A 60,948-nucleotide genomic window follows, 5' to 3' on the forward strand; every position below is an offset into this window, starting at 1 on the left:
TCATATAGTGATCTCTTTAATAATTCGTTAATTGCATTACGGTGACAAAGAAATTTCAAATGCCAAGTAGAAAAATATGGCGCAAATCTGGAGAATTTTGCCAGCTGCACTATTGTGAAAAAGCCTTTTCCGTTATTCCCGAAATTCTGCATTGCAGCAAACTGAATACAAAACAAAACTTAAATGGCAGAATTTAGACCAATATACCCTAGCTGTGCCAACTTGTCAATTGAAAAGATTCCTGAATCAGCTGTGTTTACTTCAGTTTTGCCGCTTGGATTAGTTAATAATAATTATTAACAATAACAATTTACTAGCTACAGTTCTGAATGTAGTGGATAATCCTGTAAACTGAATTTCAAATTTTAGACCAAAACAGCAGAATGGAAAACATAGTTGACATGAATAATGTTTCCAATATGGCTATCAAGACTTTATTTTATATTTACTATGAATCCCCAATGATTCACACTTTAGTGAATTCTCTTGAAACTTGAAAGGTTTTCCAGATCTGTTAGTTTGGCAAAAATAAATAAATACAGGAATTCCATAGTCAGCTCCCACTTAATTGAATAACTCTGTGTTTATGCCTTTTGCAGAAGAAACATACTTCTCTGTTACAAGCTTTTATGTCTGAATAGTTTGTTCTTGCCAAAAAAAATATTGTTTATCTCACACCACCCTCTGCTGGTAACGTTTCTAAGTAGCTACCGTGAGCATCAAACTGGCTTTATTTTATTTTAACTCAGTCATTATTTTATTGTCTGAGTAACATGTGGATTATTTAGATTTCTATGTAAACACAATCATGATGATTCACTAAATTGTGGAATGGACTGTTGTTGTCTAAAATTTCAAATTAACTTTGACTTGATTTTGAATTTGTGACAATTCACACTTAGTGAATAGGCCTGATTGTGCTGTGCAAAATGCTTATTAGATAACTTACTTTACCACAAAGCTGTTTGGAAACATTTTACGAACAAAATGCTCAGTACGAGCTGGGCTACTGTAGCCTACATTTTATAATGTGTTTGTTAAATCCCTGCAATTTGTTATCAAGTGAGTAAAACTCAATGTGAAAATCCAAGAAAAATATAATTTCTTAAAGGAACACTAAATTTCTATTAGAGGAGTTTTATTCAGACAGAAACAAGTCCTATCCAGGTGCTATGCAAGGAACAATCACCATGGAAACCAATAGAATGTCTACCAACATTTAGCACTTTTCACTAAAAATAGCAATTGTTTAGCCATGATAAAACCACAATGTTGTATGTTAGATGTGTTCTTTCCTTTGTTAGATTTAAGTTCCCCTTTTTATTTTTTAAATGGTTGTTATTGTGCCCGAAGTGCCTTAAGTCCTGTATTGTTAGAAGTCAAACTGTTGTGGAACTATTTGACTTCTTAACTTGGGTCCGCCACTCCCTGGCTCCAATCCACTACCATCATTTGAAAGCTGTAAGTTTGTAAGCAGGAACTCTCGTTAGCTCGCCTAAGCTAAGCCCTGCAATGAAGACTTTACTAACTGGCTGAGAGCATAAGATAACTGTTTGACAAGGATTTAGGCATCATAACCACTTCATTGAGTTGAAGTAGTTATGGTGTGTACACATAGGTGTGCGCAGCCTATTGCATTAGGGTGTGCACCCTAAAGCACAAACACACGCCGCATGTATATGTTTGTGTGTGTGTGTGTGTATATATATATATATATATATATATATATACACACACACATACATACACTGCGGTGTGTGCTGTTAGTGTGCTGTGTGAGAGTGATATTAGTGTGATGTGTGTGTGAGGGTGCTATTAGTGTGATGTGTGGGTGAGGGTGTTTGTGAGGGTGCTGTTTGTGTGTGAGGGTGCTGGTAGTGTGCTGGGTGTGTGTGTTTGTCCTGTGAGGGTGCTGTGTGTGTGAGGGTGCTGTTTGTGTGAGTGTTGTGTATTTGTGAGGGTGCTGTTTGTGTGTGTGTGTGTGTGTTTGTGAGGGTGCTGTTAGTGTGCTGTGTGTGAGGGTGTTGTGTGTTTGTAAAGGTGCTGTGTGTGTTTGTGAGGGTGCGGTTAGTGTACTGTGTGTGTGAGCGTGCTGTGTGTGTGAGGGTGCTGTATGTGTACGTTATGTGTGAGGGTGCTGTATGTGTGCTGTGTGTGAGGGTGCTGTGTGGGTGCTGTATGTTTGGAGGGATTGTGGAGGTGGGGGCAGATTAGTAAATATCTCCCTTCCCTTCTGACCTTATGTAGGGAGGGGGGATCCTTGCTGCAATGTGCCATCCCTCGTGGTCCAGTGGAGAGTGAACTCTAGCCTGCGTGGACACAGAGAGGACACAGCTCCCTCGCCGCGATGGAGAGAGGCGCCCGCCCCACTGGACCCCAGGGACAAGTCCACGCCATTGTCCCGTGGTTCAGCAAGACTGCTGGCTCTTAAAGAAATAACTACATGCTTGTGCAATAAGGTAATAAAATTCAGCACTCTAAGGTGTCATGGCTAATGGAAAATAGCAGGATGTTGCTTCAAATACTGCTGTTGCCAAAGATTGACACTTAACCAAGTATTCTCCATTTTGTCCAATGTATAACTTTGGTTCACTTTGTTATGTCAAAGAAATTCCCAACACAGTCAACAAGAGATTTTCATAAAGAATTGATATTTGCATGAAGTGCAAAAGTGACAGAGTCTCTTTAAGAATAGAGGGTTAATTACAATAAATTAAATTATACACCTAGATAGGGCTTGTGCAAGTCCAACAAACCTAATTAAAGGATATTCACAGACTTCCATTTCATCTAGTATGGGTCAGGGAATTTTCAGAAAACTCTTTGTTAGGGCAAGACATTTTATGATATATAGAAGCTGGGTCAGAGCAAGGGATGGCACAGTGAAAACACTGTTTAGTGATGCACCGAACTGTTCGCTGGCGTATAGTTCCTGGCGAACATAGCGTGTTCGCGTTCACCACGGCGGGCAACCACATGCGCGTTTCGATCCGCCCCCTATTCGTCATCATTGACTAAACTTTGACCCTGTGCCTCACAGTCAGCAGACACATTCCAGCCAATCAGCAGCAGACCCTCCCTTCCAGACCCTCCCACCTCCTGTACAGCATCCATTTTAGATTCATTCTGAAGCTGCATTCTTAGATAGAGGAGGGAAAGTGTAGCTGTTGCTCATTTGATAGGGAAATGTATAGCTAGGCTAGTGTATTCAGTGTCCACTACAGTCCTTAAGGACTCATCTGATCTCTGCTGTAAGGACAGCACCCCAAAAAGCCCTTTTTAGGGCTAGAACATCAGTCTGCTTTTTTTTTTGTGTAATCCAATTGCAATTGCCTGCCTGCCTGCCTGCCAGCTTCTGTGTCAGGCTCACAGTGGATACTGTGCCCACTTGCCCAATGCCACCACTCATATCTGGTGTCACAATAGCTTGCATTTAAAAACAAAACTTTTTTTTTTCACTGTAATAGATTAATTAGCAGTTAGTTGTCTGCAAGCGTCTGTGTGTCAGGCCAACAGCGTGTACTCTGCCAGTGTGCACAGTGCCACTCATATCTGGTGGCACAATAGCGTGCATTTAAAAACAAAAAACTTTTTTCACTGTTATAGATTGAATAGCAGTTACTTGTCTTCAAGCGGGTATGTCAGGCCAACAGCGTGTACTCTGCCAACCTCTGCCAGTGCACATTGCCACTCATATCTGGTGTCACAATAGCGTGCATTTAAAAACAAAAAACTTTTTTCACTGTTATAGATTGAATAGCAGTTAGTTGTCTGCAAGCATCTGTGTGTCAGGCTCACAGTGGATACTGTGCCCACTTGCCCAGTGCCACCACTCATATCTGGTGTCACAATAGCTTGCATTTAAAAACAAAAAAAAAAATTTCACTGTAATAGATTAATTAGCAGTTAGTTGTCTGCAAGCGTCTGTGTGTCAGGTCAACAGCGTGTACTCTGCCAGTGTGCACAGTGCCACTCATATCTGGTGGCACAATAGCGTGCATTTAAAAACCCACAAACTTATTTTCACTGTAATGGATTGACTAGCAGTTAGTTGTCTGCAAGCGTCTGTGTGTCAGGCCAACAGCGTGTACTCTGCCAGAGCACAGTGCCACTCATATCTGGTGTCACAATAGCGTGCATTTAAAAACAAAAAACTTTTTTCACTGTTATAGATTGAATAGCAGTTACTAAACTTCAAGCGCGTGTGTCAGGCCAACAGCGTGTACTCTGCCAACCTCTGCCAGTGCACATTGCCACTCATATCTGGTGTCACAATAGCGTGCATTTAAAAACAAAAAACTTTTTTCACTGTTATAGATTGAATAGCAGTTACTTGTCTTCAAGCGCGTGTGTCAGGCCAACAGCGTGTACTCTGCCAACCTCTGCCAGTGCACATTGCCACTCATATCTGGTGTCACAATAGCGTGCATTTAAAAACAAAAAACTTTTTTCACTGTTATAGATTGAATAGCAGTTAGTTGTCTGCAAGCATCTGTGTGTCAGGCTCACAGTGGATACTGTGCCCACTTGCCCAGTGCCACCACTCATATCTGGTGTCACAATAGTGTGCATTTAAAAACAAAAAACTTTTTTCACTGTTATAGATTGAATAGCAGTTAGTTGTCTGCAAGCGTCTGTGTGTCAGGCCAACAGCGTGTACTCTGCCAGTGCACAGTGCCACTCATATCTGGTGGCACAATAGCGTGCATTTAAAAACAAAAAACTTTTTTCACTGTTATAGATTGAATAGCAGTTACTTGTCTTCAAGCGGGTGTGTCAGGCCAACAGCGTGTACTCTGCCAACCTCTGCCAGTGCACATTGCCACTCATATCTGGTGTCACAATAGAGTGCATTTAAAAACAAAAAACTTTTTTCACTGTTATAGATTGAATAGCAGTTACTTGTCTTCAAGCGGGTGTGTCAGGCCAACAGCGTGTACTCTGCCAACCTCTGCCAGTGCACATTGCCACTCATATCTGGTGTCACAATAGCGTGCATTTAAAACCCAAAAACTTTTTTCACTGTTATAGATTAAATAGCAGTTAGTTGTCTTCAAGCGGGTGTGTCAGGCCTACAGCGTGTACTCTGCCAACCTCTGCCACTGCACAGTGCAACTCATATCTGGTCTCACAGTAGCTTGCACGCATAGTACCACTAATCCAAAAAAAAATGACAAGCAGAGGCAGGCCACCCCGCAGGGGCCATCGTGGTCGTGGTGCTGTGATTCCCTTTTGCCCTAGAATAATGCCCAGTTTTCAGAGGCCACGTACCCTGAACTTGAAAAGTTCTGAGGACATAGTTGACTGGCTAACACAGGACACCCAATCTTCTACAGCTTCCGCTCGGAACCTTGACACACCATCCTTCTCCAGCTTAGCTTCGGGCACCTCTCAAGATACCACTCACCCGCCTGCCGCCACCACCAACACTAGCACCACAGCCGCTTCACTTGGTATGTCAGAGGAGTTATTTACACATCCGTTTGAAGAAATGAGTGATGCGCAACCATTATTGCCAGAGGATGTAGATAACAGGGATATGTCTCAGGCAGGCAGCATTACACACATGGACGTACGGTGTGGTGATGATGATGATGTTGTACCCGCTGCTGCTTCCTTTGCTGAGTTGTCAGATACAAGTGAAGCGGTTGATGTTGACGATGCGTCCATGGATGTCATGTGGGTGCCCGCTCGGCAAGAAGAAGAACAGGGCGAAAGTTTAGATGGGGAGACAGAGAGGAAGAGGAGGAGACGAGCTGGAAGCAGGGGGAGGTCGTCGCAAGGAGCTAGTGGCACAGTCAGACAGCATGCATCGGCACCCGGGGTCAGCCCGACAGCACGCCAATCAACGCATGCTGTGTCCACCACCAGAATGCCGTCATTGCAGAGCTCAGCAGTATGGCATTTTTTTTGTGTGTCTGCCTCTGACAACAGCGATGCCATTTGCAACCTGTGCCAAAAGAAACTGAGTCGTGGGAAGTCCAACACCCACCTAGGTACAACTGCTTTGCGTAGGCACATGATCGCACATCACAAACGCCTATGGGATCAACACATGAGTACAAGCAGCACACAAACTCAAAGCCGCCATCCTCCTCCTGGTCCAGCATCTTCAGCCACGTCAACCACTGCTGTCCTCCTTGCCCCCTCTCAACCATCCGCCACTCCGTCTCTCGCCTTGAGCAGTTCCCGCTCATCTCCCCACAGTCAGGTGTCTGTCAAGGACAGGTTTGAGCGTAAGAAGCCAATGTCAGAAAGTCATCCCCTTGCCCAGCGTCTGACAGCTGGCTTGTCTGAACTATTAGCCCGCCAGCTTTTACCATACAAGCTGGTGGAGTCTGAGGCGTTCAAAAAATTTGTGGCTATTGGGATACCACAGTGGAAGGTACCCAGACGAAATTTCTTTGCACAAAAGGCAATCCCCAACCTGTACTCGATTGTGCAAAAGGAAGTAATGGCATGTCTGTCACACAGTGTTGGGGCAAGGGTCCATCTGACCACTGATACCTGGTCTGCAAAGCATGGTCAGGGCAGGTATATCACCTACACTGCGCATTGGGTAAACCTGCTGACGGCTGCCAAGCATGGAATGCGTGGCTCTGCAGAGGAGTTGGTGACACCGCCACTACTTGCAGGCAGGCCTGCTGCCACCTCCTCTACTCCTCCTACTCCATCCTCTTCCATAACCTCCTCGGCTGAGTCCTCTTCTGCTGCTGCGTCTTGCTCCACATCAACGGCAACCCCCCAGCTCCCCAGGTACTATTCCACATCCCGGATACGGCAGTGTCACGCCGTCTTGGGTTTGACTTGCTTGAAAGCAGAGAGTCACACAGGACAAGCACTCCTGTCCGCCCTGAATGCATAGGTGGAAAAGTGTCTGACTCCGCAGCAACTTGATATCGGCAAAGTGGTTTGTGACAACGGAACAAATTTGTTGGCGGCATTGAAGTTGGGCAAGTTGACACATGTGCCGTGCATGGCACATGTGTGTAATCTGATCGTACAACGCTTTGTGCATAACTACACAGGCTTACAGGATGTCCTGAATCAGGCCAGGAAGGTGTGTGGCCATTTCAGGCGTTCCTATATGGCCATGGCGCACTTTGCAGATATCCAGCGGCGTAACAACATGCCAGTGAGGCGCTTGATTTTCGACAGCCCGACACGTTGGAATTCAACACAGAAAAAGCCGTTAATGAATATTTGTATGACCGGGGTGCTAGGACAGACTCTGGGGAGCTGGGAATTTTTTTGCCACGTTACTGGACGCTCATGCGCAATGCCTGTAGGCTCATGCGTCCTTTTGAGGAGGTGACAAACCTAGTCAGTCGCACCGAAGGCACCATCAGCGACATCATACCATTTGTTTTCTTCCTGGAGCGTGCCCTGCGAAGAGTGCTGGATCAGGCCGTAGATGAGCGTGAAGAGGAAGAGGAAGAGTTGTGGTCACCATCATCACCAGAAACAGCCTTATCAGCATCGCTTGCTGGACCTGCGGCAACGCTGGAAGAGGATTGTGAGGAAGAGGAGTCAGAGGAGGAATGTGGCTTTGAGGAGGAGGAGGAAGACCAACCACAACAGGCATCCCAGGGTGCTCGTTGTCACCTATCTGGTACCCGTGGTGTTGTACGTGGCTGGGGGGAAGAACATACCTTCATTGAGATCACTGAGGAGGAGGAACAGGAAATGAGTAGCTCGGCATCCAACCTTGTGCAAATGGGGTCTTTCATGCTGTCGTGCCTGTTGAGGGACACTTGTATAAAAAGGCTGAAGGAGAACGACCTGTACTGGGTGTCCATGCTAATAGACCCCCGGTATAAGCAGAAAGTGGCGGAAATGTTACCGAATTACAACAAGTCGGAAAGGATGCAGCATTTGCAAAATAAATTAAAAAGTATGCTTTACACAGCGTATAAGGGTGATGTCACAGCACAACTGGAATCTAACAGGGGAAAAGGTGGAAGTCATCCTCCTCCTCCCACGACCACGCCGGCAAGGACAGGACGCTTTAAAGACGTGTTGTTGATGGAGGACATGCAGAGCTTTTTAAGTCCTACGCATCGCCACAGCCCTTCAGGATCCACCCTCAGAGAACGACTCGACCGACAGGTAGCAGACTACCTCAAATTAACTGCAGATATCGACACTCTGAGGAGCGATGAACCCCTTGACTACTGGGTGTGCAGGCTTGACCTGTGGCCTGAGCTATCCCAATTTGCGATAGAACTTCTGGCCTGCCCCGCTTCAAGTGTCCTGTCAGAAAGGACCTTCAGTGCAGCAGGAGGTATTGTCACTGAGAAGAGAAGTCGCCTAGGTCAAAAAAGTCTAGATTACCTCACCTTTATTAAGATGAATGAGGGATGGATCCCGAAGGGACTGACAGTGGGCGATACATTAGACTAAAAAAGGCCTGATGAGATGAGCTGCCTTCGGCTAAAAATGGTGACCCTATGTAGGAGGAACAGTCCCTATTCTGCTCTGTGTCTGTGTGTATCAGAGTCCCTGAGGACAGGTGTCAATCCATATCTGCCAAGTGACCCTATGTAGGGGGAACAGTCCCTATTCTGCTCTGTGTCAGTGTGTATCAGGGTCCCTGAGGACAGGTGTCAATCCATATCTGCCAAGTGACCCTATGTAGGAGGAACAGTCCCTATTCTGCTCTGTGTCAGTGTGTATCAGGATCCCTGAGGACAGGTGTCAATCCATATCTGCCAAGTGACCCTATGTAGGGGGAACAGTCCCTATTCTGCTCTGTGTCAGTGTGTATCAGGGTCTCTGAGGACAGGTGTCACTCCATATCTGCCAAGTGACCCTATGTAGGAGGAACAGTCCCTATTCTGCTCTGTGTCAGTGTGTATCAGGGTCCCTGAGGACAGGTGTCAATCCATATCTGCCAAGTGACCCTATGTAGGGGGAACAGTCTCTATTCTGCTCTGTGTCAGTGTGTATCAGGGTCCCTGAGGACAGGTGTCAATCCATATCTGCCAAGTGACCCTATGTAGGGGGAACAGTCCCTATTCTGCTCTGTGTCAGTGTGTATCAGGGTCCCTGAGGACAGGTTTCAATCCATATCTGCCAAGTGACCCTATGTAGGGGGAACAGTCCCTATTCTGCTCTGTGTCAGTGTGTATCAGGGTCCCTGAGGACAGATGTCAATCCATATCTGCCAAGTGACCCTATGTAGGGGGAACAGTCCCTATTCTGCTCTGTGTCAGTGTGTATCAGGGATCCTTAGGATAGGTGTCAATCCATATCTGCCAAGTGACCCAATGTAGGGGGAACAGTCCCTATTCGGCTCCTTGTCAGTGTGTATCAGGGTCCCTGAGGACAGGTGTCAATACATATCTGCCAAGTGACCCTATGTAGGGGGAACAGTCCCTATTCTGCTCTGTGTCAGTGTGTATCAGGGTCCCTGAGGACAGGTCTCAATACATATCTGCCAAGTGACCCTTTGTAGGGGGAACAGTCCCTATTCTACTCTGTGTCATTGTGTATCAGGGTCCCTGAGAACAGGTGTCAATCTATATCTGCCAAGTGACCCTATGTAGGGGGAACAGTCCCTATTCTGCTCTGTGTCAGTGTGTATCAGGGTCCCTGAGGACAGGTGTCAATCCATATCTGCCAAGTGACCCTATGTAGGGGGGACAGTCCCTATTCTGCTCTGTGTCAGTGTGTATCAGGGTCTCTGAGGACAGGTGTCAATCCATATGTCAAGGTGTCAATATGTCATATGTCAGGTGTCAATCCATATCCATTGTGATTTAGGAATGTTAGGTGATTTATGCCCTTTATGGATTAAAACCAGACTCTGCATCAACTGTGTAATTTTCCATGGGAGTTTTGCCATGGATCCCCCTCCGGCATGCCACAGTCCAGGTGTTAGTCCCCTTGAAACAACTTTTCCATCACTATTGTGGCCAGAAAGAGTCCCTGTGGGTTTTAAAATTCGCCTGCCCATTGAAGTCAATGGCGGTTCGCCTGGTTCGCCGGTTCGCGAAAGTTTGAGGAAGTTTGCGTTTGCCGTTCGCGAACCGAAAATTTTATGTTCGCGACATCACTAACACTGTTATGTAAAAAGAGGCTGTGCTGCTGGACATCAAACGAAAGACTAGAGAGAAGTAAGCTGTTTGGAGATGCTATTAATACGCCTGCAGAGTGTGAGAACGTACATGTTTTTAAATTTATTACACTCAATGAAACTTCCAAGGTCTCTCACTTAAATTAAAACAGAAAATTTAATGTGAATTTCAAAATTTAGGGCAAAACTAGACTGAAGGTAGAGTGTTTTCTTGCTCACCTGCAACCATTCTTAACTATCATCTTTCTTCTCTTTTTTATCTCTTGCCTCAGACTCTCCTTTATTTACACTCTCAAGTGTTCTTCAGGTTGGAGTTCACATTGCCTGTTCCCTTTTTTCATTAGTCCTCCTTTTGTTACTACAACTTCTCTATTCATCTTTTCCGCATTGTCCTGCACTTTTTCTTTATGTCTACCTGGAAGTAGTATTAGCTGTATGGAGGGATGTGGAATGTTTTATGAGTATTATAGGATGGTCACTCGATCGTCTCGAGTAGTAGTAGCTGTAGGAGTCCTATTGGTGTCCACTTGAGTGTAATCTATGTTCCATATGGTTAGTGTGTTGAACTCACTCGTAAAAGACTATGATTCACTAAGCTCCTACACCTCCCTGTCCTGGTCCCTATCCATTTGGACCCTCAACGAGAGCCGTAATGTCCACACGCTATTAGTGGGACAAGCCTAAACTTGCTCTGGAACTCCAGCCCCGGCCACTTGTTTCAGGATTTCCTGGTCATCTTGTACCTTCCATTTCACCACTTTCCCAGCAACCCAGAAGAACGCTTTTTGGAGGGAAGCTTCTATCTCCAGAACTAAACAATCACAACCTGAAACCACCAGGGAGCTCCCCTTTGCCATGGAGATATTGCGCCTGGTAAATCACGGAGGATTGACCCTGAAACTTTCACTGTGTGATGTTCAGACATTTCTGTATGGATCTGAGCAGAAATGGGACTCAAATCTGCCCTTTAAAGTGATGTATGGCATGTGGGAGTACCTTACGGTTTGATGGATGTTTTGAGGGAAATTTATATTTTGCTCTCTGTATCTGAGAGGAAATTAGTTTACCGGTTATCAACTCATTTATCTCCCAGACACAAAGCCACCTGGGTGGGCTTAAAGAGTTCTGAAAAGAGACCCCATGCTGGGGGTCTGGGTATAAATGTATGTATGTTTTGCTGAATAAACCGTTCTTGTACCCTTCATCAAGTCTTGACTGATGTTTGGGTATGCAGGAATTATAATCACTGCGGGACCTGGGGAGAATCTACAACAGAGGTACCACTTTGGGTACAGGTGCTCCGTTACAGTTAGCAGACAAGTTATTCTGCCCTTTATGCTCTGCTTCCTGGGGGTTAGTACTTTTTTTTTTCTTCTCTGCTATATAATGAAGGTATAACATGCAATTATAGTTGTGACCATATGGGTCAATTACGATTTGCTGTTGATTAGAGATGTGCAATTCGTTTCGATCCGAATTAAAATTCGGCCGAATTTCGGGTAATTCGGACATTCGGGTGCTTCCAAATGTCCGAATAGCTGAATTGCCGAAGTGTCGAATTGCCGAAGTCCCAAAGTACCAAAATTACAGAATTTCCGAAGTGTAGTAGAGCCGAAGTGCTGAATTGCTGAAGTTGGCGAAGTTCCGAGGTGTCAAAGTGCCGAAGTGCCAAAGTTCCGAAGCACAGTATTGCCTAAGTACTAATATACTTACCCAGTGAAAGAAGAAGAATGTTACACTGTATATAATTTCAAATAAAAAGAATACAAACATAGACAGGATTCAGCTGTAAGCATTTGCAACACTCACAACAATCAAGTAACATACATTCATATAAAATGTAAGTTACTTAGCCAGTCAATGTAATGACAGGAATTAATAAGTAGATAACTCCCTAATTCCCACGGTATTAGGGAGCTATCTACTAAAAGGCTGAAAGACCTAAATTGGTCTTTCAGGAAAATTTACTAATACTAAGTGAAGATTACTTAGTATTAGTAAATTATACCCCTACTCACTATACCGCGAGTAGGGGCATGTCTATTAAACAGTGAGCAGCCTGTGGCCTGTGGCTGCTCACTGTAAAAAAAAAGACCTATTGCCCCCCCCTGGCCCTCACCCCTGAGCGGCGGGTGGGGGCCCTAAAGTAAAAAAAGGGGGGAGGACCTATTGTTCTCCCCACCGGCCCTCACCCCTGAGCAGTGGGAGGGGGCCCTAAATAAAAATTGGGGGGGGGGCATAATGTCCAGCCCCCACCCCTGAGCGGCGGGTGGGGGCCCTAAATACAAATTGGGGGGGAAACCTAATGCCCTCCCCCCTGGCCCCCACCCCTGAGTGGTGGGTAGGGGCGCTAAACAAGAATAGGGGGGGGCTAATGTCCTCCCCCTGGCCCCCACCCCTGAGTGGTGGGTGGGGGCCCTAAATACATATTTAACCCTCCTCCCCCCCAGCTGACAAGGGGTCCCCAAACCCCTAGTCACCCCCCTCCCCAAAAAAATAAAGTCCTACCTACCCCCCTCACCCTAAAAATAATGAGGGGGGACCTTTAACTAAATACCTGTAAAAATAAAAATAAACTTACCATTCAATGTTTTCTTTCTTCTAAAATCTTCTTTTTCAGCCCCCAAAAAGTCAAATAAAAATCCATAATAACCGACATAAAAAAAAAAAAAAAATCCATCTTCACCCATGGAGGGCTCCGCGCAGACTGAGCTCTGCAGGGCGGGGGAAGGCTTATAAAGCCTTGCACCGCCCTGCAATTAGGCTCAAAGCACTCTGATTGGTGGGTTTAAGCCATCCAATCAGAGTGCTCTGACAGGTAAATGAAGAGACTGACAGGTAAGTCTCTACATCAGTGTTTCCCAACCCAGTCCTCAAGGCACACCTACCAGTCCAGGATTTAAGGATTACCCAGTTTTGTCTAAGGTGTTTTTTCTTTTTTTTCTAAAAACACCTTAGACAAAACTGGGTAATCCTTAAATCCTGGACTGGTAGGTGTGCCTTGAGGACTGGGTTGGGAAACACTGCTCTACATTTACCTGTCACAGCACTCTGATTGGTTGGTTTGAAATCCACCAATCAGAGTGATCTGTGTCATTTTACACAGCGTGGGAAGGTTCTTCGGAATTTTCCCACGCTGTGTAATTTGACTCATAACATTCTGATTGGTGGATTAAGTAACCAATCAGAGAGTTATGAGTCAAATTACACAGCGTGGGAAAATTCCAAAGAACTTTCCCACGCTGTGTAAAATGACACAGAGCACTCTGATTGGTGGATTTCAAACCAACCAATCAGAGTGCTGTGACAGGTAAATGTAGAGACTTACCTGTCAGTCTCTTCATTTACCTGTCAGAGCACTCTGATTGGATGGCTTAAACCCACCAATCAGAGTGCTTTGAGCCTAATTGCAGGGTGGGGCAAGGCTTTATAAGCCTTCCCCCGCCCTGTAGAGCTCAGTCAGTGCGGAGCCCTCGCCGGGTGAAGATGGATTTTTTTTTTATTGCGTCGGTTATTATGGCTTTTTATTTGGCCTTATATGGGGCTGAAAAAAGAAGATTGTAGAAGAAAGAAAACATCGAATGGAAGTTTATTTTTATTTACAGGTATTTAGTTAAAGGTCCCCCCTCATTATTTTTAGGGTGAGGGGGTAGGTAGGTGTTTATTCTTTTGGGGAAGGGGTGACTAGGGGTTTTCTTGTTAAGGGCCCCCACCCACCACTCATGGGTGGGGGCCATGGGGAAGGACATTATGTGTGTGTCCCCCAATTTTTATTTAGGGCCCCCACCCGCCGCTCAGGGGTGGGGGCGACAATAGGTCCTCCACCCTTTTTTTTTACTTAAGGGTCCCCACCCGCCGCTCAGGAAGGGGAGACACTTTTTTTTTTAAAACAGTGAGCAGCCACAGGCTGCACAGTGAGCAGGCTGCTCACTGTTTAATAGACATGCCCCTACTCGCGGTATAGCGAGTAGGGGCAAAATTTACTAATACTAAGTAATTTTTTGTAAACTAGTAAATTTGGCTAAAAGACCAATTTAGGTCTTTGAGCCTTTTGGTAGATAACTCCCTAATACCGTGGGAATTAGGGAGTTATCTACAAAGCGGCTTCAAGAAAAGTCCCGAAATGCCGAAGTTCCGAAGTGTCCAAGATCCGAAGTGCCGAAGTAGCGAAGTTCTGAAGTGCCAAAGTGTTCAAGTGCCGAATTGCCAAAGTCCCGAATTGAAGAAGTCACGAGTTTCGGAATGCCGAACCAAGCCGAATATTTTCCCCATGCACATGTCTAATATTTATGGGGTGATAAATATAAAAAATAATATTTCATAAAAATTTACAAAAATATATTTAATGATTTTTATTTCAAAAATTTATATATCAGTACTGTTCCCCTGATTTTATTAATTTAAAGCTGAGAATTACCCACTATTTTTAATTCTCATAGATCCTGAAATACGTTTTGTTAGAGTATTTTTTATTTCACACATTAATCACAAACTAATTATAAAAATATAATTTATTGTGACATTAATTAATAATAATATGTAGCATGCGTGATAATATTCTGTGAATATTTAGGTATAACATATGTATACAATATGGCAGTGGTTTAACACATTTAAAGACAGCTAAATAGCAACAGTTTTCTCAACAAGATTTAGAACAGGACATTTCACTTTGAAATCAGCTTGCTAAACATTCCTTAACACAGAACACATCATCTGACAGCAGCACAGTGTAAAGCAATAAAAACTTTGGCTGACAGTCAAATCACACTGAATCAACTTATTCACTGCTGGCTACAATTCTCATAGGCAAGGTATCCTTTTATATTGCAATTTTACAAATACAATGTTTCTCATACTAGATCATTTGACCATTCCTATGTCCATCCAATAAGAATAATTCTAGCCAGATTTTACATTTGCAGAATTTTAACTTCCCTGGTTAAAGATGATTATCCCTAATTCAGATACGTCAATATCTCTGGGTAAAGTTCAGTATCCTAAATTTTGGCAAATTACCAGTGAATAGTGTTTAATTGGTCCACCTGCAGGAATGGAATTTTTATAACCATATATTCCTTAGCTAAATATGATTTCCAAGTTAGAAACCTGACCAACCTTCACCGTGATATATTTCTGTTTTTAGTAAAATTAATGTCAAATAATTAAATAAAACCAGTATAATTACCAGCTCTTGCTGGAATTTTTTTTTTTTTCAGGCTTGGAGATGTATCCCAAAAATGGTGAATGCAGGTAGAAGTATAGAGAATCGTGTGAAAATACAAAAGTTTTCAGAATTCTGAATTCTAAAGTTAAGTGTTATTGGAAAAGATACAAAGAATTAGCTGTGTCCAGCTTCTGGCTCCAGATGTCAGATCTTAGATGTCCCATCCCCAGAGAGTGTCTTTCTCTCCTCTGTCCTTAATTTTTAAAGGAGAATTTCTCTATACGTCACTAGCTAAAAGTGACCAATAGAGTAAGGTGGGCGTGTCTTCTCTACAGACTATAATCTAGATTTTGGTCAGTAGATGGCGCAATTACATCACAGAAAATTCTTGTCTGAATGAGAGCGGTGGCTGGAAACCTAAACTTTTTTTTTGTTTGGTTTTACGGCAATACGAAGGCAACTACCGATCACTCCAATCAGCCGAACAGGGACCATACGAATCATATACCCTCCTAACATCCGAATGAGAATCACCATACAAATAAATCCCCCCAATGTCAGGATATTTATATCGGCAGACATTTTGTGCTATGATAGAAATACAAAGTATATATTCTGAAGTAATCTGAACATACCAGACTCCATTTTGTTAGTTTCAAGCTAACAAAAGAGACACAAAATTTCTATCCTTTCTCTAAAACTGACCGCTTTGCTTGAGCTGAATGGAATGTGTAATATAAACAAACCAAATAGATAAGACATGAAGACGGGGAATGGACAGACTGTCTAAATGCTAATGGAATATAATAAATTCTAATCCCAGACAGGTGACAGAGGAGATTAAATAATTTTATTTTACTTTCTATACCTAACAGATTCCCATTGTATTTAGGGGTCATTTGTAGTATTACAAACTGTCATATTAGGAATTACTACAGAAAATGGAGACGCATAGTCTGGATAAAACTGAGAAAGACCCTTTGATCTGAAAGGAAACCTGAGTTATAGGCAAAATAAAGATAGGCCAAAATGACGTCAAAATAGCCACCAGGAAAAGTTAACTCTTTCCTGGATAGGTATGTTTAGTGGGACAAGACTGCCATCTTGAGTCCAAATACTAAAATGGTTATCTAGAAGGGAACCACACCCACAGTGTTGATTGGTTCATAAACCAGTGACGAACAGACAAAGTTTCCCCTTTAAAAAGTCAAGCATTCAGAGAGATTGACATTCAAAGATTGAGGAGAGAGATCCAGGCAGAGAGAGAGCGATCAAGGCAGAGCCAGGAGGGACAATGCAGAGAAGCCTATGACACTCAGAAACTCTTACACTCCATGCAGAGAAAGAGACCCATGACAAACAAGCTACCTGAGAATATCTGATGAGAAAATATCTACTTAACTGGTAAATATACTGGCTTCCATTAATTAATTAAAATTATTTAAAATGAATAGCATTATATATGACTGGATAAATCATGATTACATTTCAATATTTAGAAATCTTAATTAACTAAGAAATATATATTTATAACCATTTCATACTGCAGATGAAATTGGGATAAGTGTTTATTTCTGTGACATATCACAAATTAGTATATTGTGACATTTTATCCAGCTGTATTGATTTGCTCTAAATTAAGATAAAATATCTGTTAGGCAAATTAAAATATCAGCTTATGTAACATAGTAAGATTTTCTCTTAATTTGATGGATTCAAGGAAGTGGTTACTGACTGTTTAAATATTATTTTATTTAAAATTACATAGGAGTAGATCTTAAATCCCTAGAAGAGGTCTAGCCAGCATTGAAAGGGTTACTTCTGCCAGCTAAGTTTTTATTGGTCTACGCTCTGTCTCCCTGTGAAACTTTCACATTCCTTCTCTGTGAAGAAAGGGTCATAAATGTCTTGACGGCCTAATGTGTAGATTCTAAACTACGTCTTACGTCTTATATTGCCACTTTGTATTGCATATTCATGTTATACTGAATTTCCATTGATTATTATCGTGCATGTTACTCATCATTATTATTTAAGTTGTTAAAAATAAATTATCTATTTTTATAACAATTTGTGACTTTAATTATATGGTTTACATTTCACTTATAACGATAAACGTTCTTTGGGATCTGAGAATTGAAAATCGTGGGCAATTCTCATCTGTTTACAATTATTATCCCATAAATATCCCCACACCAAGTACGAGACAAAGCTCGGTATTGAGGGTCAGCAGGAATCTGGTTTATTATGGGCTACCTGCCCGGTATTTATGCAGTCTTAGTCTTTCGTTATACGAATGGGCTCCATGGCACAGCTATCTGGGATAAGTCTATTCGTGAAAATAAACTTCCGAACGGACCAGCGTTCATATGCTGTAAAAATAGAAGGGAGGTCGGCGGCTTTCAGCGGTGTTCGTGAGAAACACTGTCCATTTTTAGTTCCATGAAATCATCCACGAACACCGCTGAGCATTCGTATGTCCAAGATGGCCACCGCCTTGTGGTCGGCATACGAACCACGACCACCCAGTCGGCATTCGACAATTATGAAGTGTCTGCGGTGAACCACAACGTTCTAGTGGGGCCAAGAGGTTAACCAGCAGCACACTTCCATGCTGGGTGGCCGGCCGTTCGGTGAATTGTTCGGTAAAACAGAAACATGCGTGGGGACCGTACGGACAGGGAAATAGCCGAACAAACAGACGAATGAGGGAACACTAAAAGTATTTCACAGACAGTTGGTTCTGCCACAACAATTATTTCCAAAATCTGGCTGAAAATGCACAATGCAATACATTTATGTACAGGTGTTTATGATCTCGGTGAATCCAAACATGATATACATTTTCTACATAAATGCTCCGAAAAACTAAAATAGCCTCTATAATCACTTCCAAAACTTTAAATGAATGACCCTTCATTGAATTCACCAGATATATTGCAAGTGTGTGTTGTTTCTCAGCTCTGTCTCTGAAAGACCATAAGAAAAGTGCACATATCCTTTAACCAGTACTGATTATAAAAATAACTCTAAACTATTTGGATTTTCAAACAGGAAAATAAAATATGGCTTAAAGCTGCACGGTCACACCACCCACGCGAAATAAGTGTTTCATAAAGACGGAATCTTTATGAAATACTCATAATTGACTTTTTTGAGATTTCACTGAAATTCCAACCATATTAAGACAAAATAGGGACTATTTTTTCTTCGTAGTTTTTTTTCTCCTCGAGACAGAGCTACCGCTCTCAAGCCTTGTCATTTCCCCCAGCCATCACAAGTGAAGGCTGCAGGGAAATTAGTTATTTCTACGCAGGATCCTGCGGCCTTGGCGTAACCTCCATAGACCTTACTGCTGTACGTCGACTCCTGGGAATGATGGTAACGGGGCAGCTTCAGGAAAGTATAACTCACCTTTGCCTGCGACACCGGACCACTGCAGCAATTTTGACATTAGGGGCCTTTCAAATTATGCAAATTCCCCAGATAGTGACAGATCCACTTTAAAGGGACTCTCCAGTGCCAGGCACTGCAGGTCCCCTCTCCCTCCCAATCTCCGGTTGCTGAAGGGGTGAAAACCCCTTCAGTCACTTACCTGAGATCCCTGCCGAGGGACATGTCCCTCGGCGGTGGTTTCGGGTCGCCGCCGCTCCTCCTCTTCATTACGTCGGCCGGTGGGCGAGACTGATCCCGCCCGCCAGCCGTGGAGACCTAATGCATGCGCATTAGAGCTCTCTATAGGAAAGCATTAAAAATGCTTTTCAATGCTTTCCTATGGGGAATTGAGCGACGCTGGAGGTCCTCACACAGCGTGAGGACGTCCAGCGACGCTCTAGCACAGGTTTTCTGTGCTATGATGCAGGAAGCGCCCTCTAGTGGCTGTCTGGTAGACAGCCGCTCGAGGAGGAATTAAAGAACCACTATAGGCTGGTCCAGCTAGGTTTAACCCTTTTTTGCAGTAAACATAGCAGTTTCAGAGAAACTGCTATATTTACCTATGGGTTAATCCAGCCTCTAGTGGCTGTCTCATTGACAGCCGCTAGAGGTGCCTCTCACTGTGATTTTTCACAGTGACAAGACGCCAGCGTCCATAGGAAAGCATTGATAGAGCTTTCCTATGAGACTGGCTGAATTCGCGCGCGCGTGTGCATTCAGCCGATGACGGAAGAAGAGGGAGGAGAGTCCCAGCGCCGAGGGAGCCCGGCACTAGAAAAAAAGGTAAGGGATTAACCCCTTCCTCCCCCTTCAGTGCTTTGGGTCCTTTAACCCCTTAAGGACCAAGCTTCTGGAATAAAATGGAATCATGACATGTCATGTGTCCTTAAGAGGTTAACCCTGCAAGGCAATCATTGCAGTTTATAAAAAAAACTGCAATAATTACAGTTGCAGGGTGAAGGGTAGTGGGAGTTGGCACCCAGACCACTCCAATGGGCAGAAGTGGTCTGGGTGTCTGCAGTGTCCCTTTAACGGCTGTACCATCTCAGTTTATTTTCTAGACACCAACAAGGTTTCACCCATTGTCTCCCAGACACATCAGAGGTCTATGGTGGTACCTCTACCGAGTAAATAATCCACACACCCCCACACACATCACAGTGACTGACAGGGTTTTCACAATGGACAAGGAATCACACGCCCTGGGCAAGACACTATCTCCCTGCAATAACTCCATTATAGCCTTGAATGTTCTGCCTCACTGCCTGAACTTTTGTTTGTTTGTTTTTGTTTGCATTCAATAAAGTTTCTTGGGAAAAAAAACAACCCAAAACAAAACTTTGTGTCCCTTTCAATAAAGTTTGTTTGATAAAGTAACACGTATCCCATAACGTCTGTCGCGAGAGTTGGTGATGATGACGCGATGTGTAGGCGTTTCCCAGAGGAGGCGGTGGGCGGGGCCTTCGCCGGGTAACGGCAGTCGGTGGTTCGCTGGTTGCGTGCCGGGGGCTGTGTGTGTGGTACCGGGTCCCGGGGATTCCCGGTGAGGAGGGCCAGCAGTGACCATGGCCGGACAGCAGTTCCAGTACGACGATAGCGGCAACACGTTTTTCTACTTCCTGACCTCCTTCGTGGGTCTGATCGTCATCCCGGCCACATATTACCTATGGCCCCGAGACCAGAACTCGGGTAAGTGAGGAGCAGCCTGGGCTGGGAGACACCGAGCACCTCACACTGAGCTAGTGCCCTGTATCAACACACAGCACGAGTACATATGGCACCTACCTGTATAGAGGGGGCAGGTTATAATATCATGGGGGGAGGGGGCAGGGTATAATATTAGAGAGAGGGGGGGGGGGCAGGGTATAATATCAGAGAGAGAGGGGGGGGCAGGTTATAATATCATGGGGGGAGGGGGCAGGGTATAATATTAGAGAGAGAGGAGGGGGCAGGGTATAATATCAGAGAGAGAGGGGGGGGCAGGGTATAATATCAGAGAGAGAGGGGGGGCAGGGTATAATATCAGAGAGAGAGGGGGGGCAGGGTATAATATCAGAGAGAGGGGGGGCAGGTTATAATATCAGAGAGGGGGGGCAGGTTATAATATCAGAGAGGGGGGGCAGGTTATAATATCAGAGAGGGGGGGCAGGTTATAATATCAGAGAGGGGGGCAGGTTATAATATCAGAGAGAGGGGGGCAGGTTGTAATATCGGTGGGGGGGGGGGGAGGTTATAATAATATATCGTGCCCTCCATATCAGAGGGGAGGGGGTGCAGATTATAACATCATGGGGGGCACGTTATAATATTATGTGGGTTATAATGTCATGGAGGGCAGGTTAAAATATGGGGGTAGGTTATAATATGGTGTGGGTTATAATATTAGGGGGGCAGTTTATAATCTGGTGGTGTGTTATAATATGTGGCAAATATTATTATAGGGATAGGTTATAATATCAGGGGTAGGTTAAATGATAATGGGTGAACATAATCTGATATAGTGGAGGTATAGTAACATAATGGGATATATCAGAATATAATGGAGGTGTAATAACATAATGGGATGTGTAATAATATAATGGAGGTATATAATCCCTTAATAGTGGAATATACATAATACGGACTTGGAAATCTATCACAGCTGTGCAGGGGTTGGAGTTGCTTTTTATGTTTAATCATTTTAAAACTGATAAAGCTTACGGAATACTCACCTTTCACACAAATGCTATTGTTCACTACATTTCCTAGAATAATGAATGTTTCAGCATCCTGGGAAATGTAGTCTACAACAGCAAGTGCAAAGGTTAAGCACCCTCTGCATTGAGATCTCAGTATAGACATGCAAGGCACTGGGGCTAACTGTCTGCCCCCACATTGCATGACATCATTTTAGCTTCTGCCATTAAGTTTCAAAGCACTTCCCTGGATTCTGCACCACCCACATATCATTGATAAAAGGAATGCATACTGTAATAATGTAAAAACCAACAATATATGCTCAATATTTATCTACTATAAAGAACCAGGCATTAGGTAACAGGATCTTGCATTTTTAGGGATGAATTATTTGTTTCGCTCATGTAAGAAAATGTACTATGACTAGACAACACCTAGGAGTCTGTAATACTTTGTTGTATTCTTACCTGCAAAAGGATGATTAACAAACTTTGACACTTGTTTTTCCAGTTACAGTATTGTGAATTTGAACAATTTTGTTTTGTGACTTTGTCATTGTAAGAGTTTCATCACTCTTCATTTTGTGTCTGCTAACCTGCAATTAATATTAAGATAGAAATTATGTAGTTTTTCTCAAATAATAGTAATTTAAAAGAAAAATCTATCATGTTGTTGAGACCTAAATATTGACATTTTCCCTATTGTAGAAATACATTTCCACATTTTGACCAAGATAAGGCTTGTATGTGCTGCTTCCTCATTGAAAACTGGCAAATATGCTAGCAAGTAATTTAAAATCATCAATGAGAATCTATTTTCAAATGCTTGTTTTTAATAAAACTTTAATACGTTTTCGGGGAAATCATTTTTGAATAGCTAAGCAAATGAATGTGCCAAATGCTTATGGAGATTGTAATATACATGTGTAAAATAAGTAAACATATAGTTGTCCCTGTGACAATAATTGTTCAGCAATATCTAATCTAATATTTTTAACCCCTTTTAAATATTTTTTTCTTACCAATTAGCGCTAGGTTGAAGATGACAGACTTCCTTTTAAGTGCATGATGGGTGAATAATATATTGATAACAACTTATAGAAAACAATAGGCTATAATGGATACTCACCTGAACATTATTTGTGACTCATAGATTCTCCAGGAAACTGGAAGTGACTGAACTTTCTTTGCCACTCCTAGCTCTAAAAGGGGACTCTGTGCATTATTTCAGAATGCCAAGGATGTGTAGATCAGCAATCCATTCTAGCAGCATTGCATCTGATAGTTTCCACACTCTTTATTTGTTTTTTCTAATGTTATTATTGCTTTATGCTTTAGTCTTACTATGTAACTACATCATAAACTAAGGCAACTTTCACGTAGGAAAGAACAATATTTACAAAAAGGTAGACCTAGGTGGAGAAGAGGAACCTCCTCAACCCCAAACCTGATCCACCCAATAGGAGACCCCTCCCTTCGGTAATGCTTCACGATAAAACTTAACGTTTATTGTAATTTGTCAAAATAAAATATATATGTGTAAACACCAACAAAAATAAAAAGTGAAAAAAAGTTGGTAAGAAAAAAGTATAAAATAATGATAAGGAGAGCCACAAAAATAACTGTGGGTGTAGACCATAATCTGTAATATATATATTGGGTCCTCCCAAAAACACCCCAGATAAAACTCCAGCAAGTAGGCTCAATAGCCAGATAGGGTGAGATATAGAGAGAGGAGCTCAAAAATAGGTATAAAAACCTGGTGCACTTGGTAACAATATTGGAAACAAATTGTATCAAGTGCACATAGTTGCTCAATTGCTCTTAAATCCCTGTGTTGTGGGATCAAGTACACATTGTTGCTCAGTTGTAAAGTCCCTATGTTGTGGGATATTTTACTAAATCGTGCTACCACTGGAAAGCAATAGAGGTAAATGAGCTGACCCAGCTGAATGATCAAGCTGGAGCATTAGAAGTCCCTTCTCTCAAAGGATTCCTCTCCCAGACCCCAGAATACCTGTTGGGTGTGGACCATAATCTATAATATATATAGTCCTCCCAGAAAAAACACACCCCAGATAGGATTCCAGCAAATGGGCTCAATAGCCAAAATAGGATGAGCTATGGAGAGAAGAGCTCAGAATAGGTATAAAAACCTGGTGTACCTGGTAACAATATTGGAAACAAATTGTATCAAGTGCACATTATTGCTCCGTTGCTCTTAAATCCCTGTTTGTGGGGATATTATATCAAGTGCACATTGTTGCCCCATAGCTTTAGAATCCCTGTGTTGTGGGATGTTAAATTGTAACTTATAACTTTAATTTTAACGTTTTGTCACTAAAAAGCAGTGGAGCTAAATTGCAGACTTGTCACAGCTGAATGCTCGAACATTGGAAGCCCCTTCTCTCGAGGGATCCACCTCCCAAACCCCCAGATCACACGAAAAGAGCTGAGCATCCAAAGCTCCTCTCTATAGAATAAATTGATTAATTCGACATCCTCAGCCCCCAGATTCATAAATCTATAGCTCGCTGGAATCTTAAATATGTGGCTTCTCCTGACTAAACTAACCTAACGCGCGTTTCAGCGCCTTGATGCGCCTTCGTCAGAGGTATAGTGTCAGTCTGTCCCTCGTGCGGCTCTTTTATATAGGAGTACCGGGTCGGAAAACAGTGGGCGTGTCAAAGAAATGTTCGCGCCAAAAAGTTCCGTTCAAGTGGGTGCCGCCCCCTTGTGAACGTCACCGGATGATTGGCAGGGATTCTAAAGGACCTCCCTGGTGTACTGTCGTCTAAACGTTCAATTCATATTGAACAAGTTGACGATCTGTGTCATTTTTTATCTAGTGGATCAGACAAAGATTAGTCTGTATCCACTCTTAGTCTGAATGGTCCAGCTAATAATCCTCTTTGCACAAAATTTATGATTAGAGGAGCTTAGTCCATGATGTATACACATATGCACATTAGTGATGCATCAGTGATACAAAAGTATATATTTGTACATACATATATGCAAGTGTGGTATAAATGGCAGATAAATTGTTTACATGATCCAGGTCCTTATTTAAAGGGGCAGGATCTAAAAAATCTATGCATCCATGTCTGAATATATGTAAGAGTAATAAACGGATCCATGCTATATTTGTCTAGGAACACAAGATCTGTGTCCTGGTTATTTAAAGGGACGGGACAAGACGAAAACTTACTGTACATACATATCTTCGTCTGTGTGTAAATAAATAGAAATGTCCTTTTAGTTCTTTAGCAATGTTTCCTTAAATATAGATATTGTATCACTAGTTCACTTCTGTGATTAAGGGGCCGAGGGACATTAAAAACCAAACTTAAACACACAAATAACTAAAGTATTTACACAGATTGTTATATATACATATATACAGTTTAAGTAATTTGCATTACTACTGATGTTGAATATTATCTACTGTGAAACTCATTTTAATTTTCAATGAAGGGCGTGAATGTAAACCCTTCATTTAGTCCGTTCGGGGCCAGTGTATTGAATTTGTAGATCCAATAGCATTCTCTCTTGAGAAGAGTACGGTCCAGGTCGCCTCCTCTGCGTCCTAGCTGGATCTTCTCTATACCTGCAAACTTGATCCCTCGTGTGTCACCTTGGTGTTCATTTCTAACATGTCTAGAGATTGGGGTGTCTCTAAAATTCCTAACTGAATGTATGTGTTCCATAACTCGCCTCTTGAAGGGGCGAATAGTTTTCCCCACATATCTGAGGCCACACACACAAATCTGCATGATGCATCAACACATGAACGTTAAGTACCCCTCAAAGAATGCACTAATGAGGCAGTGTTAGTGAGCAATGCATGAGAAATGGATGCTATATGCAGGGCTTAACATTTGCAGTCTTATACTAGTAACCAGGCCTTAAACGTTATCCCAATTGTATTGGTATACTCGCTGGGGATGAATTTATACATGCAAGGGCTAGATTTACACTGGATAACGGCAAGTGATGAGTGGAAATTTTGGGTCCTGCTACATGTATATTCGCACTGAGAGGAGCCGTGCGACACTTCATGAACTAAAGATTTAAATTTTTTTCTATTCTTGATGCCATACTAAAATTTTTGTTCTTTATAGACCTATTTTGACATCGCATTATTAAGACTTCCCTTAAAAAAAATAAAGGGAACACCATAACCACTACAACCCATTGTAATAGTCATGGTGCTACTAGACAACCAGTCTGTGTCAAACCATTTTTGAATGGTGGCCTGTATCTTCAGCTGACACTCGCAGCCTATTACTGCCAGGGGACGATTCTCATAATCTCTTGGCACAATATCCACTGCAACAGGCTGTAGTGGTTATAGAACGTAGACTGACCCATTAACATTCTTCCAAAGTTTGTCATATGTACAGTCATCTTGTAGTTATAACAATTCACCATTATAAAATCTTCAGTGCTTCGCTAATATTCCTATACCGATTTGTTGACCATATTAGTGAAAGATGTCTCTACAAATATCTTTTAATGTTTTAAAAAAAAAAATTTGTTAGGCATAGTTAATTATATTTCCAGTTAAAATTTATAAGAGCATGGGCGGCAGCCCAGGAGTAGTGGGAGTTTGAGCGCAGGACTTATTTTTGTGTATTTACTTATGTGTTACGATGCTCCCGCTTACCCCATGTGTTCCCTACTAACGGTTTATAAGTATGAAGGAGTTTAGAAAAATACCCCTCTCTTTCTCATTAGAGAGATTTTTTTTATTTTTTAGCTGAAGGAAGCAAGGTGAATTGTTAGTGCAGGACTCACCTAAGAGGTTTGCCTTGACGTGGCAGGTGAGCTTACACTAGTAGCATAGGACTCTTAAGTTTTAAGCCCTGATACATCTATTGGGTAAAATTACCTTCTATTTTTACTGTAAAATATATAATTCATTTGCATTCCATAATATTAATCTTTGTTTTTATTTGGCTTTCTATGTGCATATTCATTTGTATTAATGTGCTGGTATAAGTCTTGATTTCTGATGATCATACCTTGACCAAATGTTTCATTAGAATAATTTTGTTCTCTCCATCATAGTTTTTGTTTTTCTATTGTCCATGTACTCCATTTTTTTTATTTGCATTTTAGCGAACCAATTGTTACATGAACACACATTCGCTTGCGAGATCCCTGATTTCATGTTGTATTTGCATATTTGTTATGCCTTTTTTTGGGGGGTTGCCCTGTAAAAAACCCCACCAGAGGTGCTGCACCAACCGGGTCAGCAACCTGATGTTTTAAAGGTGCTTAGAGTTATCCTGGAGGATCATTGGATTCGGGAAGTATTAGTTCTGAGAAGTTAACAAAAGTAGACATATCTCTGGTCTGTAGAAGTTTGGAAAAGTAATTGTCAAGGCATTATAGAAAGACATCTGAGATTTGGTTTTGAGTTGTCCTTTATTTGTGCAGATGTTAGGGAGCTAGTAAACTGTCACGGTACTTGTCTGCAAGTGATTTAAGAAATTAAGATTTAGCATTTTAATTGCATTTGTTACCGAATACATGTTCATTGTACCTTTTTATTGAAGTTTCCTCATTTTATTGTATTTACTGTATGGGAACAACGGTGATTTTGGTGAACCTCCAGTTCATTGAAGTAAGGAATTATAGAAATAACTGAATTCTCATTGCAGTGCTTAATTCAAGATTCTTACTTTTAATATGTTGGGAAATAGTTCAAATACAAGATCTGCTTGTTTGAGATAGTTTACAAACTGCCCTGTATGTGCTGTCATAGCATGACTGGAGGAATAAAGGTCATATCCCAAATAATGTATACTCATTAGATTGAGCATAAGATTTTATCTATACATTGCACTCACAGTGTGCTGGCAAATGTAAAGATTTCAAAAAATCTAATTGTATTGGTTAGAATTTTTTTTTAATTGTAATTTTTTTTCCAGCTGTCAGTCAATGCCTCGGTGTGCTGCGATATTGACTGACAAGGAAGAGCTGAAAAGATTTCCCACAGGAGGTCTCTCTGTTCTCCTCCCATGGCAACTGCAGCACATGCTTTGCAGTTGCTATGGAAACTCCCCAGCTTGCGCTTTTAGTGCTGGTGGGAGTATAGGAACAAGGTGGCGTGACGTCAGTCTGTTCCGATGCTGACAACAAAGCCAAATCACTGAAGAGATTTGCCCTGCATAGGGTTGCATCCCAAGCAGGGCAAATCAAAGAAGAGACCAGGATGAGCCTATGGAGATGACGGCAGGAGTTGGGTGTTGCCCTTCCACAAATGGTGCAAAGTGAGTTAATCTTTATATTTCACATTGAATACACCATGTATCATTTTGATATATGGTGTATTCAATGTATATTGGGACAATTTCAGGTAAGTTGATTTGCTCTTATCAGGTTCACTTTAAACATTATTTTTCTCTAGAAATTTTGTGCTCTGTTACACTCCAGATTTTCCAGAGTTTCCTCTGACTAACGCTTGTTTATAATTATAATGTATTGTTTTTTAATTTTTAGAGCAAGTTCGGTTGAAAAACATACGGCATATTTATAGAAGTTGTTTGTGGTACCAGCTTAAGTCAATCAAGCCACAGCAAAGTATTGTCCCTAAAATAAAGTAAGTAACCATATTTAAGCTATTTTTGTATGTGTTCCTCTCCGCCCCACCCCCAGTGTTAAAGCGGCACTGTCACTGTTTGCAGAATTTGCTGGTGATGGAGGGGGGTGGAGGTAAAGGTGAGATTTACTTACCTGAACCTGTCCCTTGCGGGCATGTCCCCTTTATCTCCTGGAAAGTACAGCATTGAGGTCTTTAGAGAAGAAAGCGCCAATTGCACTGCTAACGGCTGTCTGAATTGACACTGTAGCTCCACCCAGTGTCTGAGAAAGTCAGACGGAGGAAATATACTGAAACAAGTTAGTCTTTTCTATCGTTACAAAATAGAGAAGGGTGGGGTGGGGGAGGAGGAGGAGGAGTGCTGCTTTAATATTGGAGCTAATGGAGAAAGTCCCTATTGCAGTTGTCAGCAGCAGGATTTTAACAATTGCTTGACTTACGTTTAATGCTTATTATCCCCATGTCTTATGGATGACCTTTTTATCCTAAACTGCATGTCCAATGAAAATACTTATTTTTTTTTTCCTTTTTCAAATAGGAAAATTGTTCTGCTAATCGGATGGGCATTATTTCTTTTTCTTGCCTACAAAGTTTCTAAAACTGACAGAGAATATCAAGAATACAACCCTTATGAAGTTTTAAGCTTGGATCCTGTAAGTTTTTTTTATTTCTTTTATTTTTATTTTTTTAAATCCCCATATCCTTACAGTTATATCATCTGTTTGCTAAATTGTCAAATGTTTAAAGAAAGAAGAAAATGTTTTACCCCATGCCTACTAATCTATGGTTTTTATTCTGTTTTATGTTGATGAGAGCAGAATACAATGAGACTCGCAGGTCTCTATCAGTATTTCAAGCATAACGTTCAAAGCGCAACATGCGCGAAGATACATTTTGTAACTGAATTTTCACGTGGGCACGCAGGCCCTCAACAGTAATGGGTTCACCTTTCTCTTCTACCATAAACATAGATCCTTTCCCAAACTGGTTTATCTCTTGTTCAATTTGCTTGATTAACTGAGGGTTCCTATCTATGAATATTAATACCCAATAGCTCCTTGGTCCCCTTGAGGATCTGCACACCCCCAATGGCTATGGATACACATGTCCCCTTCCGTGCACGGTTAATTTGCTTTCTAGACTGCCGTGTCAGTTGTTAGTAACTTTGTATGTCTAACTACCTCCAATAGTGTTTTGTTATTCTCAGAGCTCCCTTTGCGTTGTATCGCGATTGTATAAGTGTTGTCTGGAAGAGGAGACTCATGAGTCCTTCCAGAGTGCGGTAGTGCAGGGCAGTATTGGGCCTAGCTTATCCGTGTTCTCTTATAGGGAACCCTCCTGAAATTGTTAGTTTTGAGTAGGGGCTACCCTCTCGGGTGTGAGTTGGGCTGAAATAGTGTGTGTCATCAGTCTTTAATGTGTGTGGGTGGTTGTGTGCCTGTAGTCGTGGATGTGTAGTTAGGGTGTATCGATTGTGCCATTCAGTGGTGTGTCCTTCTCCTTTCCTCTCCCAGTGCGTTCCTACCTTCCTTATTTCATGTTTCTCCCCTTGATCTCTCCCCACCCCCAGGGCCCCGCAGCTGTCGGGGGGGGGGGGGTCGTCACTACACGTCTTCCCCCCTGTCCGGGGTTAGGTATGTGGTCATGCGTTGAGGTATGTGGGGTTTTGTGTGCCTGCTACGCGAGAGGTCGTCTCTCCCGCTTCACCCTCCGAGTCTGTGAGTTCATGTCTCGTCACCTTCCAGAGGCGAGTGTGATAAGTTCACTGGCTAGCGCCCTCCACTGAGGTGATGCTCTGATTCACTAGTTTGTTTAGCTGGGTTTTCCCCAGCTATGTCTCTGGGGTGCTGCTTCCATTCGTGTGTGGTGTTTCCCTGTGGTTTATGCGGTGCGGCTGGGGGATTCATAGGGGAACCTGTGTAAGGGGTAGGGGTGAGTGAGGGTGTAGCGGCAGGTCGCCCGGGCCCCCGTCCCCTGCTCTCTTATTCGTGTTCACCGTATTCAGTCGTTGTTTGTATTTCGTGAGATGTACATATACCATGGTCGCCACATCTCTGTTTTTCCCCTCTTCCCTGCAGTTCTGAAATCGTGGATTCCGCCTTTTGTATTTTTTCGACTTTATGTCTCCACTGTCCCACTGTCGGTGGGTTAGTAGCCTTCAACATTAGGGGTATTAGTGCTTTTGCTGCATTAAGCAGATGTGGCAGTATGGATCTTTTGTACACCGAGAGCGTTTTTTCAGTGTGGTGGATTAGGGCTAAGTCTACAGTCAAGTGCGCGTGCTCCCCAAGGATGATCTCTATTTCCTTCTCAATGCCCTCCCAGTAGGGTTTGATGATAGTACAGTCCCACCATATGTGTCGAAGTGTTCCTTGGTCATCTTCACATCTCCAGCAGATTTCTGGGATCGTCGCGTTCATCCGGTGGAGAAGGAACGGTGTGCGGTGCCAGTGGGAGATCAATTTATAGTTCACTTCCTGGTATTGAGAGCTGGTGGAGCTTTTGTGCTGTAGCACTAGGATTTTCTCCCATTGGGCCTCCGTGAAGGTCTGTTCTGTGAGGTCTTCCCATCCCTGTTTGAACATGTCCTTCTTATCTCTGTCTCCGGTGATTAGGCGTTGATATATAACTGAGACCGTGCCCTCTGCCTGGGGTGTGGTAGCAAAGTCTTTCGTACCAGGCCAGGTCCCTGTGCAGCTTGGTCTTGTGTGGGAGGTTATGATAATAATGTTTCAGTTGGGCGTAGTGGAACTGCTGCATTACTGTGGGTGTCTCTCCATCCGTCAGATCTCTCAGCGCCTTAATGCCCGATTCCGACAGCGCCGCTTGCATGGGTAGGTAGCCATCTTGAGTCGTCATTGGCCATGCGGATGAGGGAAGGCCATCTCCTAAGTCTGAGTTGTGGGTGATGGGGATCAGTGGGCTCGGTTTCGGAGAGATGTATGGTGCCTTTCTTATCCTATTCCAAGCTTTAAGCGTCTGTGTGTAGGGGGACTCTTCCCCGAGGTCCTTCGTGGCCTCCGATTCTTTGAGCCAAATATGTGAGTGTAGGCGGTTGTCCGCGATGTCTCTGTTGAGGGAGACCCATAGTTTGTGGGGTGCGTTCGTGTGGATTTCCCTGAGTTGCTGCAGGACCGTCGCTTGATAGTATTTGCCGAAATCCGGTAGGGCAAGCCCTCCCCATGTTTTTGGTAGGCTCAGTTTATCGTGGCTAATCCTAGCTCTCTCACCCTTCCAGATGTACTGAAGAACCGCTGATCGGAGTGTCTTGAAGAATGTTAGAGGGAGTATCCGTGGAATGGTGTGGAATAAATACAACACCCTGGGCAGGACATTCATCTTTATTGCTGCTATACGTCCCTGCCATGAAATGTGGTTGTGATTCCATCTCTTAAAGGGACACTCCAGGCACTCAGACCACTTCTGCTCATTGGAGTGGTCTGGGTGCCAACTCCCACTACTCTTAACCCTGCAAGTGTAATTATTGCAGTTTTTCATAAACTGCAATAATTACATTGCAGGGTTAACTCCACCTCTAGTGGCTGTCTATTAGACAGCCACTAGAGGTCACTTCCTGGGTTCTAGCACAGGTTTCCTGTGCTAGAGCGTCGCTGGACGTCCTCACGCTGTGTGAGGACCTCCAGCGTCGCTCAAAACCCCATAGGAAAGCATTGAAATGATTTTTCAATGCTTTCCTATGGGGAGACGTAATGCGCATGCGCGGCATTTCCGCGCATGCGCATTAGGTCTCCTCGGCCGGTGGGCGAGATCAGACTCGCCCACCGGCCGACGCAATCACTGGGAGGAGCGTCGCGGAGGAGGAGACAGCGTCGAGGGACATCGCCGCTGTCCCAGGTAAGTGACTGAAGGGGTTTTCACCCCTTCAGTAACCGGTGATTGGTGGGTGGGAGGGAGAGGGACCCTCCAGTGCCAGAAAAATGGATCGTTTTTCTGGCACTGGAGTTTCCCTTTAAGATCACCCAGGACGTTGGCCAGAAGGGGCCCATAATTATGCATGTATACATCCTTAGCTTCAGTTGTGATCCATATCCCCAGGTACTTCATCCACTCCTTACACCATTGGAAGGGGAACCTTTGTTTCAGTTGTACGTACTCCCCCTTTGGCACCGTGATGTTCATGGCGTCACATTTAGATATGTTTAGCTTCAGTCCAGAAACGTTTCCATAAACGTGAAATTCCTCCATGAGCCGTGGCAGAGTTTCAAGTGGGTTGTCTAAGAAAAACATCATATCGTCGGCATACGCTGCTACTTTATGCTCTTGAGTTTTATATTTCAGTCCCGTTATCGCGGTTGTCTCTCTCACTCAGTCCCGGAACGGTTCCAAGGTAAGTACAAATAAGAGCCGTGACAGTGGGCAGCCTTGTCTGGTGCCATTCCGGATGTCGAAGCTGTCTGTCAGTGCTCCATTAACTCTTACTCTTGCATTCGGCTGCTGGTAGAGTGTCGCGATCCAGGTCATCATTCCGTCTCCTATTCCGACTCTCCTCAACGTCTCTGTTATGAAGAGCCAGTCCACTCTATCGAATGCTTTTTCTGCATCCGTGGAGAGCAGGAGTAGCTTAGTCTGCAGGCGCATTGCTAGGTGTTGGATCGTGAAAAGTTGGAGCGTGTTGTCTCTGGCTTCCCTGCCCGGGATAAACCCGGTTTGGTCTGGGTGTACCAGTCTGGGCATATAGGTTTGCAGTCTGGAAGCCAGGATCTTGGAGAAGAGTTTAACATCTGTGTTGATGAGGGAGATTGGTCGGTAATTCCCTACCTCTTCTGTGTTGTTACCAGGTTTCGGGCTCACCGTGATTGTCGCGGCCATTGATTCTCTGTGGAAGTTTGTACCCTCCCGTAGGTTGTTGAATGCCTTCGCTAGTCGTGGTAGGAGCACCTCACCAAATTTCTTGTAATAGTCCACCGGGAACCCCTCCGGGCCTCTTGTGCCTTGCCTGTTTTTGCCACTTTCAGGGCCATCCGTATTTCCTCTTCGGTTATGGGGGCGTCTAGGGCCTCCGCTTCAGCCGGTGTAAGGGCCTCGGAGTGAAAATCCTGTAGGTATCTGACTATGTCTGCTTGTTTTCCCTCAGGGGTCTGTCTCTCCTTCTTGAGTGATGTTATATAGAGCCTCATATAGAATTACTTAAATCCGGGAATTGCGTCAATCTACCTTGTCGTGTACGCAGGGTCCGTACCTGTGCTCTATTTTGTGTGCCCCTTAGCATTCGGGCGAGCAGCCTTACCCCTTTTATTTGTGTGTAAATAGAAAAAGGTCTTTGAGCGGTGCTGGTATCTGATATGTTTGCGTTCTATAATGTCCATCAGTTGCCTCCTACTGGTGGTCAGTTCCCTGTATGTCTGGTCGCTTTGGGTTCTCTTGTGGGTCCGTTCCAACACCGCTATCTGCCTGGAAAGGTCCAGGAGCTGTTGGCCAGCTTCCTTTTTCTTTCGCGTCGCGATCTGTATTAGGTGTCCCCTAATGATGCTCTTGTGCGCTTCCCAGATTGTCATGTCAGACACCGCTTCTGTGGTGTTGTCTTCAAAGTACTGGTGTAAGTGTGTCATAATTTGGTCCTGAGTCGGCATGTCTAAGAGGAGCGCATCGTTGAGTCTCCATGATGTTCTAGCCGGGTGGTAAAGTGGTGACGTCATAGTTATCCTCGTTGCGCAATGATCTGACCAGGGTGTGGGTTGGATATCTGCCTTTCTCAGGTACGTGAGGCCCTCTTGTTGTACAAATAGGTAGTCTATACGGGTGTATCTGCGGTGTAACGTTGAGTAGTAGGTGTAATCCCGAGTCTCCGGGTGCAGGGCTCTCCATGTATCTACTCGCCTCAGGTCTCTGAGGGACCTGTGAATGGTCTTGAGCGCTGAGCTCGGGATGCTGCTCTGTCCCGTGGATGTGTCTACTAGGGGATCCAGAGAAATATTCAGGTCGCCTCCAAGTATCAGTATCCCTTCCAGGAATCTGCCCAGTTTTGAGAGTGTCCTGCGGAGGAAGCTGGCCTGTCCCGTGTTCGGAGTGTATATGGTAGCCATTGTGTACATTTTCCCGGAGATCATTCCCTTTACGAATAGGAACCTGCCTCCAGGGTCTCCCTGTACCTCTATCGTTTCAAATTGCAGGTGAGCTGCAAGCAGGATAGCCGTTCCCGCCTTTCTGGACGTGGGGTGGTTGCTATAGTGGTTAACTGGATAGTATCTATCCTTAAGTAGTCTATTAGCCTCCTCCTTTAGGGGAGTTTCCTGTAGAAGGGCAATAAAGACATGTTGTCTCTTAAGGTAATCTATGGATTTTCTGACATAAGGTGCGTTGTTTATAAATAGATTCTAATAGTTACAGTAATTGGCATGGAAACAAATGAAATGCTTCAGTGCATTATGTAGATATCTGTTTATTAGATTTTATAGACATATTTAAAAAAAAAAAGCTTCAATGCTTTTTTGCATGAACTGCATATTTAAGGATATAATTGATATGTATGTGAACATGTTGTTCCAAGGTGAAATCTAAATGCCATTATGGAGTCGAGGAGGATCCATAATTGGAAATGGCTACAATAGTTTTTTTTGTTTGCCTTCTTTTGGATAAACAGCATAAAAGAATGGATAACTCTGCCAATCCCTATTCTTATATTAATTTATATTTTAACGCAGACCTTATATGCCTGCAAAAGATCACAAATGTTTGTGTGCAGTGCTTGCCTACTTGATGAGTAGGTGTTTTAGTATGCACAACATAGCTGGATATTGAAATCTACACTTTGCCATTAGCCATTGGCGAGTGAATATGTAACCCTCATGAGTAGGTATTTACCCTTGGTAAGGGTACTATGCATTCTCCAGGCTGGCAGTGACGAGTAACTTTTAAGGCCTGACTAATAACCTAGTACTTGTAATTTTAAGCATTAAATAAATTTGACATTGCATTTTGATAAAGGCTATATAAAGGTTGCTTTGTTATGTCATTGGTATTTAATGGGATTCATTGTGTGGTATTTAATGGGATTAATTGTGTGCTTTTACAACTGCCTTGTAGCTTTTGGACTGTATTCCTGTTTTTTTTTTTTTTTTTTTTTTAATTCTTGTTTTATTAGTAAGGGAGAACTCTAAGCACCATGACCAGTACAGTCCACTGTAGTTTTTATGGTGCTGAAAGTCCCTTGGCACCATCCAGTAGTCAACTGTTCATGAATAGTCTGCTTCTGCTCTGGGCTGATACACCAAAGCAGAAATTTATATGTTCGCATTATTATAGCAAGCCCGTACCGAGTTTAGACATTTATTGGATGAGCGCATCAGCTTCTAGCCCTCAACCAATTAATAATGTCTAAACATGGTATGAGTCAGTATGATTCATTATAATCTGGAAGTAGGAACTACTACTTTAATATACCAGCTCAGGCTGTAAGACACATTTGCACCCGATAGAGCCAGGCAAGAGTACAACTGCCAGCAGTTTGACAGTTCATTATCATAGTGGTAGGGTCTCCTGGTTCCAATACCTATACAGAGGTTATGGTGCTACGGTTTTCTTTTCTTTTATACTATTAATACATCAATGTGAAAATGAGTTTGTGGATATCTTCTTTTGACAAAGTAATTTATTCAAGAAGAAGAGGTGTTCCTGCTTTGATGGTTTTTCTTTTTGTTTTGTTCTTTTTTTTTTTTTTTATCCAAGAATGATTATTAAAGTTAACACTTTATTTTTTTTCCTGCTCTTCCTCCTTTAAAAAGGCCGCAACTGTTTCGGAAATTAAAAAACAATACCGTCTGCTGTCTTTGAAATTTCACCCAGACAAAGGAGGAGATGAAGTGATGTTTATGAGGATAGCAAAGGCTTATGCAGCGTAAGTTCTTTACATTGCATTCACTAAGTAATCATTGGGGGGGGGGGGGGGGGTGCTATTGACCAAATCGCTGTTATAGAAGTAATTGAATAACCACTAATTTACAAATATAGACTGTACATCTCTGTATTTTTTTCATATATATATATATATATATATACACACACACACACACACACTTGTGTGTGCAGATCTGTGTTTATAAATTTATTGACTTCATGTCATAGGGATTTTCATTCACCGTTTTTCCCTTCCATAACTTTCCTGGTTTGTCATATATTAAATTATGATTCATAGCTAAATATTTGATAAATGAAAGCCCTATTTCTACTGAATAAAATTAAATAAGTGTGGGGGCACTTAATATAAAAGAGGTGAATTATGGTTGAACAGACATATAGTCAAATTCCAGGTTTTGTTTACGTTTTACATTGATCAAAACGTTTTATATTTGGCTCAGGCCTTAAGGTGTTAATAATGTATTGACGAACGTATTTATTTATTTAAGCATTCTATGACCCTAGACTTGTTTTAATTTTGGTTTTGTCCTGTTCATTTAGTGTTTAGTATGTAAAGCAGTCCTGTCACCCCAAAATAAACAAAACCATTTTGAATGTTTCATGAAAATAAAATCTTAATAATATGCTCATAATGGCAGTGTTGGCATTTCTATGAAATTTCAATGCAGTCAAAAGGTATTATAAGACAAAGTAGAAACTTCTTGACAAAAGTTGGAGCTACAGTAATTATTTCCTTCAGCAATCGCTATTATTGGCTGTGATTATAAAGCATTGTTTTGCTCATTGTGAGACTATCTAGCAATGTTCCTGTGCTCTCACAGGATCCTCTTTAGATATCAGTGTTTTGATCTTGCGGTGGTGTCTGTGGGGAACAGCTTCAGTTGAATATAGCTCTTTGACGTATTCATTCAGTTACAGATAAATTAGTATCCCCCCTCCCTTGATGCCTAGCCCCTCTGTGTCTCATTCCCTCACACCTAGCCCCTCATATGTGTCCTCTTCCCCCCCCCCCCCCAAAGTCCCTACTTGTTTCTCATTCCCCACCAAGCAAGCCCATCCATGTGTCCCATCCCCATCAAGCCTCTCAGTGTCTCCATTTATTCTTTGAGAAAGGACTTGTCTGAAACTTTCTATATATATGCTATGCAAACTTCATTAAATGGCATAATGATCTTCTTTGCATCTTGGCAATGCCTCTGCGCCTCTGCCTATTTGTTCTTGCATATGCTCTGTCCCCGAATGCCAATGACAAAATGGTGGAGGTGGAGCGATGGCTGAGGCAGGCAGTGGTATGCCAAGAGCTTCAACTGGATCCATTCATATCCTCCTTTCTATGCCCTCAGGTTTGTTTGTCCTCTCTGAATATTACAGATAGGATTTCCCTGCCAGTCTGTGACAAATTCACTGTTCTTCACCAGGCGACTGCATTTGATTTATCCGTTTGCAGATCTCAAACAGTGCATAGCCTTGATGTGGGCCGAATCAGGAATGTACTGAGGTCACTGATTTCATGCAGCTTGAGCTCCCAGCAGAGGAAAGAATATAATGTTGCTGCTGCTTGATAAAATAACAGATTTTCTGTACAGATCAATTGTCAGGAATAGGTTTGTGCACATCGGATCTCAAGATACTACAGTTGGGCAGAATTTTTATGGGTTTCCCTGGCAAGCCGAAAAACAAAAGTGTTAATTGTACAAGCAGTCTAAAAAGTCGCTGCAAGAGGAAGAAAATGGCCTTTTAACTTGCTGAAATGCCATGTCTTCTTCCTCAGGGGTATTCTAACTGCAAGATAACTTCTAGTGCTGGCTTAAACCCTACAACCCTACTGACTCTCAGGTTTATATTTTAGGTAGAATGAGGCCCTCTGTGCAATAACATTTTTAATTCCCTTATGCTTGGATTTCCTCAGTAGTTATTTTGGTGTCCTCAGTTTCTGTTTGAAGCTGTGACGCTATTTTAAAATAATTATAGTCCTTTTTTTTTTAAGACTATACTCTATTAAAGTAAGTTTAGAAAAATGGTGTGTTTACTTTTTCATGTAGCGACTGAAGCAACTTTGTTATTATTGTTATGCATTTGTTTGTAATTTCATTATGACTTAACGGTGAGACATTCTAAGTACCAAAGTCACTTCATTTTAATTTTCGGTCGAAATATAACTAATCACAATAATAATTGTCAGTTAAGGAGATCGGTCTCTTTGGTTAGCTTACAGAACGATCACCGTGCCAGGGAGTCCTCCTGTGTGTTTTGATGATTTGCTTACTTGTGAGGCTCCCAGCAATAGCCTGGTTCATGCCAATAGAAATGCTAACCAGCCAGCTACACAAGTTGCCTGCAGCATTGGCTGCAATAGCAGTTTGATGCCTGTTGCAACTTCAGATCCTGTATTGCTGAACTGCTTCATATCTGACTCTTGGCGGCCCAAATGCTTTCCTATGAGAATAGCCATCTGACTACAATTGGATAGATCTGATGGTGGTGACAATGCAATTTAATGTTGAACTCTGTAGCCTTTGTGGTTAAGTGATGTTGCTGAGCTGATTATTTTCACTTTTGGTTGTTTTGGGGATAGAACATCCTCAAAGTGCTGATTTGTTCATTATATTTTTTTTTAAGCTTGACAGATGAACAGTCCAGAAAGAACTGGCAAGAGTATGGCAATCCTGATGGTCCACAAGGTACGCAGTTATTCACAGAATAATAAAACCAAGTTACTTGGTGGGGTGTGTCTTTGCACCTTTTGTATTTTAATCCAAATCAGATAAAATGTGTGTATTATGTTTTTGTGTTTTACACCTCCTGTGACATGGAACTAGTCACCTACAGTTTGTAGAAGAGGAAGTTATTTAATGAGGACTAAATTGAGTGAGCCTTCTTTTTCACTCTCAAGTGCATAAGAAATATATGTGAAAAAATGTCTGTTCCAATGTTTTACAGCTACCAGCTTCGGTATTGCTTTACCAGCTTGGATTGTGGACCAGAAGAATTCTATGCTGGTGAGTTTATTCTACATTTAAATGTGCTTCTGTGTTGTTGGAATGTAAAATGAATACATCTTACTCACTTGTCTGTCTTTAATTTAAAGGTTTTGCTCGTGTATGGATTGGCTTTCATGGTTATATTGCCAGTTGTTGTGGTAAGTATTGTGGAAAATGGTATAGTTTGATTATCCTTCCAGTCCCTCTCTTGTGTTTGCTTCTTCCACACTACTAGAGAGAAAAAGGCTATTTTAATTTGTTTATTTCCAATATATTACACGGCCTCCTTGTCCTCCTCTTGTTACACTTTTTTTTTTTTTTTTTTTTTAGCATATCACATTATTATCCTGTAATCCAGTGTGGAAGATTTCATTACAATCTGTTTATTTTTAGTTCTTAATGTTAATTTATTTTACAGTGCCTTAAAGCGGCACTGTCATGCCGAATTCCGTTTTTTTTTTAACAGCCCTCCCTCCTCAACTACATCCAATCGACCCCCTAGTTACCCCCAAATGCCCCTAAGCCCCCCACATTACCTATTTTTTATTCTTTATTTTCTGCCCGATCTATATTCAGGGCGCCGCCATCTTTGTGTAGGTAGGTGAAGTCCCTGTGGGACACGTCATCTACCCACACTACACAGACTGTAAGATTCCCGCACATGCCCAGTGAAACACCTGGACATGCGAACGGGAATTTCACCTATTCATTCATTCATCAGACAGACGAATGAATAGAAAAAAATCAGATGAACAAACTAACACTGAGTATCAGTGTTCGTTTTTTTGTTCGGTTTATTACAAGGAGGGAGCTACCGGCGTGCAGCTCCCTCCTTGTAATATGTAACTATAGAAGCGGCAGGGAGCAGTGCTCCCCACCACTTCATAAGCCCCCCAGGTCCCCCCTCACTCTATGCGGGTCAATATGACCCCCATAATAGCATAAGGGAGATTAAAATCTCCCCAATGCCCCTACTCGCTATATCGCGAGTAGGGGCATGTCCACTAAACAGTGAGCAGCCTGTGGCTGCTCACTGTAAAAAAAAAAACAGGGTAATAAGGGGTGGGACGGGGGACCTACTGTCCTCCCCCGCCGGCCCCCACCCCTGGACAGCGGGTGGGGGCCATAATGGGAATGAGGGGGGACCTACTGTCCTCCCCTCAGGCCCCCACCCCTGAGCGGCGGGTGGGGGCCATAATAGTAATAGGGGGGGAGGGACCTACTGTCCTCCCCTGGCCCCCACCCCTGGGCGGCGGCCATAATAATAATAAGGGGGGGGGGCCTACTGTCCCCCCCACCCCTGGGCGGCGGGTGGGGGCCATAACGATAATAGGGGGGGACCTATTGTCCTCCCCCCCGGCCCCCACCCCTGGGCGGCGGGTGGGGGCCATAATAGTAATAAGGGGGGGGGACCTACTGTCCTCCAGCCCCCGGCCCCCACCCCTGGCCGGCGGGTGGGGGCCATAATGGTAAAAGGGGGGGGGACCTACTGTCGTCCCCCCCCCCGGCCCCCACCCCTGGGCGGCGGGTGGGGGCCATAACGATAATGGGGGGGAACCTATTGTCCTCCCCCCCGGCCCCCACCCCTGGGCGGCGGGTGGGGGCCATAATAGTAATAAGGGGGGGGGGGGTGTCTACTGTCCTCTTCCCCCACCCCCGGCCCCCACCCCTGGGCGGCGGGTGGGGGCCATAACGATAATGGGGGGGAGGACCTACTGTCCTCCCCCCGCCCCCACCCCTGGGCGGCGGGTGGGGGCACTAAGTAAATTCCCCCCCCCCCCCCCCCCCCCCCATCAAGGTGACTAGGGGTGCCCAAGCCCCTAGTCACCCACCCCCCACCCAAATAAAAATGCCCCTACCTACCCCCCTCACCCTAAAAAATAGTGAGGGGGGGAATAAAATTGCTAACCTGTAAAGTAAAATTAAACTTACCATTCGACGTCTTCTTTTTTCTAAAATCTTCATTTTTCAGCCCCCAAAAAGGCGAAATAAAAAAACATGATAGCCGTCGAACTAAAAATAAAATAAAAAACCCGAGCGCAAAAAAAAAAAAACCCGACGAAAAAGAAAAAACCCGAGCGCACAAAAAATAATCCATCTTCACCCATGGAGGGCTCCGCGCAGACTGAGCTCCGCAGGGCGGGGCAAGGCTTATAAAGCCTTGCCCCGCCCTGCAATTAGCCTAAGAACACTCTGATTGGTGGGTTTAAGCCAATCAGAGTGCTCTTTGTCATTTTACAAGCGTGGGAAAGTTCTTTGGAATTTTCCCACGCTTGTAAAATGACACAGAGCACTGTGATTGGATGGATTTCAAGCCGTCCAATCACAGTGCTCTGTGTCATTTTACAAGCGTGGGAAAATTCCAAAGAACTTTCCCACGCTTGTAAAATGACACAGAGCACTGTGATTGGATGGATTTCAAGCCATCCAATCACAGTGCTCTGTGTCATTTTACAAGCGTGGGAAAATTCCAAAGAACTTTCCCACGCTTGTAAAATGACACAGAGCACTGTGATTGGATGGATTTCAAGCCATCCAATCACAGTGCTCTGTGTCATTTTTTTTTTTTTTAATTCTTTATTTTTGCATGTGCATATAGGTTACAAACAAGCGTGCAGGGCCACGACAGCTACTGCAGGCATATTCATGGCATTTCAATGAGTGGCATTATGATAAAGCACATATTTTTTTTGTTTAAACATGAAAACAGCGAGTTGTGCTACAAATAAGGCATGCATATGACAATCCGAGGTATTCCTGGGTTTAGTAATATATTTAGCGGGTGATCCTTCATTTATCAAGCTAGGACAACAGCATTACTATCATTAGTTGCTATAAAGCAATGTTAAGTTAGGATAACCTTGCTGGTGGATAATATGAGTAAAGAGCTTAACTAGGTCGTTTAAAACAGATGTAGAACAGGCTTATAGTACTAGTTTAGAAAACAGGCTCATACAGCAGGCTTGTAAAACAGGCTTAGAGGATTTATCAATGTAGTAGAGTTATGCATATATTATAGCGTGGTCAAACTAGTGTGTTTTAGCTCAAAGACATCGGGTAAGCTGCACTGCAGAGCAGATGTTAAACTATTAAGAGCTACACTTAAGTAGATTTGGCCTCAAGTAGAGGTAGCAAACATGGTTAGGCAATACACGTTCTGTGGCAATTGTGTTGGACTTGCGTATGTTAGTCAGAGTGTCTAAGTGTTCGTCTGTTCTGTCGAGTAAGATTAAATGGGAGCAGGTAGTCTAAACACACGCCTAATGAGTGTAGGCATAACAACAATATGTGAGTAGCAGTTAGCAGGCCATACTGGGACATGACCTATGCGTATGGCACAGCATGGTATGATTAAGAGATTATAGGTATGGAAATGTGAAACGGAAAAGAAAAACAAGAAAAGGATAATTGAGGAGTTTGTTACGCCAGTCTCGGTTGTGTAGGTTGTTGTGGGGCTGGACAGCTTCCAGTACGGCAGAGGCATCTTGCAGGGCTTCTGCACCTTACCGAAGTGCGAGTGCCCTTTCAGCCTATGCCCTGCATAGGGAAGAGCTTTACGGGTGCTTTAAAGTCCTGCTGGGGCCGAGCAAGGGATGATGTTGTGAGTGTCGTTGGTGTTCTCGGCCACCTGTCGCTATGAAGACCTGTGCTGGTGTTGCCAGTAGGTTGTGTCTCTGTCTGGGTCACTGGGGCTCTCCTGTGCTGTGGTTGTGTTCGGTGTTGTGGAGTAGACCCGCTTGCTGTTGCTTGCGTTGTCGTTCTCAGTTTTGTGCTGGGTCTGGTGGGAGCCCTCGGGCCCTTTCGAGCTGGCTTCCCTGTGTGGTTCGCTCGTGTCAGTTTGCGCGCGTGCGGGAGAGTCCTCCGTCTTCGGCGCCATCTTTGAGAGTTTGTCGGGTGGTTTCTAGCGTGGCTGTAGCTTGTGCTCTCATTTTTTCTGCCAGGAGAGTTTGCCGGTTCGTTGGCCTGCCGCTCTCTGCTCGCCAGTTTTGCCCAAAAGGCGTCGAATATGGCGTCCAGCTTAGCCAGGATGGGGTGCTTTGCCGTGTTGCAGTTGTGGCCACACGTGGCGTCCGCCTCTGGGAAGTCCCATGTTATAAGGGGCATCCTGCGAGACTCAGCTTTCCGTGCTTGCTGTGGTCCTGTTGCCTTGGGAGGTTGGACCGGGTTCACCCCCGCCGGTCCTGAGGGGGGGGAGCGGGTAGGCAATGGCTCCGTACCCCCAGCCTTTGGGCAAGGAGAGCGGCCGTCTCTCCCCAGCTCCATCGGCCATAGGCCGCAGCCTGCCTCCTGAGGTCCAGGATTGCGGGAAAAACTCGAGTCTGGTGTCGGTAAGATTACCAGGGTGCCCCCAGCTTGGGTAGCGTGCCCCGGTCTCATTGCAGGCTTGATATCAGTGAGTTTTCCCCCTAAAAGTAGCATGAGTTGCGGGAGCTCCTCCGCCATGCGACTATACAGCTTGCAGGTCAAGCCCCGCCCCTGCTCTGTGTCATTTTACAAGCGTGGGAAAATTCCAAAGAACTTTCCCACGCTTGTAAAATGACAAAGAGCACTCTGATTGGCTTAAACCCACCAATCAGAGTGTTCTTAGGCTAATTGCAGGGCGGGGCAAGGCTTTATAAGCCTTGCCCCGCCCTGCGGAGCTCAGTTTGCGCGGAGCCCTCCATGGGTGAAGATGGATTATTTTTTTGTGCGCTCGGGTTTTTTCTTTTTCGTCAGGTTTTTTTTTTTGCGCTCTGGTTTTTTTTATTTTATTTTTAGTTCGACGGCTATCGTGGTTTTTTATTTGGCCTTTTTGGGGGCTGAAAAATGAAGATTTTAGAAAAAAGAAGACGTTTAATTTTACTTTACAGGTTAGCAATTTTATTCCCCCCCTCACTATTTTTTAGGGTGAGGGGGGTAGGTAGGGGCATTTTTTATTTGGGTGGGGGGGGTGTGACTAGGGGCTTGGGGACCCCTAGTCACCTTGATGGGGGGGGGGGGGGGGGAATTTACTTGGTGCCCCCACCCGCCGCCCAGGGGTGGGGGCCGGGGGGGAGGACGGTAGGTCCCCCCCCTTATTACCATGATGGCCCCCACCCGCCGCCCAGGGGTGGGGGCCGGGGGGGGGGGCAGTAGGTCCCCCCCCCCCCCTTATTACTATGATGGCCCCCACCCGCCGCCCAGGGGTGGGGGCCGGGGGGGGGGAGGACAGTAGGTCCCCCCACCCTTATTACTATGATGGCCCCCACCCGCCGGCCGGGGGGGAGGACGGTAGGTCCCCCCCCCTTATTACTATGATGGCCCCCACCCGCCGCCCAGGCGTGGGGGCCGGGGAGGGGCAGTAATTACTATTATGGCCCCCACCCGCCGCCCAGGTGTGGGGGCCGGGGGGGAGGACGGTAGGTCCCCCCCCCTTATTACTATGATGGCCGCCGCCCAGGGGTGGGGGCCGGGGGGGGGAGGACAGTAGGTCCCCCCCCCCTCTTATTACCATTATGGCCCCCACCCGCCGGCCAGGGGTGGGGGCCGGGGGGGAGGACGGTAGGTCCCCCCCCTTATTACCATGATGGCCCCCACCCGCCGCCCAGGGGTGGGGGCCGGGGGGGGGGGCAGTAGGTTCCCCCCCCCCCCCCCCCTTATTACTATGATGGCCCCCACCCGCCGCCCAGGGGTGGGGGCCGGGGGGGGGAGGACAGTAGGTCCCCCCACCCTTATTACTATGATGGCCCCCACCCGCCGGCCGGGGGGGAGGACGGTAGGTCCCCCCCCCTTATTACTATGATGGCCCCCACCCGCCGCCCAGGTGTGGGGGCCGGGGGGGAGGACGGTAGGTCCCCCCCCCCTTATTACTATGATGGCCCCCACCCGCCGCCCAGGGGTGGGGGCCGGGGGGGGAGGACAGTAGGTCCCCCCCCCCCCCCTTACTACTATTATGGCCCCCACCCGCCGCCCAGGGGTGGGGGCCGGGGGGGAGGACAGTAGGTCCCCCCCCCCCCCCCTCATTATCTTTATGGCCCCCACCCACCGCTCAGGGGTGGGGGCCGGGAGGGGGGGGACAATAGGTCTCCCTCCCTTGTTTTACTTTACGGCCCCCACCCGTCGTTTAGGGGTGGGGGGCAATATATTTTTTTATTTTATTTTTTACAGTGAGCAGCCACAGGCTGCTCACTGCTTACTAGACATGCCCCTACTCGCGATATAGCGAGTAGGGGCATATTATTTACTAATACCAAGTCATTTTTACTTAGTGTTAGTAAATTTGGCTGAAAGACCAATTCAGGTCTTTAAGCCTTTTAGTAGATGGCTCCCTGATACCGTGGGAATTAGGGAGTTATCTACTAAGCGGCTGCAAGATGCAGCCGCGGCAATGAATAGGATCGGAGTTTCATTCATTAGAATGAAATTCCGATCCGAACAAAGTACCGAATTGCATCCTAACACCAATGGAGAAACTCTTCTCATTCTGTTAGGATGTCTAAGTGACAGGACGTTCGGCAATACTGACAGGAAGCATTGTGGGAACTGGGAGGAAAGCTAGGGATCATGGGAAAATTGCTCTGACCAGCGGAAATGAAGCACACTTTGCTCCTCCGCTGGTCAGAGCTGGTCAAGCGGAGGAATCCTCCATAAGGCAAAGAGTCCCTACTTTGTCTTATGATTTTAAAGAAAACTAAAGAAGACAGGAAGAAAAGAATAACAGATCCCGAGAGAGGGGGAGAAGAGGAAGAGATTGAGGAAAGGTAAGTTCGGCATGACAGTGCCGCTTTAAATGAAAACGTTAGATTTAGTAGATCTGCTTAGAGCTGCAGATGGATAACTCACTCACCAGAAAGATATTTTGATAACTAAAAACAAAACAAAAACACAGCAGTGATTTAGTAGTTTATGCCCAAGAGTTGTTTCATATCATGGCTGCTATCAGCTTGTCCGTGGTCCAGTTTATTATTATGACTGACAGGTTCTCCATAATTGTGTCAGCATCCTTGATGTAGTTATGATTCTTTCAGTAACACTTAAACTGCTGTATTTTTGACTTACTAAAGTCTAATGTGTTTTAGTCTGTTGTATACTGTTTTGACAGTTGCTAACGTTGTGTGTCCATATCTGTCTTTTACAAATACTGTTGATTACGGTGTTTAGAATGGAGTAGAGATTGCTAAGCGCATGTATAACTATTTAATTGAGAACACCTTTATTCTAGGGTTCCTGGTGGTACAAATCAATTCGCTACAGTGGGGATCAGATCCTTATACGAACAACTCAGATTTACACCTATTTTGTGTATAAAACTCGAAACATGGATTTGAAACGTAAGTGAAATTTGCGCCTTTAAAAATATTTCTGTAAGTAATTGTAGCATTTTTTTGCAGTCTCTCTGTTTTTGCAATGAAAATGCCTGGTAGTGGATGCTCTTTGCATGCTTTTCTGCTGGAATTTAGTGGTCACCTGTAACCTCTTTTACCAACATAATGTAGAAAAAAAAAACAAAATTCTTCAAGAAGCATTTTAACTGCCATAACCACTACAGATAATGTGAACATTGGCTATAGATGTGGCAGTGCCGGAGAGAGCCCAAATTTGACAGAAAAAAACTGGTAGACAACATCCATAGACTCTGAGCAACATAATCGCTATTCGTTATAGAGGTTATGTTATTTAGAGTGCCCTTTTTACCTCTCCCTTGTTAAAGTCGACCTGTCTCTCTAATTCAGCAATGGCTGTAATTGAAGAAAAAATTGTATATTTGCTTCTTTTTCCATTTTCAACCAGTGTATAACATACTGTTGTGACTGATAAAACGTGTAGTATGCTCCTCTGTGAGCATGTAAAGCCTATTGCTAACAGTTACAGCGTTAATATTTCATTGTGCACAGTCCCCTGTTGTATTTCCTTGACTCATGCAAGGGATGTACAGCTTGTCACTGTTATTTATTCCGATTAGTTGGTATGGTTGTGAAAATGATGTGAATGGCATTTGTGCATACATTGTCTACAGTTGGAGCAATCTGTGTCTGTCCTTCATGGTTTACAAAATGAGCACCATTTAGGAACTTGGATAACTATTCGCTAGCACTTGCTGCAGTGGGTTTCCATTACCACTGTAGGGAAAATACATACAATGCATTAATGGGTGCCAATGTTTTACAGTAACTATTTATTCGTGATTATATTTATCCCACTTCTCTAATCAGAGACAGGGGCACTATGGCCTTAGGAATTCAAGAGTTCCGGGCAGGCTAGTGTCAACCCAGTTGCCATGCACAGTGAGCCATTCATTGGTTGAGAGTGGTCAGCTGACAATCTAAACCAATGAATGGCAACTGGTTCGGCTTCTGGTTTTGGCTCTGCAGAAACCGGAAACACTTCACCATGGATGCTAGGATCCTCTGAGCTTGGTGGACTCCTGGATGAGGGTGCAAAGCATTGCTAAACGCTTTGCCCCATTATAGGAAACTCGGACCAGAGGACACCTCACGTAGTAACAAATACAACTAGCTGCAGTGATTCTAATGTTTGTAACCCGTTAAGGTTTATTTACCAGAAGATAAGGCATCACAGGAGTAGGATATGCATGATTAAATCTCTGCTGAGCTGAAACGTCGCACTTTCTATGGGGTAGTTCACCTATTAATAAATATACCATCCTTACTATTGGAGTGTTGCTTGTGTTTATTCCTTTTGAGGAGTAGGAGTTAGACATTTAGAAATATTTTGCAGTGTAAAATGCAAAATGACCAATTTGGGACAGTTTATGAAATTGAACAGGTTCCTCTCATGCATGTTCTTGTTATTTTTGCAAGAGAATAGCTTATGATGCTATGCAAAAGTAACCCTACTAAAAGGTTTTCCCTGATCTATGTACAGCTTTGAGACGAATCCCCATGGACTTGCATGAGGTATTCACCTTGAGGTAGTGCAAGGCCCTGTTGTTGTGTAACTTATGTGAGTGTATTAATAACCATGTCTCAGTAGATGTACACTTTCATGGTTATGTATACCTCGCCTTTTCAGTACCACCTTCTGTGCAGTAGCTCACATGGGTAATCCATGTCTTCAGGCTATTTTTTTGGGGTGGGGGGGGGGAGAATTTACACTTTTTTTGTAAGTGATTAAGATCACATGTCTATTTCTAGTAGTTTTACTTTCTAGCATTGCTAAATGACAAGGCAATATCTGTCCCACTTTCAAGTCTGCTGTTTTTTATCTTAATATTTTTTCCTTCATTCACCCTAAAATATTTGACACTGGCTGTAAAGGATCTGTTTGCAACGCTTTCTAGCGGTAATCCTAGAATAATTTTTTATCATGCTTACAACCCTTGATTTGCAACTCATGGCATTGTGAAGAGGGTTAATTTCATATATGAGTAGCAAAACTGCAGCTTTGTCATTATATAGCATTAAGCTTACTGCATTGTACCTAGAAATTTATTTTTGCTCTGTTGTTTCTGTTTTGACTCTTTCACTGTTTTGCATTTTCTAAAAAAAATCTGTCTGAGATTGGTGAGATTTGTAATAATAATAGTGTATCAGTTATTTTTTTTCAGTCTCCCTTAATATGTCTTTCATATATTTATGTTTTAGGTCTTATTATGGTGTTGGCAGGAGCATCTGAATTTGATCCTCAGTATAATAAGGATGCTACCAGCAGACCTGCAGATAATATACAAATACCACAGGTAACACCTGGCTTTCATTCTAACATTCTTGTTAAATGCGAACATATTTCGTTATTACTAAAGCTTTTTTTTTTTGTGTCCCTTTCACCTCAAGCTAATAAGAGAGATTGGGGGCATCAACCTTAAAAAGAATGAACCTCCTCTCACCTGCCCCTACAGCCTGAAGGCTAGAGTCCTCATGCTAGCTCACCTTTCCAGGATGCAAATCCCTGAGGCATTGAAGGAAGGTAATGACCTTCTTTTTTTTTTTTTTTTCTTTACAAGCAATATATATATATTTTTCTGTTTTGTTTCTTGTTTTCTAAGCTCTAAAATTTGGAAATTATACCTCCTGACACACAGGACATGCATTTTCGGGACCCGGGCTGTTTTTATTATTTATTTAAATTGTTTCAGCCCTGGCACTCTGCTGTAAGCATGAGCACTCTGACACTTTGAGAATGCCTAGACTGCAAGGGAGCGATTACTGAGGTTACTCAAGGGAGCGATTACCGAGTTCTTGACACCCACCTGACCAACAGTCAGAGTTGACTCCCTGCTGGAACACCATATAGCCACCTTACAGGCAGAGGCCCAAGAAGGGGGTCTAAACAGCACCTCCACTCGCATCACGTACATCCACACTTGCGCACATTACACACAGACCGCATACACCAAGCACAGTCACCACTCGCATGACACACAAGCAGCATGCGCGCACCCATTTTGACAAAGGGAGAGACAATGGAAGGGCAGAAGATTAGACACTTAAAGTAATTCACAGAATTCTGAATGTTTTTCAAAACCAATCCAGATGTCAAAACGGATGCAAAAATGGCAGTTAAAGAATTTCTCCAGATCCTTTATTTTTGCCTCCGTTTTCCTATCAGATTTCATTTGTGTAAGTTCAGAGTTTAGCGTCCAGGATTCTTGGCAGGGGCCCCAATCTTTGTAATTGAAATAATTTTGCAGGACAAGTATATTGAGATACTGCATTAGTCCCTTGGACAAGTAGATTTGCATTTTTTTTAAATGACACCCTTTAAGTCTGGATGTTGGACTTTCAGGCAGCTGCCTTGTATATTATTTTGTTTTGTTGAAGCATTGTGACTTTGCCTTTTATATTCTTGATTAAACAACGCGTTGGGTTATAAACTGTAAAAGAAAAATTGGTGTGTTGGAAAATTTGCAGTCTTATATAATGTACTCAAATGGGTTTTGTTTTCGTTTTGTTTTTTTCTTTTCAGACCAGCAGTTTATCTTGAAAAAATGTCCTGCATTGCTTCAGGAAATGGTTAATGTGATCTGTCAACTGATCATCATGGCACGTAGTCGTGAAGGTAACAGCATTATTGTCAAGGATTTGAATTTTCAAATGGTTAGCTCTTTAATACTGTTGGCATTTCACATTTGGTAATCCTTAACAGAGAAAGGAAGACATTCAATTTTGGAAATCATTTCAGAGATCTAGTACTCTCTTTGTATGCACTCATTCTTCATCTAGATCAGTGGTTCCCAACCCAGTCCTCAAGTACCCCCTAACAGTCCAGGATTTAGGGATTACCCAGTTGTGTCTAAGGTGTTTTTATGATAAGAAAAAAAACACTTGAGACACAACAGGATAATCCCTAAATCCTGGACTAGGGGTACTTGAGGACTGGTTTGGGAACCATTGATATAGATGGAAAGTCTTTTTAGTTTCTATAAGTCATTTTTTTTTTTTTTATAAATCCAATTCTCTATATAGAGCAGGATGTAGGTATGGGGAAAAAAATGAATCTGCCTAAATTTATGGCCATACAACTAGAATGTCCTGTGATCTTTTAGACCGGAATACGTACCTGAAAAAAAAAACACTCTCACTTAGTACTTTTTACAAAGGACAACGATTTAAAAGGGCACAATGCAGAAAAGTATCACTTCACATGCTATGGCATATTTTAAAGTGTTCTACTTTAAAAGACATTTAAATGGCTTTACCCGGTTAGTTTAAAATATACTCCGTTTTTTGTTTAATGGTTGGTTATCTTCCCTCCATTGGGAGCTGATGTATTCTACAGACAGCGGTTTTGTCAGTGCTGTAGTCTTGCAAATCCTGACTCCAAAATACTCCAGTATACATTTTTATTGTATGTGTGGTACCTGCTTTTAAGACAATGGGAACATAAGCTATTGAAATACTTCTTGTATCTAGTCCTAGTGTATATTTTGTCATTTGACAAAGAACTTCTAAAGTGTGTCTGTTACCAATAGAAATAAAACAACGTATAGAAGAGATATTTAAATTTAGCAAACTTAATATTTTTCATATGCCATGGTTTATAGTAAAAAAATAAATATTTATTTATTCATTATTCTTGTAGTCCATCATTTTCTTTGTCCACACATGAATAAGCATGACTTGCTAATTGCCAAGAAGATGCATTTGAGCTTCTTGGCTTCCACTGTATCCTTGACCTGCCTTCTGATGTATTGTCCACCATGCTTTAAAGAACATCCCTACGCCTTGTGCTCTCTTTGTATAAAATACTGCTGGGAGATTTAAATATTAACACATTTTATAGATGGTTTATAGCTAAGCAAAGACATTTTCATAGACAGAACCACTTTTGAATAACTGATTCTTTTTCAAGAAAGGGAACTCAGGCCTCCATCATTGTCCTCACTGGAGAACTGCATGAAGCTCTGTCAGATGACTGTACAAGGCCTACAGCAATTTAAGTCTCCATTTCTGCAGCTTCCATATATTGAAGAGGACCATTTGAGGAGAGTGTTCAACCACAAGAAGGTATATTATTTCCATAACATAGCTCAATGTATATTACAACAGAGATTTCCTTAAAACCTTACTGTTGCCATTTTGCCTAGCATGCACAGAAGGACCCTTAGCTGTAGTTTATCTGTATTATAAATTATAAGTCTATTTAGCTGTGCTGTCCAACTGGCCAGAAATTTATTGTGAATACAGTACTCATCCTTTATAACTGGAACATACATATCAGGCAGGAAGTGTGCGATGATTGCCCAGGAGGTACAGTAGGGTTATAGCAATGTCTGGGATCATCTTGCAAAGGGTTCTTTCAATTAACATTAGTCTAATAGAGAAATTATATTAAAATAAAGTTACATGTTAGTTTTTTTTTTTTTCTTCTTAAATTGTCATCATCATCGGGACTATTCATTAAAGTGTGATTTGCTGGGAATTCAAAGTAAATTTTTAATTTAAGGCTAAAATCGAAAAACTTGCAGAATTGACTTGAAGAATTTTCTAAATGTTCTATTTTGTCCTAAATCTTTAAATTCACTTTGAAATCCAAGGAGTTCTCACTTTAGTGAATAAACCCTGCAAGTGTGAAATCTAAAGCGAAGCTAAAATAGCTAGTTAAAAAATGATTCTCCAAGTCATATTTATAATTCACTATATTGCCCTAAAGTGAAATTCCAAGCTATTCACACGGCAGTGAATATCTGAGTGTGATGGCGTGCGTCACTTCTAACATTGCTAGTTGGGCACTGAAACATTGGTTAATGTAAATGAAAGGTCTATGAATAATTACCTTGTCATGAAGTTTTTATGCATATTGTAAGTATTTTTCTTATCTATAGCTGACTTTGGTTTTTCTAATTACTAGTTTAAAATTAAGACCATTCGAGACCTTGTCAGCATGAAGGAGTCTGATCGCCGCATTCTCTTTACTTTCCTGGAAGATAGTAATTATGAAGAGCTTATTGCTGTGCTCGGTAGCTTTCCACACATCACAATGGAGATAAAGCCACAAGGTAGGGGGGGGAAGACCTGATTAATCAGTGCGCCAGTAGGGCAGGGGAAGGCAACCTTCGGCACTCTAGATGTTGTGGACTACATCGCCCTTAATGTTCTTATAGCCAAAATGCTGGCAAAGCATTGTGGGAGATGTAGTCCACACTTTGAGTGCCTCAATATAAACAAGGTGTTTTTGTTTATACAGACAAATGTTAATACTGCGCGGAAAAAAATGTAAAGGCATACTGGTGGTTGTTTTTGTTGTTGTTGTTGTTTTTTTGAGTCTGGTGAATCTAATACACCCCTACCTATAAAGTACTATATATGCTTTGTATTAAATTGAGTAGAACCAGTGTTTTCTAGTGTTGACAAGGTAGACAGCTAGCCAAAATACATACCTCACAACTATTCCAATATGTGAAAAAACAGTACCAGTTTGTGACAACAGTGGAAAAAAAAAAACTTTGCTTCTGAGGACTGCACTAAAATAAGTATAATGTGAGAGTGTTGTTAAGCATGCAGTCTGCTTTAACTAAACCTGGGGCATTTCTACCACACCAGAGTGTGCTCTGCCCATAAGCAACACAGGATGGTTAGCATGCTGCACTGAACACAATTATGACTACTTTACAGCCATAGCATGTCACCAGCATGCCCCCACTCTACCTGCCTTTCATGTCTATATTTATTTTATGCCCCAGAATAGGCTGCTTTGTGGTGAGTGCAATTGAATGTGAGGTTTTAAAAATTTCAATTTAAATGGCTTCATGTACAGGTGACAGAGAACAGCTGGTTTAATATAACATTCTGTCACCTTGTGTTATGGAAGATAATTGTATTGAGTGGGAATTGCCTCGGGAGTCTTTAATACCTGTCGTAGATAGTTTAACATTTAATTTTCTCTCTTCCACATTTAAAGCCACTATAGGGGTTTATATAATAACTTCACGTAGAGTGCATGATTTAAAAAAAATAATAATAATTTAATTTTGTATTTCAGTGCTGGATGATGAAGACAGTAATAATATCACGGTGGGTTCTCTTGTCACTGTTCTAGTCACTCTAAGAAGGCAAACAATGTCTGTAAGTATGAAAGCAGTTTATTTGTGTATTGAAAAAGAATACAATGTATTTGCCTCTCATCTCCCACATCTATTGTGTACCCACACCACTTTTTTACACAAACAGGCTTGTATTTGTCAAACCATTAATTGTGTGTGTATTCAGGGTATTTTATATTTATAAAACATTGCATTTCGTGTGTGTGTGTGTGTGTGTTTTTTTTTTTCTCATTTCAAATGCTTAATTGTTACATCACCTGAGCTGAATACAGTGTCAACATCTTGTAGTTGTAGTAGAAGGTAACTTTAGCAAGGTATATCATAACTACTGCAAAGGTAGTTCCAGATATTTTGTGACCGTGATCTCTGTCCAATTTAAGGTGTACATACAGTACCTTCACATGGATAAATGTGTTTTCTGTACATATATGTAGGTGTTGGTCAGATTTTAATGTATATCTATTCTTGCCCATCAGGATGTATTTGAGAAGGAGCAGTCCACGTGTTCTGCAGAGGATCAGCCTGTGGAAGAAGGCGTAAGTGTAAATTTGTATAATTTGGAAGGGGAACTGTAACTTCTCTGGAAAGTACACCATCAACTAAAATGACTGAAAACCACTTCTAACTTATGTAGAAGTCATTTTAAGTAAATCTTAATGTGAGGCTTCATTTTCTTTTAAATGCATTTTCAAGATTTAGCTATTGAAGGGATACTCAAGCACCATAAGAACCTAGAGCATTTTGTAGTGGTTATGGGGCCTAGGGTGGTATTGAAGATCATAGTTATATTCACTCCAGACCCAGTCAGGGGACACATTACTTTGGAACAGGGGTAACAGAAAAATGTTATTTTCCTCCCCATCACTGTGTTCTGATTGACACGTGCATTGGTTGTAATTTTGTTTTCACCTATGTCCTAGCAAGGAGATTCTACTAAAACTAAAGGCAAGGGCTGGCAGCAAAAAAATAAAACTGCCAAAAAGTCTTCCAAGTCCAAGAAAAAGAAGCTGATCAAAAAGAAGCCAGCTCCGCAACCCTTACCACAGCAGAAACAAGGCAAGCCCAAGCAAGCAAATGGCGTTCTTGGGAATGTGAGTATCCTAATTTCATGGTGCACTGTGCAACGTTAGTGCTTGTATTTTACAGACTGCTTTTAATACATTTTGTTCTGTGCATCTGATGCTGTTTTTTTGCTGTTGTTGAAATTGTTACATGTGTATTAAACTTTTGTTTATGGTGGATTAATGAATTTAATAATGTTTTTGTAACTAAGCTGTTCATTTCACCGCAAGTTATTGTATATTGCACTGTTAATTTAGGGCAGGGGTCAATATAATAGAAATAAAAGGTTTGGTTAATGAGAACACGGAGTCTGCTTATTATTATATTTATTTTTATATTAATATTTACGGACTTTTTCTGTGGTAGCGAATCGCGGGCACTGCCCCAGATGTCAATCAATCATTTCTGTCCTCCCTTTTGACTTTGAGTGCTTGGTTCTGGAAAACATCTTTTCACATTATTATTATCGGTATTTGTATAGCGCCAGCTTATTCCGCAGCGCTTAACAATAAAACATAAACACATGCTTCCGAAGATTCTTGCCGCATGCATTCTTAATTTTTCCCTTTTCAACATTTTGTTAAAATTACAGAAGAGACACTTTATTAAATTTCGACTTCATGCCTGAGTCACATTTAAAGTCATTGATTCCCACTTGACGGTCCCCTGTGTTCTCCATTACATTCAGAGCGAAAATGTTATTTATCACATTCATTGTCCTGTCTTATTGCAGCCACGTTTTGAGGAGTGGATTCTGCAGACTACATTTTCAACATGCTTTGAAAATTTGTCAAATATATATACTTATAGTTATGTTTGCGGATCACATTGAAGGGTCCAGCGGCAACAGATGGCCCATGGGAAATGGGTTAAGCACCCTTGCTTTACATTGTTTTTGACTAGGTCATTATAGGTATTTTTAATATATTGTTCAGCCAAAATGGTTGTTTCCAAACTTGTAATTTCTCCTGGAAACAACAAGCTGTTAAAATGTAACCAATATTAAACCCCTTTGTATCGTGTTTTGCGCCAGCAGCTTTTAAATGTCTAACTGGCTTGAAGAGAGAGACATACATACTTCTAGCTATTGTCCTTTTTTTAAATTAATTTAATTCCAGTTCTGAAACCAATTTTAATGTTGACACTTATTAAGAAAATACACTGCTTAAGGAGTGCATTCAACTTATTACAGCTCTGAAATTCTTGTGTGGCACAAATTGAGGTGGTTTGCAGCACACCAGTGTACCAAAGCACACTGGTTGAATACCACTGCTTTAAATAATAGGAGCATTGAGCTCATCATTCAACTTATATTGGGGGCATTTTATTTCATTTTTGTTCTTATTATGTATGCTTAGCCCTTTTCTGATGTCTGATTAATACAAACCATTAACAATCTGTGTCCAGTAGTTGGTAATTTGTATAAAGGCACTTTATAGGCACCCAGACTGACTCTCATTTAGAGCATTTTATTTTGCTACACATGCGCACTAACCTAATAATCTTTCCTTATGAGAAGCATCACACTTGATCTTAGACCAGTGTAAGGGAAGTAAAATTGACCTTTTAAACATCTGCAAGGGGGAAAGTGGACACCTACATACATAGGAGAACACTATAGCATTAGGAATATTTGTTTATATCCTAACACTATAGTGTTCATTTATGTGGAATGCTTCATTTTTTTTCCTCTTAATAATTATGGAAATTGATTATTAGTTTAGTTTTTCTTTTTTTGAGTGAGTAAGTAGGTAAGTGCTCACATTTATTTTAGATGTTGAAAAAAATGTATAATGCTCCCTAAGCATATGTTTGCTTTAAGGTGCAGTGTATCTTTTCATCATTTGTTTTTCCATTCAGATTAACAACACATTGTACTTGTATTTGAGGTCTAAGGGTTAATTGACCGAAATAAATATTGATATTTTTCAGGAGGTTACATCAAAGGAGGATGAGGAAGAACTGTCCGATAAAGGCAGTGATTCTGAAGATGAAGATACAAATCGGGATTCACAGAGTGATGGAAGTGATAAAGATTCTGATAGAGAGCAAGATGAGAAGCATGGAAAGGATGATGAAGCAGTAAGCTGTTGTTTTTTTTTTTGTCTTTTCTGTCTTCAATGGTAGCAATGAATACATTGTAGCAAAGGAAGGAGTAATCCCTGTTTATTTTGTTACTTATTCTGTTTGTGGGTCATTTGATCAGCAATACTTTTCACAAAGCTGTACACTTGACTCCATTGAATTTATTTTTGACATTTGCCTTTATCTGCCTATATAATAGACCGGTGAACTATGGACTGCATAGTGTTTTCTGTTGAATCCATATTTAGTAAATAATCTTTACATAAGCAATAAGGAATTTATTTTATGTTTTTGGTTTGTTTGTTTTTTTTACATAAAAAAATAAAATAAAAATATATATTTTTTTAAATACAGTGTGTGTATATATATATATATATATAATCTCAATGTTTGCTTCCTCTTTCTGTGAATTACATATATAGTGTATATGAAGTATTGTATTCCATTTTTGTGCCAAACTCATATACAATTATTGATTATTACTTACAGGAGTGGCAAGAATTACAGCAAAGCATACAGCGTAAAGATCGAGCGCTACTGGAAACAAAATCAAAGGTCACGCATCCTGCTTACAGTCTATATTTTCCTGAGGTATTTCTCATTGTACACAGATTAAATATACTTGCATTCTTTTGTATATTGCTATAAAAACAATTTTGTGGTGTTGGGTATCTGGGTCGAATAGGTTACGGACTATTATGTGCGAGAGAAAATGTGTTGCTATCAGATGCTCATGAAACATCCATTTACACAGACTACTCCTTTCCTAAAGTGTGAATTATTTTTCACAGGTTTTTAAAGGTCCAGACAGCTCGCTACAATTTTGACACTTTAATGGATTTCCTTTTCAGTTTAAAGTATTCTTGTTTTTAATTGAGAGGAGATGTATAGATCTATGGTTCCAAGAAAGTTTTCACTTTATTTTTTTAACTTTATTTTACGTATGTCCGTTTTAGTGAATCTGTAATGACGGATATAGGTTTGCAAAATACAGATTAAAGAACAGGGCACACAGACATTTTTTTTACAAGGCTACTTCAAATCTCCTATTTCTTCAAACAAGTATGCCATATTGTGTTAAGCCCACCACTACTTCACAATACCACACTATATAGCACTGTATAATTAAAAAAAAAAAAAATATTATGTTGATCACATTAATTTTGTATGATCTTATTTCACAATGCTCTTACACCTGATTAATTAAATGCACATTAGATTGATATATTAAGCACTCTCACTATATAAATTGTCAATCTCCCATATTAAAATGAGTGTAGGACCCACTCATACTGGGGTACGGTGACATAGTGGTGGGCCTAACACAATATGGCCATATGATGGCACTAAATCCCCATATTTGTTTGCCGAAATATGTGATTTTTAAGTAGCCTTGTAAAATTTTAAATTGGATTTTTCTTTGCTGCTCCTTAATCTGTGTTTTGTTTAAATTGTGGTCTTTATGGAACTACCACTGCTTAGGAATGCATGTTCCAGTTGGGCCCCATTTTCCCCTTTTTTCTAGATACAGGTTTGCAATCTTCCAACCATCTGGCTTGACTCATATTATATATTTTAAGTGTAATGTCAATTCTCTTTATACCGGTCTTGTCCTCTCTTTCTTTCACTTTCCCTGATAACAGACATGTAGGCATAGCCTTCTAATGTTGGTGCTGCTCAGCACAGACTTAACTGACTGAGAGGAGGAAGAGAGGGCTGTTTTGAACCTCTGATTTTACAGGAATCTAGACATTTGTTTACTATACAGCTAGAATAATGTATAGATGAATATGTTGTATTTGTCATGACATTTATTCCCTTTAATAATTCTATTCTGAGTAATTTTCGTTTAGTAATAAAATAATCCCTTCTCATGTGGCAGGCTATGTATAGCACAGTACTATTAAGTTATAATTATGCCAAGTACGCTTTTTAGTGCTTTATAAACGGAATATACCTGCAATCTATACATAATCTCAACTTGCATGAGCCATTAACCCATATTTTCTTATAGGAAAAGCAAGAATGGTGGTGGATTTACATTGCAGATCGAAAAGATCAAACGTTAATATCTATGCCGTATCATGTTTGCACACTAAAGGATCGAGAAGAGGTGAGAGAGAATGTGTTATGACAACGTATACCTAAGCGACAACTGCCACGGATAAACTTTTTTTATTTTTTATTTGATCTTTATTAAATATTGTGAAACATAGTATAGCTTTAAAGAAAAGTGCATTTAGGTTTTTGTTTTTATTTATATATAAATATATATATGTATGCCAGGCCTGCAATGTTCAGATATGCCAATATTCAGCGACCTCAAATAGAATATTTATCTTTATTGATAGACTGTTTGTATTTCAGTCTCACACCTACAAAGCATCACCCTGCTGTATATTGCTGTTGTGCTGGTCATATACAAAATCTCGTCATTGAGACTCTACTGCTTAATGTTAAACTCCTGTGGATAAGAAAATTACACCGATTACACTTTAAATACTTTAGTACAAAAAAAATATTGCTTTAGAAATTATAGCCACTAAACTTCTTGCCAATGATATTCTAAGCATCTCTGTAGAACACCTTATGTAAGCTAAAGTACTTGTTTGCTGTTTCACATTGCTTTTACTGACCTTTTAAGGCCAGATTATGATTGTGTTTATTGAACATTATTATCATTTTAACACGGTTCATTTGATTTTCTTCTAGGTGGAGCTTAAATTTCCTGCTCCCAATAAACCAGGAAATTATCAGTATACTGTGTTCTTGAGATCAGATTCATATATGGGCCTGGATCAGATTAAACCGTTAAAGGTAAAGTTCTTATTACTTTTGCAGAGAAGTGCTTTTGTTGTAGAGATGGCTAATCGAATACAGTGGGATACACCAGCACATAATTCCAGATTTAACTGACCTTTCCCTCTTAACAGAATGAACTGTTGACATTAATTACCTATCTTATGTGACTTTAGAATGGAGTAAAAACGGTTTGGATCTAGTCACACCTTGGTGACTTTTTTTTTTTTTTTACTTAAAATTACAGCTTATTAATGTACTCTGCAAATAACTGCACTAGTATATTGTGGTAGCTTAATTGCTTGATGCAGTAATGCAGTATCATGATTGGATTACAGTATATTCGAAAAATATAATATTTACATCCACCAATTTATGAGGAGACTAAAGTTTTTATCTCCACAAGATTGGCTTAACCCCTTCCTAAGGCATCCTGGTTATTGGTCTTTGGGTTGGCATTGTCCACTAACCTCACCTATTATTGACTATTCATTATGAAATTTGTTTACTTATGAACGTAGGGCACTTTCTGAAACCTAGCAATAATGGTGTGATGGGTGTGATCACTCGCCGCGCTCCTTTTCTTTACTGGCACAAGTGCTCTTTCCAAGAGAAAAGCATTCCAGGACAATACATGTCTCTGCTGTTACAAATGCCACTGGGCAACCTCTATTGCTTGCCTTAAAAAAAAAAAAAATGGGTGTAAATTGGCATGGGACGTTTATTATAAGTGGACAACTGTAAGCTCCTATGTTAACTTGAATGAGCTTACTACAGTAAAATCAGCATTGTCTCTCTAATGTATCATTTTAGTATGCTACACACAATTAACTTCTAGGCTTTGTAATGGATGTGCAGTTTGTGGTACAGATTAATTGAAATGTGTGTGTTTTATGTTACTGATACACTATTTGCCCTTTCAGCTGGAAGTTCACGAAGCCAAGCCAATACCAGAGAATCATCCTCAGTGGGATACCACCATAGAAGGTGATGATGACCAGGGAGACAGTGAAGGGTTTGAAGAAAGTTATGAAGAGGAGGAAGAAGACGATGAAGAGGATTAAATGGAAATACTAAAACGGACTTGCTAGAGCTGCACACTGTCGTCGTTCTGATATTGGAGTCACCCCATTCACCAGAGCCACAGTGTAGACGTTTTCGGGAAGTTGATTTTTAGTTACTCTTTACCAGTTCTGAGTGCTTTATGTGATTTTATGCTTGTTGGAGGCCAAACAAAACCTTACCATTGGTACAACCATGAGAATACCTAGCGACTTACCGAAGTCATCCAACATAGAGAGCTACATATAATCCATTTAAAGGAGAAAACAAATAAAGATTTTTATTAAATTAAGATGTCTATATTCAGAAACTGGTCATCTTTGTGTAAAAGATTTTTTTTGGTGTAAAATAAGAATAATTTATCACCTGAAGTCTCCTGCTTTCTTTTAGATCTCTATTAAATGTAAATGCTGTTTCACTTTTGTATCCTTTACAAATATCAGGTCTTTTCATTTTCACCAATAATTTGGTTTTCTTATTTGACTTTGAAACACAAGGCACAATGCTTGTTTGTTTTTTCCTTTTTTTTTTTTTAATTACACATTCCATGGCTCATACCCTTTTTTTTTTTTTTTTTTTTTGGTTTTGCCAATGACTACATGTCACATAATCTCATTAGGGGAAAAATACTTTTTTTAGTAAAATGAGGTATATATCT

General features: G+C 42.1%; 1 protein-coding gene across 1 annotated transcript; it reads left to right on the forward strand.

The window, feature by feature from the left end:
• Positions 1–20,116: 20,116 nt before the first annotated feature.
• SEC63 (SEC63 homolog, protein translocation regulator) lies at positions 20,117–60,708 on the forward strand. Its single transcript, XM_063443540.1, has 21 exons — positions 20,117–20,369; positions 27,866–27,965; positions 28,504–28,618; positions 35,708–35,820; positions 38,460–38,521; positions 38,781–38,839; positions 38,929–38,979; positions 46,002–46,110; positions 48,385–48,479; positions 48,574–48,706; positions 49,706–49,798; positions 51,092–51,246; positions 52,091–52,238; positions 53,222–53,304; positions 53,759–53,818; positions 54,203–54,373; positions 56,277–56,426; positions 56,919–57,020; positions 58,444–58,542; positions 59,142–59,246; positions 60,152–60,708. The coding sequence occupies exons 1-21, from the start codon at positions 20,246–20,248 to the stop codon at positions 60,290–60,292; spliced, it is 2,268 nt and encodes a 755-aa protein (XP_063299610.1). The 5' UTR covers positions 20,117–20,245; the 3' UTR covers positions 60,293–60,708.
• The last annotated feature ends 240 nt before the right edge of the window (positions 60,709–60,948 follow it).

The sequence above is a fragment of the Pelobates fuscus genome, chromosome 2 (assembly GCF_036172605.1).
Source record: "Pelobates fuscus isolate aPelFus1 chromosome 2, aPelFus1.pri, whole genome shotgun sequence".
NCBI classification, from domain to species: domain Eukaryota; kingdom Metazoa; phylum Chordata; class Amphibia; order Anura; family Pelobatidae; genus Pelobates; species Pelobates fuscus.

Coding starts and splice junctions, on each gene's coding strand:
- SEC63 (XM_063443540.1), top strand. CDS start 20,246: ATGGCCGGACAGCAGTTCCAGTACGACGATAGCGGCAACACGTTTTTC. Junction 27,966..28,503: donor AGTATTGTCCCTAAAATAAA/GTAAGTAACCAT, acceptor TTTTTCAAATAG/GAAAATTGTTCTGCTAATCG. Junction 35,821..38,459: donor ATAGCAAAGGCTTATGCAGC/GTAAGTTCTTTA, acceptor TTTTTTTTTAAG/CTTGACAGATGAACAGTCCA.